General features: G+C 53.3%; 1 protein-coding gene across 1 annotated transcript; it reads right to left on the reverse strand.

Moving 5' to 3' along the window:
• Nucleotides 1–574: 574 nt before the first annotated feature.
• Nucleotides 575–53,422, reverse strand: ABLIM3 (actin binding LIM protein family member 3). The gene is made up of 23 exons (XM_065409019.1): nucleotides 53,325–53,422; nucleotides 52,474–52,613; nucleotides 46,995–47,178; nucleotides 42,031–42,143; nucleotides 36,476–36,602; nucleotides 34,044–34,137; nucleotides 28,457–28,544; nucleotides 24,621–24,679; nucleotides 23,080–23,151; nucleotides 22,433–22,588; nucleotides 18,610–18,639; nucleotides 17,442–17,571; nucleotides 16,327–16,425; nucleotides 14,329–14,379; nucleotides 11,672–11,806; nucleotides 11,266–11,330; nucleotides 10,442–10,589; nucleotides 7,177–7,206; nucleotides 5,579–5,637; nucleotides 4,697–4,757; nucleotides 3,043–3,050; nucleotides 1,627–1,707; nucleotides 575–688 (listed from the first exon to the last, which is right to left on the reverse strand). Exons 1-23 carry the CDS (start codon nucleotides 53,420–53,422, stop codon nucleotides 575–577), a joined length of 2,142 nt encoding a protein of 713 aa, XP_065265091.1.
• Between the last annotated feature and the right edge of the window lie 17,315 nt (nucleotides 53,423–70,737).

The following is a 70,737-nucleotide window of genomic DNA, read 5'->3' on the forward strand; positions in this document are numbered from 1 at the left end:
GAAGAGAGGCAGTTTAAGTATACCAGGAACCCTCCAACTATCAATGGCTAAATCAGATGGCAGGGCCCTGCCTGCTGGGAGTTTCAGGAACCCTGGTGGGAGAGAGGGAACCTCTTCCTCTGGCTCCTGAAGGCGCCTGGCCGGGCTGTGCAGCGTGAGTGGGTGATACCGGGCCAGGAGCCCAGGGTGTGAAGGGGCAGGGGACGGAAAAGGGGCCAATCTTTCACTGAACATGTGCTGCAGATACCCCCTCCTCCACTGGCCTGGGATTTACCGCCACTGCAGGTGAGGGTGGGGGTCTGAGATGGCCTGAAACTCCAGAAGGTTCAATACATAAACAGTCTCACACCCCGCCCCCAATCGCATTAGAATAAAAAAAGAACATAAAGGAAACAAAGAGCATAAAAATATCGGAGAGACTTCAATTCACTCTACGGAGTTCCAAAGAGAGTGGCCGTGCCTCCTATTGTACAATAGAGAGAGTTATACAGAGCTTCAATATAGAGATCTTTCTATATATATATATATATATATATATATTTATAGGTATGTATATATTTATAGTGTATTGCGTTTAAAACAGCCGTGCCTGCTTCTTCAGCTCATTCCTCTTCCACAGGGCCAGGCGGTCGAACTCTGCAATGGTCATGCTGAAGATCTGATAGAACTCGTCCTGTGACAGGTGGCGCTGGGGGGACAGCAGAGAGGAGCATGAGGTGGGGTGTACGGACCTGTGACAGCACGAGGGAGGGCAGCTGCCATGGCTCATAGCTGAGAGTGCCTGTGCAGATGCCATTGTGACTCTGCGTGAGCATATGCAAGCGACTGCCTCTGTGTGTGTGTGTGTGCGCGCACACGCCTGTCATTGTGACTATCCAAGTGTTATTGTGTGCAGCTCTGTGTGTATCTGTGTATGTGCAATTGTAAGTGTGACCAGGTGCAATCGTGACTCTGCATGAGCACACACGAATGCCTGTGAGTGTGCGATTGTGGCTGTGCAGAGCTGAGCGTGTGCGATTGCGGCTGTGTGTGAGCATGATGTGTCTGAGTGGGATTGTGTGTGAGTATCTGTGACTGTGGCTGCGTGTGAGCATGACCGCGTGCCAGCGTGTGCGTAAGTGACCCCCTTCCTCGGCCTGCGGTTGGGGCACAGATTTGCACTGCCAGTGCCAAACCCCAAACACCGCGCTGGTGACCTCTCACTCTCACCCAGCACTGGGGGCTTTTGTTGGCTTCAGGCAGCCAGCCCCCACAATGGGTCAGTGACCTTCTAGCCTGAGCTTTTCAAAGGAGGGTGGCTTGGGAAGCATCCAGCAGGGGGGATCCCCTCTGAATTGTCCCAGATCTCGACAGGGTGGGGAGGAGTGATAGCTTTGGTATGATGCTGTGCTCCACAGGGTGATGTCCATGCAGACAGCATTAACTCCTGCTCCATCTGCAGGGAGGTTAGGTCTGAAACACCTCAGGTCTCCATGTGGGAGATGACATCTAACAGGCAGGAGGGCAGCTACCCTTGCTCCATTCATACTTCCTCCCCCAGCCCTAGCTGCACTGGGGGAGGAGGGAGACAGTGTCAGAAGGGAGTGTCCCAGTGGTATTCTCCCCAGTGGGGAAGGCTTTGCTTACCTCTAACCGAGTCCTGTCCACATCTTTGGGCAGCTGGTTCCTCCCCCTGGTGGTCACCATGAGCAGCTCGTAGGGGTATATCTGCAGAGAGAGACGAAGAAACGCTTTGGGGTTGGTAGGCTCTCTGAGCTGTGAGCCAGGGAGCAGTCCAGATGGGCACAGCTAGAGGGAACCCACAGCAACAACACAGTGGCTAGTCCTTGGGCCTGTTCTGTTTGGCTCAGGGATGGTGCTTCCCGGGAGCCACAAAGGTGCAGGCCCAACTCCCACAGCAGAATGGAGCTCACGCTGACACTGCAAGGCAGGGGTGCTGCTCTGATGGAGAGGCTGCCCTGAGGGGCGACACTAACCCAGCTCCCCGTCTGCCCATCTCCAGGCAGAAGGCGAAGACTGCTTGGCTTGTCACAGAGGCCAGTGGTTCCCAAACTTTTTACTCAGGCAACCCACCAACTGCATTTTGTCTTTTTTTGCAACCCACCATTACTTACATGCACCCTCTGCCCGGGCACCTCAACCCTAACCCCGGCCCAGTGTAGAGGAAAGGCCTTGTGGGCAGGGAACGAGCCTGCCCCGCATTCCCCCTGCAGCAGTGACTCCTGTCCCATGACGCTGGGACCAGCTCCCTGCTCTGGGTGTTGCGACCTGGCACACAGGGTTGTAGCACCACTCGGGTTCGGTCCAGCTGGTGGTGCTGCAACCCCGTGCGCCAGGTTGCCAAACCTGGAGCGGGGAACCAGGCCCAGCCCTGCAGGACTGGAGCCAACACTGTGGGGCGAGTACAGAACAGGCTCAGAATCCATCTCCCCAACCCCTCCAGGGTCTCTCCTTTGCACCAGGCCGGGAGAAATGTATGTTTGCCTAGGCCAGAGCCCAGTGATGGGTTAACCTGATTCTGGATGTAGCGACCCAGCTAAAACCTTCTTGGGACCCGCTGGTGGGTCAGAACCCACCGTTTCAGAAACACTGGTGTAGGCGATGACCTAGCATCCTACCCAGCATCCCCTCTCCACATCTAATAGGTTCAGCATCCACAGCTGGGTGGGAGCTGCTGCTGCTGAGCCCAGCATGACAGCTGTGGTCACCCACCTCATCAGTTCTTCCCCCAGCATGCACCTTGCTGCTGGGCAAAGCGTTTTGAGACACCCGCAACGTAAACCATGCTCAACTGCAGCCCATTCTGTTGGAGCTGATAGCAGGAGGGACAGGGGGCTGGATTGAGGGAAAGTGAAGCCAGGGCATGTCTGAGGGAAGTGAAGGTGTCTGAAAAGGCCTCAGTTCAAACATGGGCTCTGGAGACCAGCCCAGGACACAGGAGATGGAGGGACAATCTCCAAGGACCCTGCCCGGTGGCAATTGGACATTAGATGGCATCACTGACTGGATGGCAGCTGTTCCCCACTCCAAGGAGAGTCTTACCTTGTATTCTGTAAGGAGAGAAAGAGAAGGAAAGAGACAAGAAACGAGTCAGTCAGCAGCCTCCGAGCCTTCCCTTTGCCATCAGGCGAGAGCCCCGACTCCCCACAGGAGACACGGCCCCACGTGTGTTCTCCCCTTGTCTGTCCTGCCTCTGGCAGCTGCTCCCAGGGGGCTGGCCTGAGGGTGGGCTGCTCGCTCTCACGCCCACAGCTCCTGGAATCTCACTCATTGTTTCAAACGCAGCTCAGGAGGAAGGGAGGCACCAGCAACACTGAGGACAGCTCAGCACAGCTCCATTGAGAGCACTGGTGAAGTCAGGGCCTGATCCTGCAGGGTGCTCAGGGCCCTTCCCCAGCATTGACTTCACGGGAGTGGAGGGTGCACAGCTGCCTGCAGCATGGTGGGGCCTATGAGAGACGCTGCCAGGTGCTTTAGGCCAAAAGGTACTTGTTGCTTTTCAGAGGTTTTTAAAAGGCTTTTCATAACATGAGCCCAAGTCATCCCTGCGCTGGGGCTGAACTCAGCACTGGGCAGGGGGGGCAATGGTGGGTCTACACCAACTAACCTGACCCTGCTGCTAATGGCCCCTAGGCAGGCAGGAATAGCCAGGGCGCAGTACTGTTCAATGAAGGGGATATGAAATGCCCCTCATATGCTCTATGTGCTGGGGGCAGCCCAGAGTCGGCTATGCTGGCTCCCTGCCAGCCAGAGGGAAACTCTCTGTCATGAGAATTCCCTGGACGATGGATCCACCACCATTGCAGCCCCTTGATGCAGAGATGAATTGGGCCCAATATTCATAGGAATAGTTTCATTACAATATTTTTGCATTTCAAAGGAAACAGTGCTATGGCTTAGCTTTAACCTTTCCCCTGCCGGGTTTGCAACCCCAACGCTGCAGGAATTTGCTAGGGGACGAGAACTGGAAAGAAAAACTAACTGGATAGTGACAGAACAAGAAGCGATGGTCTCAAATTGCAGTGGGGGAGGTCTAGGTTGGCTATTAGGAAACACTATTTCACTAGGAGGGTGGTGAAGCACTGGAATGGGTTACTTAGGGAGGTGGTGGAATCTCCATCCTTAGAGGTTTTTAAGGCCCGGCTTGACAATGCCTTGGCTGGGATGATTTAGTTGGGGTTGGTCCTGCTTTGAGCAGGGGATTGGACTAGATGACCTCCTGAGGTCTCTTCCAACCCTAATCTTCTATGATTCTAAAGCAAGAAACTGATTAGCCTATTTTCATTCCCCAAGCTGGCAGAAATGTAAAAAGCAATAGCAGGAACGGTGACAAATACACGGATTGTTTTTTCAGTTTTACAGTGTCAGGGGCCATCAGTAACACAGCTTTGAAACACATCATTAGCAATGTGAGGGTGTCCCTTATCTGCTGCCGCAGGGCCAGCTAGGGGCTCTAGGCAAGAGCACAAACTAGTGTCTCTTGTGCAGGCCTTGCAGGCTGTCGTGTTCAGAGCTCAAAGCTGACTCTGCGGTGCAGGATCTGGAGGAGAATACCTAGAAAGCTCTCACTCCCATAAGAAGGGCCACTCTGGGGCCTCAGCAGGATGGCAGTGTCCCTTTGAAGCACATTGCCACAGGCTCTAGCAGCACATACTGTAGGACTGCTAAGGCTTCCCAGGCACTGTGCCCTGCTTACCTCGCATCCCCCAGTTGACGGCGTTTGTGCTGTCGTAGTGGAAGAGTTCAGCACTGGGAGGCTGCAGGAGAAATGAGCACACAGAGGGGTCAGCACGAGGGGAGTTTAGATAAATACTCAGCCCTTCTATCGCACCTTCCATCTGGGGATCTCAAAACGTTTTACAAATGTTATAATTAATCCACCCCGAGGTAAGTATCATTCCCCTCATTTTACAGATGAGGAAACTGAGGCACGGGGAGGTGAAATGACTTGCCCAAGATCACATAGTGAGTTAGTGGCAGAGTCAGGAATACCACCCAGGTCTCCTGACTCCCAGGCTATGCATCAATCATGGGACCATTTCTAAAGTCCTTGTTGCCCAAAGTTACACAACAAAGACATCACTCTGGAAAGCACACACCTCCCCACACTCTGAAGCAGAGATTCTTTTCCCCTGCATCTGAACTCCAGGAATCTGGAAGAGATTTTACTTTCAGGGTAGGGCACTTGCCGCTCCTAGATTCCCAGGACTGGGTGAGACTTTTCTGATCTCTAGTTTCTACTTCGATTCCACACAAAATACACCTGGGAATCTCTGGATGTGTCTTAGCAGAGGGTGCAGTGCCTGGAGGCAGGTGCTATGCCAGGGTGCCTCTGTTCCAGGAATGCATGTACCTCCAGAAAGAACTCCCCCAATTCTGAGGATCCTGAACCCCAGACTGAGGATTCTGAACCCAGGCACAAAGAGGTTTCAATAGCCATGAGGATACTGCCCTAGACCTGCCCCCTCTCCATTCCACAGGAGGTGTATGTACCCTGCCTGTGCAGCCACTCGCCCACGAGAAACATTCCGAAACACTGCCACCTGGTGGCAGATCAGGGGTAGCCAGTGACACTCACCCTGTGCAGCCCGTTCCTTCTGTAGGCAGGGAGGGATGCAGATTTCGAAATGAGGGGATCTGAAAAGAGAAAAAATAAGCTGCATAATCCCAAGAGCTGGGACTGGTCTTTTGTGCCTGGGAAAACCTCAGCTACTGAGCCAAAGCCAAGGCGTCTGGTCCCCAAACACAGCCCAGAGGAAGGAGGACGCCTGCAGGGTCTAGCCCGGGTGACAAAGCTCCCTCATAGCCACAATATTGGCAGGTGCATCAGAGAAAGGAGAAATGCAGTGCTGCAGCTGGCCCCTCCTGCAGGCGAATGCAGGAGCCCATTGGACACCTTGCCTTTACACTGCGGGGTTGGTTCCTCTGCACTTTATATTGCTGAGTCTCCCCTTGCAGGCCCCTGTCCCAGTCACCTCCCTCCCAGCTGAGGGCTGGATGCCCCTCGGAGCCCTTGGATTCTGCTCCCAGTGGCTGAGTGGGCTGTCTCCCTGGGGAATGAGAGACCAGGACAGAGACTCTGAGCACGGAGCGCTGAGTCACCTTGGGCCCAAGCAGCAGGCCGGGAGGGGCCCCTCAGGACCTAGAAGACTTTGCAATATGCACTCTGCCCCTCCACCTGAGGTGACAGACACTAATGCAAGAGGCCTCCCATCCCCACTAGGAGCTGGGTACATAGGAATAACACTATGTTCCATGGGGGAAACAGACTTAGGGCGTGTCTACAATCTTAAGTCAACCTATTTTAGGTCAACATAGAGGTCTCTTTCTGTCGGTGGTGCACGTCCTCACCAGGAGCACTTCCACTGACTGAAGAGGGGAAGTGTAGCGGGCAGTGAGCCAGGGTCTCAGCTCCACGCAGGTCCCCGCCGGGGACTTCTCGTCTCCCCACTCGCAGCCAAGAGCAGGGGGAAGCTGCCCGGGGCTTCTCACCTTCCCACTCCCAGCTGGGAGCAATGGGGAAGCTGCTCGGGGCTTCTTTCTTCCGGCGGGGAGATCCACATCCAGAGTCCAGTCAGCTGCCATGCTCCCAGCAGGGAGGGGGGAGCTGGGACCCTGGTGGGTAGCAGGGCTCCCAGCGGGGACCTGTGTGGAGCTGAGAGTCCGGGCTCTCAGCCCACTACACTTCCCCTCTACAGTTGATGGAAGTGCTCCTGGTGAGGACGTGCACCACCAACAGAAGCTTGGAGAGGAGGCCTGGCAGCAGGTCCAGCAAAGCCATGAAGTCGACAAGACAGCCAACAGCCTATGTAAGGAACTCAGTGTCTACACAGACCCTATGTCACCCTAACTACACTGACATAAGCCCTACGCCTCTCGTGGAGGTGGAGTTATGATGTTGATGTAGTAGGGCACTTACATCAGCTGTCTTATGTTGACCTAACTGTAGTGTAGAGCAAGCCTGAGAGAGAAGGGATTTACCCAAGATGACAGCAAATCAGCTGCAAAACAGAGACTGGAACCCCGGAGTCCTGACTTCCACTCCCATGCTCTAATGACCAGACCACACTCCCTGGCCTCTCTGCCTGCAGTGGAAACCCCCTCTCCCCACCCCACTTTCACAAGGCCTGCGGATGGAGGAGCACAGAGTGGAAGGGAGGGGGAACATATACATACCACTGTCAGCCAGGTAATGTGTCCGGGGAGCTGCAATAAGAGACAAAGCAGGAAGTCAGCACAGGCAGAGAGGCATTTACTGTGATAAAAAGCCCTACCAGGCAAGAGGATCTGGGTTTGCAGAGACTGGCATCCCTCACCTTGCTTCCACGGCCAAGGACAACCTCATTTCACAGCATTCTCTGCTTCTCCCAGCACTACCCCACCCACCCTCCCACCGCTTTCATCTCCACAGCATTTACCCTTTCCCTTCACAGCACCTTCCAAGTGAGCATCTCAAAGTGCTTTATGAATATTGGTGAGCTGAGCCTTCCTGCCTGTTGCGGTAACTGGGCCTGCAGACTTACCCTGACTGTGAGCTCAGCTGTAACAAGTGAGTGGAAGTTTATAAAGGTCACAATGTCCTGTAACAACAGCTCTTGATGGGAACAGGTATGCCAGGGAGACAGAAAGACTGAACGAGTCCACACACAAAGGCCTATTGATCTAACTCAAGGGCTGGGTTAAGCTCCTGCTCGATAAACAAGAAAAGTGTGGAACCAGAAATCAGTGAACCAAAACTGGTGTGTCAGAAACTAGGCCTAACTGATGGACAAAATGAAGGGATGGGCTATTCCACCCGTCACTCCCTTTTAGGGTCCTTAATGAAAGAGACATTGGGGAAAAAATTAACTGCTGGAGAGAGCTTCACCATCATGGCTGCCAACCCCACCATATCCTGGGACTCTGGACCTTCTTTGTCCTAATTCTGAGAGATGCCCTGATCAGACTGGGACAGAGAAAGGGACCCAGATGACACCGCAACTTCCACCAGTTCCAGCTAAATCCCAAATACCACCTAGGATATGAGACTTTCTCTCTCTCTCCCCCCCGGCATATGTCCTCTTCCTTGCCCATCTTATTTCTTCTCTTTCCTAACCCTCTCCTTTTTAGCTTCTGTCTGGCTTAGCTGGCCAAGACTATGTATTTTGCAACAATGCTGTAAGCCTGTGACCAGAAAGAGGCAGCTAAAAGCAATGCCCTAACCAGCGCAATGCTGGTACGAGTTTGCTAGGTCTCGGATTGGTTGATAAGACCATGTGATGGGCCTGTGTGTCTCCAGCAGAGAGGTTGCAAGTGAAAGTCAGCACCAGAGACAGAAGCTGCATTTTCCATCTTTGCTGTTCTTTTCTCTCCCTTTGTGTGTTTGTCTTATTCCGTCTTCTCAGGAAATGAGACTGGACTTTAACAACAGCTCCAGCCCATCTCAACTAACTTCTCTTTTACCTAAAAAGGAGTTATTATCATCTCTCATACCACCTAAGAGACTGTCTAACAAAGGGTTTTTTTTGAAAGGGAATGAGGGATGTTGTTAAAATGGAAGCCTAATTTAATACTTGACATTTCAAATGCTTTAACTAGTTTTCCATCTATTTCTGTATCTTTAATAACAGGTTACTAAGGATTTTTAACACGGTGTTTGCCATGGTACTAAACGGGCTGATTGAAGTCTCTATATACCAAACCCCAAACCTTGTTTAACACTGTTTAATGTTGGACAGAGACCGGGCCATGTTAACACCTTTGACTCTCTGTGCCCCTTTATTCCATCTAAATTAATGCAACCCCCCTGAAGGATTAGCCCGCATTTTACAGATGTGGAAACTGAGGCACAGAGCGAGAAAGGGCCACACAGTAAGTTGGTGGCAGAGTGGGGACCAGAACCCAGAGCTTCTGATGCCTAGATCCCTACTCTAACCACTAGACATGCTCCCTCTCTACAAAGGCCTGAGAGCAGGGATTCAGGTGGGCCCATCCTCCATGTCACTATTAGCAGCTCCTGCAGCATCTTGCAGGCTTGGCCACTGGGGCTGAGGGAGGTGGCTCTGCCCATCTGCAGAGGGGAGACTGCATCTAAAGCTTTGAGGAGACTGCAGCCTTGGGCAGCTCAGAGCTGCCTTTTAAGGCCACAGTTACTCTGGCTATATGGAGAGCTGCTAACCTGTTTGTTCACAGTGGCAGCAGGTTCTGCCTCTGCTGCTCCCCCCCCCCCCCCCCCCCCGAGAGCTGATGCTATTATGGGACCTCAGCCAGAGCGGCAGGGCTTGCGCATGGGCTGGCTTCTCCCCCTACCCTGGGCCTTATATCCCCTGGCGGACTTGACTCCAGGCAGCCCTGAAATATCCCTGTTTTCAGAGACTGGCACTACTGAGACCCCATAGCAAGCAGGGGCATCAGCACCAGAGCAGCCAGCAAAGTCCTCCATAGGAACTCAGTCCAACCAAGAGGCCAATTGGAGGATGAGCTGGCAAGTTGTCTATGGTGCCATCTAGTGACCAGCCTGTGCAATTGCAGGTGTGTAATTCCTTTGTAGGCCTGAATTCCCCAGTCCACAGAAAATGAAGGTGGGACTGACTGTGTGGCAGCCCTACGAACGTGCAACCCTAACTCACAATGACGAGGGGTTTCCAGAGAAACTCAGACAAGCCCAACGATCTCAGGAGCTGTATTTGTCTTTGTGTTTGTCATGGGCATTTCTTTGCCTCATGGATATAGCTATGGGACCAAACTAACACGAGCTCTGGTCTCCTCAAGGCTTCTCCACCATCTAGGCACTCAAACACCCTAACAGATGATAAGATGTTATTCTGGCTCCCTGAGGCATTCAAAAAACCAAGCCCAAGCACCAAATACCTGAAGCACAGACCCAAACACTGGGCCCTGCGTGCCGCCTAGGGGCACGTGTGTAAAGGACAGATGGTTCCCTGATGCAGCCATCAGAGGAACGAGTTGTCCAAGACTAATTTCTTGGGGCAAACTATGTCCCTTACAAACATCCAACCTCTCCAGCCGTTGAAAGGCCCTGGTTCAGGTGTCCTTCCTTTCCCACCATGTCAACACCTCATGCCAGGTCGTGCCCTTGTCATGGAAGTAGAAGTGGGAACATAGTATGAGGCGGGAAGAAGCGATGGCAAAGCCAATGGCTGATTTTTGTGATGTGGCCATATAGTCTGAGACCCACCAACTCATTCCCTGCCCCTCCCGGCCACAGAACAGCCCCCTGCTGGGAGAGATTGCTGGCCAGCCCCGTGGATCCTTTTACGCTCACATGGCTGGATCTAATCCAGCCTGTGTAGATCTGGGCATCGGGGGTGAAAGACTGTTTATCTCATTCACAACCCCAAATGTCAGCCAGCTCCCAACCAATTAGAAACCACAAGCTCTTCATCTTGTGTGAGCCAAGAAGCCCGCCCACTGCTGCTACGGTGCACTTGGCATTCCTTACAGCCGTTCAGTGAGCTCTCGTAGCCGACTGTGTGCAGGGCCTCTCTGCTGCCGGCTGAGCTGCGGGGTGGCGTCCAGGGGTCAGCGTAAGAATTGGATCGTGCCTTCATCTCTTCCTTCAGGATCAACCTGCCGATGCCGCTCTGGATCTAGGCACCACGAGGGGAAACGGAAAGGAATACACTTCAGACACAGGTGGGAAGTTCTCTGCCAACCAGCAGCGGCAGCACCACCCCGCCATGGTGTCAGCACACAATGCCACTAACGCTGGACTTTCCTGGTCCTGCACTCAGAGCAGGTAAGGTGCCTCTTGGTGAGCACAATGGCTCCTTCCCCTCCCCAAGCAACACCTGCCCCATAAGGCAGCTCCACGCTCCCCCTGGTCACATTTCATAGGAGAGGGTTCTTGGCCAAAGTCATTAGGTCTGCGGGTGCCTGCACAAGGGAGGGGAAAGTCCATGAAGGGAAGGAAGGCACCAAAGAACAAGTGGGCCTGAGTGGCCTAGTGCATTGGCTTCCCCTGGGAAGGCCGCAGCCTGGAATGGAGGGGCCCACAGCATGTGGATGGCCCAAGACCCACTCCTGGGGCAGAAGCATCTGGAAAAGGCAGATGCCACAGATTTACTCCAGCTGTGATCTCTGAACAAGGAGACTGGGCCAAGGCAGTCTTTCCTGGCTCTCTGCCATGATCCCTGCCAGGGCGTGTGGCCTCCAACCTTGCTGCCAGCTCTCTTCTCGTCTCCTCTGTTGCATTTCTCTCTCAGGGGAGGAGTTGAGAGGAGATGCCAGTGGGTAGGTGGGGAAAGGATGGAAACAGCCACTCACCTTGTGCATCCCCCGGTCAAACCCATCCTCTTCTCCCCCTGATGAGAATCTGCGGGCTCGCGGTGCTGCAAGGAGACAGGGGGCAGGCCCAGTCAAATGCACAACATGGACAAATACAAACAGCAGGCAGACACCCAGACGGGATTGCTAGCGATGAGCCCCAGGGTGAATGTGCATGGCAAATAACCCAAAGGCTGAGGGGACTTCAGGTCCAGGGTTCTAGATGTGTCATCATCTTCCATCAGTGCCTACCCTTGATTTAACTTACATACCCTCAGCACTGGGCCTTCCCTGGGGAATAAAGGCTCAAAGACAACACCTCCCAGAAAATGACACATGCGGAGGTTGTTATTGGGTTTCCTGTGGCCTTGGCCGCACCCAGGGCAGGTCTGGCTCCCTGCGTTACCTTTGGGCGAACTTTGGAAAGGCCAGTACTCGGACTCCGAGTGGTAGTACGGGTCCGGGGAATAGGCTGGGCTGTATTTGGAGGATTGTGCAATGTCTTCGCTGGTTTTGCTTTTCGTAGCTGCAGGTGGATTGTCTGCAAAAGCAACAGAGCACGAGATTTAGGAAGGAAACCCAAGCTCTGGAGGAGATGCTGTCAGCGTCACCATGGCCGTCCCACACAGACAACCAAGTGCCTCCCAGCTCCAGTAAGTGGAACCCTCCAAACAGGCTTCAGTTTGGAGAAAACAGTTATGGCGGTGCTTCTCCCCAAAGCCTGAGGGGCCAGGTATGTCCCCCAAGCAAAGGGCAGCCAATGGAGGTAGCAAGCTGGCTGAGGCTGATGCGTCACCCACCAGACCTGGAGATCCAGCTGGGGGCGTGGCACATCCCCCTGCTCCACTCTCCCCAGTGGCTTGAAGTCTCCTGTCCTGATTGGTAATAGTCCATGATCAAAGTGCTGGACAAACGTTAACTGATCACACCTGGCACCGCCGGGAGGTCAGTAACATCGCCCCCATTCTACAGATGGCGAAGCAGGGGCACAGAGAGGGGAAGTTAAGGTCACACAGCAGAGCAGTGGTAGAACTGGGAACAGAACCCTGTAGCTCCTAGCACACAGCCCCAGGCTCAGATGCAAACAGCTGCTCTGCACAAAATGGGTCGGAATAGGTTGCCAAGCACTCTGATTGTAAGGGGTCTGTCCCGTGCGCTCCACACCAGCCTTGCATCTTGCTCCGAGTCCACGGCGCTGAGGTGCAAATGCCGTGACATCATGATGCAGAGCCTTTGGCTGCCAGGCTGAGTTACAAGGTAGCCGCCAGGATGGTGCTGATCCAGAGCCCACTGTGATGTTGGCTGGTCCTAATTTCTTGCTCTTCCTCTTTAACCTACAATTTTCCTACTGCACCAACCAAGGAAGCCGGAAAACACAAGGGCTACTGAGATCAGCTGCTCCTCCCTCCCTAGGTAACCTTGCCTCAGGAATGCAATGTCATCACCAGAAAAGGGCAGTAAAAGTGCCATGGTGACCTGGGAGCCTGAGCAGAGATCCAGAGGCAAGGAGCACAGCCCCGGGACAGTGTAGAGGGAAGGAGTGCGCTTCCCAGAGGGCATGTTTGAAGGGATGGGGGGAGGTGACTTTGGCAGTACCGGGCTGAGAGGAGGGGACGTGGTGGGTTGTGTGTGTGGGAGGGGAGCCCCATGCACAATGTCGTCTCTAGTTAGAGCCATGAATGCAGGCCCATGGCTCCTGTGCTGAAGAGCTACGGCCCGCAGCAGCAGTGGGATGGGGTCACCCCCCTGCACAAAAGGACTCTAGGTTGGCTTCAGGCCACACAGCAAACGTTGGAGGCTCCTGCTCCACCATTAAGAAAACAAAATGGCTGCCTCTTCAGAGCTAATCTCTTCCTCAGCAAGCATGCGAGGGGCAGAGGGCACCCCTGCAGGATTGCTGCCACCTTGGCTTATGGTGAGCTGAGAGAGCCGGTGCCAAACTCAACCTCAAGGCCTGGCCAGCTAAGAGTGCTCAGAGCCCCCCAGTAACATGCCAGGGGTCAGTCAGGAGAACACAGCAAAGGCAGCTACTTACAGCGCGGAAGGATGCAGACAGCCAGCAGGGGGCGTTAGGGGTGTTAGGCAGACAGGACAGAAGAGACGCACGGAGGGAGAAAGGAGAGACAGAGTTACGGTTTCACAGGGAAAGCTGCTACACGAAGCAAGTTGGTGAGCACACAACAAGCCCTCCTCAGCAAGGGCCTGGCTGGTGCCAGGCGCCCTTGTGCCACCTCCCCAGACATCCCCCACTCCCACAGCCCCAGCCCTCTCTACAGGTTACCGACACTCTCTTTCAATCTGTAATGTCTGCCTGGGACAGTCAGAGGTTTTCAGGAAGTTGGGATTCCTTTTTTAGTTTTTTCCAGGTAATTTGTATTATGGCTAGTGTTAAAAAAAGCACATACTGCTCACTCCTCTCTCCTCACAGTTCTGCCAGTGCACCCTGACCCGCAGCACCCCGCTATTCCAGCCCTGCCCTGTGCTCTGCTGTTAATGCCCTTCAGGCTCTTGACCTGCAGCACCCTCTCATCCCTTGCCATTCCACTCCCCGTCTCCCCATGCCATCCCTCAGTCCTGACCTACAGCACCTGCTTTCCCATCTTTGGCAACTGCTGAGCACTGGAGACAAATATCTAACCTGGTGTTATATTTGAGGAGGGGATTGAACCCCCAAGTGACAGGTAAGCAGATAGATCTCCTGTGCTACTCAGCTTCTCACTCCCACCACCTGGGCTCTTTGCTGAAGGCAATGTGAAATGTCACAGCTTTGTGCCTGCACTAAGTCCCACGCCCAAGGTTGCCAGCGCCTCCAGCCTTTCTCGCCACCTCCTCCTGCGCCTGCCAGGGCAGCTCCATGACCTGACTCTCTGCCTAACAATGGCATTCCCCTCTGTCCTAGATTAATTTTATCTTGGTCTCACACCGGTGTAAATCTGAAGTAACCCTGTCTCAGTCCAAGGAGTTACTCAGCAGTGTAACTGGTCCCTAATCTCTGTCTGGCTCTTCCGATGCCAGGACTATTAAGTAATTGGCAATCACCCCAAAGCAACACTCAGACTATACCGTGTCGTTTATAGATGGGGGGTTTCCGGTAGATGTTACTCTCTCCGGCAGCTGGAGGAAAAAAGAGAGAGAGAAGAAAAGAAAGAAAAGAAAAGAAAGAGAAAGGACATGGAAGTCAGTATGTGTTTGCTGGGAGCAGCGGATATGGAGAGGGCATGGAAGAGGAGATGCAAACCCCCAGTCACTCATCTGTTACGTTCAACGTTTTTCACCTCCATGGACTTTAAGCAAAAAAATGCAACCTAGTTCCAAGGCATTTCATCAAAGATGGATCAGGGTCTGGTTTGGCTTACGAGGTGGGGGAGAAAGAGGGTTAAACCTGTTTTGGAAGCTAAGCACCCAGATACTATAGTGATGGGTGCTACAGAAAACCCTAGGGTGGAGAGGTAGTGTGTGTGCTAGAGGACATGCAGTGAGCATGCTCAGTGTTAACACCATGCACTGGCACTGACAGAATGGCAGATGCTTCTCCTTCCTGTCCCCGCTGTTGGCTCTTCTCAGACAAAGGTGTCTTAGAGGGGAAGAGAGAGGGGACACCTAGAGAACAAGGATCTGGGGGTACCTCTCTGTCAGTCAGCCCCATGGAGTGGGCTGTTACTGATGGATTTTCAGGAGGGAGATCATTTCTTGGGGGCACAGGTGTCTAGAAGAACTATCCATGATCCACCTGAGAGCAAACCAACATCAGCCAAAGCCTCTTTCAGCAAGGGAGAAATAGAGTTAGCTGGGAAGGGGAAGCTACCTGGAGACTGTGCCTATAGCTACCCTACCAGCGCTAGGGCCTATCAGCTGAGCTGGCGGAGCAGGGATGGGGCCATCCATAAAAGACATCAGCAAAGGGGCAGGGGAGCTCTGGTCCGCACATATAGCTGTGGTGGTGGGGTGGCTGGACTGGGAGAGGGTCGAGATAGGGCCATTGCAGGGAGCATGGGACCCTGCAGGTGTGTGTAGAGCTGGTCACCATGGTGGTGGCTGCGGCCATGGATTGGTTACATGGGCGAGCATGAGGAGAAGGCTGTGAGGCTGCAGCTCCAGTCCAGGCCCTCGGTATCCACCTTGAGAGATGCTAATTCTGTACTATGTATGTGCATACTAAAAGTGGCCTGGATTTTTTAAACACCTCCCCCAAAATCTGGGTACCTTTGGTCCCAGGTCGCCAGCTCGGCCCACTCTAGAGACAAGGGCTAACTGCAACATAAAGAATCTAGGTTTGCAGTCAGCACCCCACCACCCAAGTCTGGGGGTTTAAATCAGGCCCATCTCAAAGGTGAACTTGAGAGCCAGTTAAATGGCTTTAGAAGGGGGGACAGGTCAAAGGTCCCTTGAACTTATTAGGGTGGGTTTGCTTTACATGGACTGAGTGGATAGTTTTGGATTTGACGAATGGTCCAGTCTGTCCCTGTGACTGCAGCTGAGAGAGGGATTGAGTACCTTCTTGCTGCCCTATTGTGTATCCTGAAGAAGTGGGACAGGTGCTTGTTTCCCTCCCAACCCCTCAGAAGATCAGTGGATGGATTGAGGGGGCAGTGGGCCTTACCTGGTGGCCCCCTGGAGTCCCTGCTGGAGGGGAGCAGCCATCTGGCAAGCCCAGAAGACTCTGGGGGAAGGGTGCACCGGGCCCTAGGGGGAGTAGGAGGAGTATAAAATAAATCATCTGTAAAGAATGGGTGTAGAAAAGCTTCTAATCAGAAAAGCTTTGCCTTGTGATCCTCTAGGGGAGGGAAGGCAGGGTCCTTGCAGGGAATTTCACTTTGTGGGGGGCAGGAGGCAGTGGGAAATGGCAGGGGAGGGTATAGCAAACTCTGGACGATGGGAAGTTTAGGTGGGGTTAAAGCTGCAGGTCTTGTTTATGGATGGCGTTTACCATGGGACGTGTCCTGCTGCTGCTAGCTGACTCTAGGCAGGCAGTGGTGCTACTCATGCAATACACACGTACAGCACATGCATGCATGCAATAGACACAGTGCTCCCCACAGGCCGGAGGTTTCCAGAGCCTACCTGGAATGTGGAAATGCTTGGGAGCTTGGTATGAGGTTGGAGTAGAAGACCTCACATCTAACTGGCTATAGTAGGGGGAGCTGCGCCCACTCTCTGTGCCTGGAAAGCACGGATCGGAGGGAGTGACAGTGATTGAGAGAGAACAAGAGGCAGAAGAAAACTGGTGTTAAATGCAGCCATGTTAGAAGAGCAGCAAGCCACCTGAGTCAATGGCTGGGGAGGAAGGGATGGATGGATGGATGGGGGTGTGGTTTCCTACACACATCGTGAGGGAGGAACTGAGGGTTTACAGACAGGGATAGATGGGAACCAGAGGGAAATCCACAGGTGCATGCCATTCAGGGGCCTAGCCCAGAACCCATTGCAGGGGCCCCAAACTCCTGTCCAGGATTTCCCTGTCATTCTCACTGGTATGGCAAAGTCTTTGATGGCGACTGTGCTAAGAGCTTTATCAACAGGGGTTGGAGCCTTACTGAACAACATGGGGGGAAACCCAGCAGAGGGCAAGTCTGCCAGACTCATTTCTCTCTGGGTTTTCCTGCCCATCCCTCCCCCCCAGATTTCAAGGTACAGCTGTGCCCTTCTTCCTCACCCGAAGATGTGCTAGCCCGGGGTGTGTGTGAGGATTCACCCCCAGCGTTGACAGGTACATGCATTCTGATGCATCCCTCGCTTCCCAGGATAAGCAAGTCGAGCATCAGCCGCGCCGCTAGTTCCAGTGCCAGCATGGAGCCACCATCTTGGATTTTCTGTAGTGATGGGGCGATGCTGTGACTGAGTTGAGTATGAGACAGGAGGAAGGCCCCAGGGAGCAGAATTAGCTGAACTGGATTGTGCATAAGGCAGCCAAAGGCAGATCACTCCACCACTCTCTAGGGCACACACCCCTAGAAGAGGAAATCCCCCATCCCAGCATCCTGCAGGCACTGTCGAATTTAACTCCTCCTTGTTCAGAGTTGGGATTTCCCAACATGACTTGCGCTGCTGCCAAAGGGATGGCCAAGGCCTCCGGGAGAGGCGTGCGTGTCCTTGTGATCCCAGCATGCTGCTCTGCTGCTCTCCGCTGGCTGTTTTAACCTGGGCCAGGCCTGGTGGTGGGGGGCCAATGTCCTTACCTGAGCGGTAGTAATGATGTGGGGAGCGTGGGATGGTGGGAGACATGCCCTGGCGGCTGTAGGTGGGGGAGTCGATGTAGCCCGGGCTGGAGGCCCGTCTCTGCCGTATGTCAATACTTTCATAGATATCCTGGATGGGTGAAAGGAGATGTGAATAAAGGGCATGGGTCAGAGAAGGTGCATGCGCCTCAGGCTCTGGGGCATGGAGATAGCTGAAACAAGGCCTCATAAAGGAGTCATAGAGTGGGGGAAGGAGGTGTTTGTATAGGCAGAGTCACAGCTTTTCAGGAAGGCAGGGTCTTCTCTTTCCTTCAGGGAAACGCCCCCCCTACCCCCATGACAGCCAGGGACACTGACTCTTCTCAGCTAGGACAGGGTAAAGCCTTTGTTATGTAAAGGCGCAGTGGGTGTGGTGAGCTGGGTGGTGCACAGGCCTTGTGTGGCTGTGGAATGGGTGTACATCTGGCATTTAGAGACAACAAGTCATGCATCTCCCACGTGAGCTCTGCTCCTCTCAGCATGCGTGGGGCTTAACAGCAAGAGCTGACTGGAGTCATGTGTCCCCCTGCAATGGATCTTTGCAAGCAGAGCAGCTGAGAAACACCACATTCCCATTATTTAGTGGTTTGACTTTCTTGGTGCCTGGAGAATTCCCTGTTTGTTCCCCTCCCAATGTCCCCAAAAGAGGGATGCCTCCTCCCCCCACCCCAATGCTTTGACCAAGGAAGGCTGGACATCTCTCTCCAGAAACTGTCAACATTGCTCCAAGATGCAACTGATGGGCCCGCCTTTATGTAACAAAGATCCCCCCCCTCTTACACCAGGGCTGAGCACACGGGCCCTGCTCCCTGTTCCAGAGCAATCTCAGGCAAGCATGGCAGGACTGTGGGGCTGGCACTGCAGTCCTAACTTGAAGAAAGCAACTTCCAGTAGAATTACTGCATTAGCATCATAAGCCAGATTCACTCCCGGTGTAATTCCACTGACTTCAATGGAGTTACACCAAGAAGGGATTCAGCAGCCCAACAGCTGTCTCCATTCAGAACCCCCATTGTCAGGCATGAGGGGTCCCCTTGGTCCAGCCAAATCCTTAAGTTATAACTCCATGCAGGTCCCACCCAGCTCCAGCCTTGCGGTCCCAGAGGTCTCTGGAGCACAGTGTATTTACCTGAGAATACGGAGACAGCGTTCCAAGGGACTGGAGGGAGCAGGAGGTCCAGAGACAGCACAGGAGGGAGAGAAGAGAGAGGGGCATGATTAATGGATGATGTGACTGACCTGGGCTTCACAGCACTTCATCTGCCCAAAATTACAGCCCTCTTAGTGAAACCACAGGCACATTAAAATAGCCAGGCACTGAGGGAAGCCTGTGGGAGAGAAGGCTCCATCGATGGGAAATAAATAGCAGCCTGTCCCTCCACCTCAGCCACTCTGAGTCCAGGCTGGAGCACAGAGGGGCTGCCTTGATCCCATCCAGCCAGTGCTCCAGGAGAAATGCCTGGTAGAGGAACTCATGGGAGCAACTCATTTCTCCCCCTGGGGAAGAGACTTTGGGGGAATTCTTCAGCTTCTTTCATTTGGTGCAGAATATCCCCCCCCCCCCCTTCACTGGAGCTGGCAGGCAGGCGCTCCCATGGCCATGCTGGGATTTCCCTCATGCTGGGATACACTGTGTATGGGAGAGTGAAGCCAAGCTTGGCTTTCCCAGTTTGGAAACAACTGAAACAACCAGCCCTTGGAGCCCGTAAATCAACCCCTTGCCTGCTCGTGTCTACGGAGTCTGACCTGTTCACAGAGCGTCTGGCTCTGCATGCTTGGAGCAAGACTCCAGATACAATGCTAAGTCCAAGAGGGTCCTGCTCTTGCCAACCCAGAGCCCTAGTGTTCAGAGGGGATTTCTCCTCTCTCCTGCCTGTCTGAGTTTCACATACAAATAATGACATTACAGCAGCTGCACAGACGGGGAGGTGAGGGGAAATGCCCTCAGAGGATGAGAAGGGACGGGCTGAACCTGGAAAGCTCCAGATGCGAATGTCTGGCTATGATGCTTCCCTTGGAGTTGGTGAAACAGCAGCAACTAACTCAATGGGGAGGATATAAACAGATGGGAGCTAAGCGAGGTCAGATGGGTTCACAGGAGACACCATCCCACTATGAAACACGGCTTTGTGATCTACTGTGCACATACAGGGGTCAGAAGATGCCACCCAGAGCAGCACTGGGCTGTCTGGACAACACACTGAAATTGCATCAATTCAAGGGGTTTACACCAGACAGCAGCGAATACAGCGAGACCCACTCAAAGCAAAATGCTCCAAACCTAGGGTTACCATATCTATTAAATAAAAAAAGAGGACCCTCCACGGGCCCTGGCCCCGCCCATTTCCCCACCCCCAGCCCTGCCCCAACTCCGCCCCTTCCCCGCCCTAACTCCGCCCCCTCCTCCCTCCCACTCCCAGCCACGGGGAAAGGGCTGCCCGAGCGCTACCGGCTTCACGGTTTGCTGGGCAGCCCCCAGACCCTGCGCCCCCGGCCGGCGCTTGCCCAGCGCAGCTGGAGCCCGGGCGCCCAGCCGGGGGCGCAGGGTCTGGAGGCTGCCCGGCAAACCGTGAAGCCGGTAGCGCTTGGGCTTCGGGCAGCCCCCTTGCCTCCGGACCCTGCGCCCCCAGCCGGGCACTTCCCCTCCCGGGCTCCGGCGGCGCAGGGTCCGGAGGTATGGGGGCTGCCCAAAGCCCGTAGCGCTCGGCTCTTAAACAGAGCCGAAGAGTCGGGGAGGAGCAGAGCCGCCGCGGCTGGAGGCTCTGCTCCTCCCCTGACTCTTCGGCTCTGTTTAAGAGACGAGCTGCCCCAGCGCTACCGGCTTCGGGCAGCCCCCGTGCCTCCGGACCCTGCGCCGCCGGAGCCCGGGAGGGGAAGTGCCCGGCCGGCGGCTGGGGTCCGGAGGCAAGGGGGCTGCCTGAAGCCCATAGCGCTCGGGCAGCTCGGCTCTTAAACAGAGCCGAAGAGTCAGGGGAGGAGCAGAGCCGCCATTTTCCCGGACATGTTCGGCTTTTTGGCAATTCCCCCCGGACGGGGGTTTGAGTGCCGAAAAGCCGGATATGTCCGGGAAAAAGAGGACGTATGGTAACCCTATGACCAAACCCCACCCCACAGCGTGCGAGCCCTCGGTAACAGCATGTTGCTGAGCCATCTGACACACAGTAGCTTCCCATGCTACCTTTCTGTTGCCATCTCAGTTGCACTGTCCCCTGGCGTTGGAGGTCTGTGCCGTTGCATGCCATCCCTGTCTGTGTCATAGGCCATGTCGCTGTCCACGAGAGGCCCTAACATGGCAACCTGCATTCTCTGCTTTATCCAGAGATCATTTGCAGGCGCAGCTCATATGGATGAAAGGCAGCAGAGCCCCCAGCGCACAGTGCTGCAGAGCGCCTCAGGGGGCAGTTGCCTTAGCCAGCTCACAAGCCAACCACCCGTAGACCTGGGACAAAGACCCACGGTGAAAAAGCAGAGGTGCAAGGAATCCAGAAGCCAGCAGGGTGTTTTCTTAGCTTCCCCCCATATGGTGCTTTCCAGAATCCAGGGCCCCATTCTCCTCTTGCCTACACCAGTTTTACACTGTGGAATGTCAGCGACCTCCATGGACTAAATCTCAATTTACACAGGTGTAAGGGAGAGAAGAACCAGGCCCTCAGTGCCCCAAGGCCCTGATCTGAGGCCAACAGGAAACTCAACACAACACAGTGAGGCTGTGTACTGAGCTGTGCTTCCTGGGCAGGTGAGAGCCCCATACAGCTCCAGAACACTGCACACAAAGGACAGCGTCACTGCTCCCACCTTGGTACAGAGGGCACAGACAGCTGAGTGCTCTGGACGGCTGGCTCACGATGAACCCTGGCACCTGCTTCACACTGGAGATTTCAGAGAAGTCATTGCTGGTTATTACAAAGGCCTCTTCTGTGACCATTTTAAAGGGCCCAATTCTGCCCTCAGCTTCTGCAGTCCTCAGTGGGACCTGGATCAGGCAGGATCTGGCTTCCTTCCAGGTCAAACCCATGCACTCATCTCCTTCCCATTTAAATGGGTGAAATTGTCCAGCAGTCCCAGCCTGCCCCCAGGAGTAGGGCAGGGGAAGTCCCATGCCAAGGGCTGTGTTGGTTTCCTTCCACACAGCTCTTTCTAATATCCCCGTGGACCTGGACAGCACCATTCAGCTCCCTGCCCCCTTCCCGTCCCCATCCAGTGGCGTCAGCGTTAGATAAGGGCTGTCCTGCCGAGACCCTTGCTCTGCGGACACTGGTGTGGCTTCCCTGCAGCAGGCCATCTGGTGAGCCTGTTCTGCACCCCATCTAAGCAAGAGGGTGCTCTTTGGAAAATGGACTGCAGGGTAAATAGCTGCAATTAAGGATCAGATTTTCAACAGCACCATTTGGTGTGTGAGCAATTCAGGTGCACGTAGAGTGACCCCGCTGCAGATCTGTCCTTACAGTCTGTGCTGGGCTGAGGGTGCTGCGGAGACACCCCCTTCCCCTCATTCATTTCCTGGGCTCAGTGCACTGGGGGACATTCCCCAGAGGAGCCATTCCTTGGGGCCACCTTTCTCCCCAAAGCACTCCCTTCAGATTATGTGGTGTGACCAATCGCCAATGGCCTCCATCAGCATGGGCAGAGTCATAGATTGTCACTAACTGATGCTGTAGCAGCTTTCTGGCTCACTCTTGTGGCCCACAGTGGAGGAGGCTGGGGCCAAGGTTCTCCTGTCCTGGCCCATCCTGGATTTCCAGACAACAGACAAGAATCCTCCTTGGAGATGTTCTAGGCCAGATTCTGTTCTTGGTTCCCCCACTGTAAATCTGAAGTAACCCCACTAATGCCAATGGAGTTATTCAGGATTTGCACCCACAGAACTGTAATAAGAATCTGTGTCCGCCACCCCCCGCAATAACCCTCATCAGATCCTGAGGTCCCTGTCTGCAAATGCCAAGACTCAGTACCTCCCCATAGCTATATCTCTCCAGCGTCTCATCTGACGTGTATCTGTGATAGGGCTCGTAGGAAATGAGGTCGGGACGCTGCACCTCGTAGATGGCTTTAATCTTGGGAAGAGCTGCCAGGTCTTTGTAATTAAGGATCTCATTATCCACTTTAGCCTAGGAGACGGAGAGACAGAGGCAGAGAGACGGAGACAGAGAGAAAGATGAGGAGAAAGGGAAGGGAAGGCTGGAATATACAGTGTGAAGCTCCCATCAGAGCAAACAGAACCGGTGTGTCACCACAGGAAAGGTAAAAACGTAAGGAGATGTCCTCATGAGAGGCACAACATTCTCCCAGGAAGAGAAGAGGCAGCAGTGGGGAAAGGGCTGGGTGGGTCATGGTGTTGAACTGCCTTGGCAATACTCTTCCGAGATCTCCCATTCATCACAGAGGGCCTGCTGAGGTCAAGGCAGGCAGACACTCAGGGTAGACTTACCCCCAAAGACCCCTTCCGCATCCCCATTGCTTGCATTGCAGATTGGAATTGAGATCCTGCTGCTCCCAACCTGATCTGTGCAGGGAGATCTCCTTCTCCTGTCCCCGCTGGAACATATGGAGCCACCATTTCCCCATCACATCGGAGACTGTGTGACAGAGCTGTACTTACACAGATGACTCGGTTGGGGGAACCAATACTGGAACCAGGGGGCGAGATGGAGGTTTCTGATGTTCTTCTGTGCTGTGTGCATAGAAAACCACAAACTGGATCAGAACTTAAGCTGTCCATCATTCAAATCATGGAGATTATGGGACCAAATCCAGCCTTGACACAACGCAGGCATAACACCATTGAAATCAATGGAATTTCACTTGCTTATATCAAGGCTGAATTTTTCCCCACCATCTAACTCCAGGACAGGGACAGCACCCACGCCCCCAGCAGCGGGCTATAACCCTGTGAAACTGCCCAGCAATGCCCTCTGTACTCCCTTCCAATCACTAAGGTTGTTGTATATCAGCATTCTGTCTGGGTTCGCATAGGCCAAAATGTCCAGTCCACTTTAATGGCCAGATTCAGATCCAGCAAGACAGGCCCTGCACATTAAAATCGAATGATTTTGAAAGACACGCAGCTGTTAATCATACCTAATGCTAACTGAGAACACTAGAGGGAACTTGTTGCAGGGCTTGGAAGGTTGAAGAGGCAATCTGTGGGTTTGCTTCCATAAAAAGTTTGTTTCTGGCGATGACTTCAGTCCTTCAGACCACCCTCCGCAACGGCCTGACAGTGAATTGGCAGGCATGGTTTATTCCAGCATTGCTCTGGCATCTTGCACTACAACCGACAATGCATGTTCAATGTGCACCTGAGGACTGTGAGCATGGCCAGCAGCCTCGCCACGGACAAAGGCCTCCCAGTGCTTCTTCTGAACGGCACACAAGGAAGGGGATTGAGCAGGCCGAGTCATCAAACTTTTCAGCAGGGTGGAAAGGAGCTTTACAGCAGCTTGCATCCTACAGCGTGGCTGTCAAGCTGTCACTGAGACAGCAGGGAAGCAAGGGGCTGATCTGGCTTATCCTGATGTTATGAAGGGTGCAAAGGCAGGCAGCTTTGATGGGCCATATGGTGACTGCTCTCCTGGCCTGGAACATTCCTGGGTTTGTGTCTACCTACAATTTAACAATCGGAACAACCAAACACCCACTAAAGCACAGAGAGTCTGGCCAGTCTCTGACTCTGTGGGCTGGAAGCATCTCTCCGCAGGGAGGAGGAAATGGCATGTGGAGTATGGAGGAATGATGCCTCCTCACAGTGCTCAATAGCACTCCCTGCAGACATTTACAGAGCTGCAGCTGCTCTTCAAATGGAGTCCTGCCCATGACTCCCCATGGTGAGAAGGATGATGGCTGCAATGCAAAACCTCGGAGGCGGGAGGGGGATCCTCAAAGTTCTGGGTTGCCGAGGACCCTTTGGAAAGCAGGAAGCTGAATGTGCTGACCCTTGGGCCAGGGTCTTGCAGCGTTTTTGGTATGGCGGGTCCCCCTCAGTTTGGGCCTTCCCCACATAACTCATTTCCAGCCAGGGACCAGAGCTCTCAGGGGCACTTTCAGAGATGTCTGCTTGTCTTGGAGGCACACTGAAGCGTGCTTCTGGCCCAGCCACCTGTCACAGAAACTCCATCAGGAACCTCTGATGCTCCAGCTTACCTTCAATTTCTTCTCTGCTCTTGCTGCCTGTTTGCAGATCGGGTGCCACACTTCAGAACCTGAAAGCCAGGGGAACAGCAGAGGATCAGAGCCTTTCAACTCGCCACTGGAGAGACCAAATTGCCACTCATAGTCAGAACCAGGTGTAATAAGTACCCCTCCATCCTGACTGGCAGCACACCCAGCTAGCTTAGTCCTGGACCTGCAAGCAGCTCTGAAGATGCACTTCAATCCTGTCTTACAACTGCCCCCACTATTCTAGTCCTGGACCCCGACAGCTCCGCTGAGAATCCCCAGTCCTGGTCTGCAGCCTCTCCTGCTGTTCCAGTACTGGGGTTCTTGGGAGCAAAGCCTGCAAGTCATATGCATCTTTTAGATCAGTGGGTCTCAACCAGGGGTACGCATAGCCCTGGGGTACGCAGAGGTCTTCCAGCATCAACTCATCTAGATATTTTCCTCGTTTTACAACAGGCTACATAAAAAGCACTAGCGAAGTCAGTACAAACTAAAATTTCATACAATGACTTGTTTATGCTGCTTTATATACTATACACTGAAATGTAAGTACAATATTTATATTCCAATTGATTTATTTTATAATTATATGGTATAAATAAGAAAGTAAGCAATTTTTCAGTAATAGCACGGTGTGACACTTACATTTTTATGTCTGATTTTGTAAGCAAGTCATTTTTAAGTGAGGTGAAATTTGGGGTACACAAGAGCAATCAGACTCCTGAAAGAGATATAGTAGTTTGGAAAGATTGAAAGCCACTGTTTTAGATTGTCAGCTCTTTGGGGCAGGGGCTGTTTTGAGATCTGAATCTTGTACAGCGCCAAGCACATTCCAGCAAACTCCTTTCACCTGTGATGTAAACTTGAACTTGAATCCAGGTCTCCACAGATGACAAGCCAGTGCAACATCCCCCTCCTATACCTATGGGTCTGTCAATGGGAGACCCTGTGAGCCTGTAAATGGTGCGAGTCTGCATCAAATCACCAAGACATGCCAATGGAGCCCTCACTGATGGAATACTGAGTGAGATTTAGACGGAATAGCTGCACAGCTTCTGCCGGATGGGAGGAAAGCGAAGGCGCCCAAGCCCAGCAATGTCTCTGTTAGGCTTTGATTTTGTCAGGTTTATTGACTTTCCTGGGCACCTTCTATATTACAGTGTGGCCACAGGAATGTCCTTGGACTGGGGCTGATGGATAGGGGGGCCGGGCAGAGGCACTGGACCAGTGCTTTAATATGATCCTTTGTGCCTCAAAATAATGCGTAATTTTCCCTTTCCAATCCATTGTAGCCTCTCTAGCTCCCAAAGCCCGAGATTACTGGCTGGTAAAAGTCAGTGTAAGCTCACAGATCCTCTGTTCTCTTGGCTACATAAGTCATTCACTGTTGAATCTGATTGTGCAGATGGGTAGATAGAAGACTAAAACACTACCAGCTAAATGCCAGACAAATAACTCACCTCAGAGGTGAAGAAACAGATTATTTAAAAATAAACTTTCAAACAGAAGAAAGGGAACTGCAGGTAGAAAACTGACAGAAACAACAAACCTCGACTGGAAAGTCCATTCCCCATTTACCTACCTACCAGGACCTGTGTTCAGGATTCCGTGCTTTTCCTGGAAACAGCGGAGCATTGTCCTGCCCCATCCCTGCTTTAGGTAGCCATATTAGAATCAGCTGTTCCTGGGGTAACACAGAATCTTGAACTCAGGTCTTGGCTGGTAACGTTTGACGTTCACCTGTGAGAGCAGGAACCAGCCCCCAAGGGAATTCAGGATCAGAGTCAAGATGAGAATGTGGCTGTAGCAGCCCCAGACTGGGCATGTACCAACACAATCCATCCGATAGTCCTGGTTCATAAATCATCAATTCCAGAAAACCAGACCCCTTTTCTTCCTTCACCCATTTGTAGGTGTTACATTTTGGGCCCCTGGATGCCATGACAGAACCAGCCTGTCACAGGCCATGCATTAGGGATGACAGCCAGGGGCAGAGCTTTCATAAAACACCCCTGCCTCCCCACCAAACAAGGGACGTGCTTCTGGGAGCATGCTGGCTGACATTCCAGCATGACACTAATGGCATGGCCACTCCCCCGTGTTCACGCCAACACGATTAGCATCTCACGGAGGAGTCAGTCAGCCCCGGGCGGAGGGCTCCTGCCACAAATCCTGCAGTGCAGGAGTGGGAGGGACCCAGCCCTGCAATTACCCCACAGACCTACAGGGGTAATTAATGACTCAGGGTGACAGGCAGCTGCAGGTTACCAAAGGGAAAACACACCCTCCCTCAGAGCTGGAAATAGCCCCAAAGGCAGCTTCAGCAAGGGATGAACATCTCCAGAGACCCGATTATTTATTTCCTTCTTGCTGAAACCAGCCACCTGTGCTGCATGGCTTAGCCCTTTCAGTGCCGCACTCAGCAGAACCTGGAAACAGAGGAGGGTTGGTTTTGTGGTTAAGGCACTGAAGTGGGACCCGAGAGATCTAGGTTCAATTCCCAGGCTCACTGTGAGAGCTCAAACATGTTCCTTAAACCAATAGTGGCCACTGATTGTGGTGTGTCTGTTTCTCAAGTTGGGCACCCAAAACCTGTGGCCATTTATGAAAATGCTGGTCCTGTTCTCTCTGTGCCTCAGCCTTCCCACTGCAAAATGGGAACAAGGAGGCAGCTCCTTACCTCACAGGGGACAGCGAGGGCTAACCTCTGAACAGTGTGAAATGCTCTAGACACTACAGTGCTGGAGGCCCAAGAAGTTCCTAGATAGGTGGCTCTTTAGCCATGGCTGGGAATCCCCCACCTGGCCCAGTGGCTTGTGTGTTCCAGTGGTGCTGGCCAAGGGCATGGGCAGGCATGCTCCAACAGCGCTGATGAAGTTAATATGTTGTGTGCACGTGCGTTACTGACAGTGACTCTGAGCGAGAAACAAGCTGGCCAGGAGGGGCAATTTTTCCTCCAGGAAAATGTCCCCAGGTCCCTGAGACCTCCCTCTTTCGCTCTTATAGATATGCTCTGACTAGGAATTATTCTGGGGAAGTTCTGTCGCCTGCATTATACAGGTCAGACTATGATCACAGCAGTCCCTCCTGGCCTTGGAATCTATAGCATTTCCTGACTCACTGAGCTGGAACGTGGGAGGCAGGGGAGAGTGGGGTGACTGCAGGGCTGAGAGCTCTGGCAGGGTGTGGTTGGTCACTCCCTCCCCCCACCAGGAAAGAAGGAACATTTCACATAACAAGATGACTGCTGAGTTGTTGTGTTCCCCGGCGTGGCTGGTGAAAGCAGCTGTTGTGCTGGGAGTCAGAGCCGCATCCCTGTGCGGCCCACAATGAGCAGACAGGAGCTTGGGTTTGTAGGAAAAGGAGATCTGATCCCCAAAGGGATCCAGTGGGAGATTCTCTGACACCATTGGAACACAGCTAACCTGCATTAACCACAAGTCAGCAACAGCTCTGGGGATCTGGCTGCATGAGCCAGCCAGGACTGGGCCTAATGTGATAGCCACTCCAGAGGGCTCCTCTGGGGCAAGTCACCACAGGGATTTTGACTCCTAGTTCACCTGCCAATTTCCATCTGCCTGCTGTGATTGGGGTAACCCCACTCCCAGTTCAGTGCATCCCTGCATTGCTGGTTTAGAAAGTGACACTAGTGACCATCAGCTGGGGGAGGTTTGCACAAGGCCACTCTCCTGACGTTGCTGGGATCAACAAATTATGTTACAGGCGGAGTTCAGTGGCAACGGATCTGTGGGGCACAGAGGAGGTGTTAATCTGCCCATCCCACAGCCTGAGCTTTCACCCCATGGCGAGGGTGTCCATACCTGTGAGATACATCTCCTCCCCTTCCGTGAACATCTGGTGGCAGCGGACGCATCTGGCACAGGTTGGGTGGTAGTGCTTCCCTCCTGCCTACAAACAAGCAGAGGAAAATGGTTCCTAAGCAAGCAGAAAATGCAGATCCACTTTTGCCTCCATTCCTCTGAGCGGGAGCTGCCCAGTCCCCTCCACACTCCTTCTGCTTGCAGTGCAAAACACAAAGCAAGATGAAAGAGCCTAGCAAAGGAGAGCTGGGGCCCCAACAAGGAACCACAGATGGCAGACCAGCCCTAGACACACTAGGACACTAATATCTTTGCCATGGTGCATGAAGAGAACCCATGTCCAGGGTCCCATTTCTTTCAAGCAAACTGAGTGCAAGGTGGATGTACCATGTTACAAGCTCCGCCTTTCACACTCACCTGGCAGTGGGGTAAATGACTATCCAAAGTGAAGGGCAGCAGAGAATTAGGCCCAGGCAGCCCCAAACCAGTGAACTGGGGACCAAATCCTGCAAACTTTGACTCCCAGAAGCACACCTCAAAGTCAACAGTATTACTTATGTGAGTAAGGACTTACAGGATCAATTTCTGCATTTGCTTTCAGAAGGATTCTGTAGCTGTAGCTCAGAAATGTCCCATTGTTCAGCTATGGAGACATATTTTTCACCAGTTCCCACCCCAAGCATCTCCACTGGAGTTGGACAGGGTGCCCACTTTGGCCCAGGGAGGGGGTCACAGTTGTGAAATATCATAGCAGTGGCATAGGCTTCTGTTTGGCAAACTGTCACTGGGATTTTTACCATCTTGGGAGAGGGAGAGACACACCCACAACAGTACAAGGGGCTCACTAGGTTTCATTTTGCAGCCCATTCCAATGGAGTGAAAGCCAAAATGATTCCTGCTTTATTTTTTTTCCAGCCCTGATTTCTTGGGACTCTCTAGAAACTTTTCTGCTGCCTTCAGTGCAAATGATGCCCAAACTTTAGAAATAACAACCTGCTATGTTCCCAGTTGTGATGTGGCTGGTCTGTTCTCCCTGCACTCTGACAAGGATAATAGGTTTAATTGGTAGCTTGCTTCCACTCAGAATGTCTGCAAGAATTTCAATTATAGACTCATTTGCTGGGCTTCCAAGCTCAGAGGCAGCAGTTGGCTCTGGGCTGTACTGAAACCTGGTCTGTACTGTATACAGCGTAACCCCCAAGGGACATTTTATGATAATATCAGAAGGGAGGAGGACTAGAGAGGCTGGTAAGGGAATGAAAGAAGAAAGAAGGGCTGTTGTAACTTACTGTATCTAACTTAACTGTTTCTCTTGTATCAGGAAACAATGAGGAGAATGGGATAATTTGCTAAGAAGGGATCACTGACTCCATCATGAGAAAGGTTCTTACTAGATTATCTGTGGGGCACTGATAGAGCTTTTCACCATCCTAGTCTTGGCTTCAGCAGCAGGTGTCAACATCACAGAACGCTCCCACCTGACTGGCATTAACTGTCTGTTTCTGGTTGGCAGCTTCATCAGACAGGCCCAGGAGCAAATGGGCCACAGAGACTGAACTCCCCTCACCAGGTACGTTGGCAGGGTCAGTGTGTGAGGGAAGCTCACTCTGCTGCTACCCTTGCAGTCTATGTTTTGTAGTCAAGCAGAGGAGCTCAGGGGCTCGGGCTTCAAACCCAGCATCCATACTTCACTAGTGCCAAATTCATTTCCAAAAGAAAGGACGAAAGTCAGAAAAGCCACTTGTGGCACTAGCTGTGGAGGAGGCTCTGACACTAGTACAGAGGCAGAAGAACGAAGGGCCAAATCCAGTTCTCACTAAAGTCCAGAGGACTTTCCATTGCCTTCACTGAGGGCTGGATCGGTCTCCAAATGAACAAGGACAAGTGGAGCGGTCTCCACTGTCCAGAATGCTTTCGGACCATATCTTTCTTTTAAATACATTGTATGTTTTAAATAATCTGTTCAATTGTTTCAAGATTGTGCAAATCCTAAACCTGCCCTGCCACTAAAAATCCAAAACACCCCCTCTCCCCCTTGGATTTGTCAGGAGCCCACTCTGTATTTCCCATTGTTCAGAAAGCCTTGGCTATTTTTATTCTTTGGCTTTGGGGAGGTGTACCCCGTAACTGGAATAGCAAGGGTTACTGCAGGTCAGGTCAATACTGAGCTGTATTAGCTGAGCTGTGTGGAGACACAGGCCTTAAATAGGATGGGGCGCTGCCGGTCAGCACTGAGATACACTAGCTGGGCTGTGCAGAGCAGAGTACACCGCAATTCAGGCCTATCTTCCCCTCTAATCACAAGCTCTGAAACAAACATCCACAATTTAAAACTCAACAGTCCCTCTGCAAGGAGAAGTGATTACACTTCAAAGCAGAATGCAACAATCTTGTTTATTTTGTATTGATTAAAATTACAGCCATTGTACAAGCCTGCTGGAAGCTGTGAGTGAAGAGAGCTACTCATTATTACTTGGGGTCCCTTAAAGTTTCATTAATCATTCAAGGCTGACTGCACAACTCACAGTCATTTGGAACACCCAGAGGGTCATGGGATAGCACAAGAAAGCTCATTACGGCCTAAAATTATTTAAAGGAGCCTCTTCTATTTTGAGCTCTGCCAGACAAGACAATGAAGGCCTATTGCTTTAAGGAAAATAATTCATCTCGAACTCCTGGGCATCCCACCCTAGCCTAGTGACTGGTTCGTGATTGGCATTGGCTGGCCAGAGGTGCAGAAGGAGCCCTCTTCTGGGCAATGCAAGAGCAGAAGAGACATGGGAGAAAGGTGAGGGGTCACTCACATTTCGGCCACGACTGAGCAGAGACTGTGAAGTGACACTGCACTGGCTTTCTGGAAAGATAGGTCAAGTAATGCCCAAGGAGCTCTCTGCGTCTCCATCCCTCTGCAGCCTTCACTGCACAGCACATCCACTCCCCATGCCCTGTTTCCCTCAGCTCCATTCCAATAGCTGGATGAAAGTCAGCAACAGAGTCTGCCCAGAGGTACCCCAGAGCCCAGCTGATTTATTTCCAGCCCACTTGGTCACTATTGCACAGTTCCCTTGCCTGGGCACAGGGAATCCCACCTGCCAGTCGCAGCAGAGATCTTGAATAACGGGGCATGGCTGATGTTCAGAATGCTGCACAGACATGAACCAATTCTTCCCCACAGCGGGCCATGAAAGGATCATTATCCCCCCATCGCAGGTGGGGAGACTGAGGCAGGAACCAAGGACGGAGGTGGATGTGAACAGTGGTGTCAGTTACAAGCTGGTGAGGTGGTGTAGCGTGGACACAGAGGAGGCAGAAGAGCAAGGCAGCAGCATGAAGAACAGCCCCAGGACGGGGTAAGAAGGTGGAAGGCAAAGCAGCTCCTCACACTCTATATTCCCCCCTAGTGGTTACTCTCTGGTACAGCTCTGCCCTTCTGCTCCCCAAGCATGTGCACACTGACCTCTGATGGAATGGATCCAAAGAGGTGAGGTGATTTGGCTGAGGTCCCAAAGGGAGTTAGTGTCAGAGCCAGGAGGAGCGCTCAAGAATGCACAGCACCCAGGTTTCAGCTTCAGCCATAGTCCCCTGAAGGGGGTGGGGAAGGGGCTGGATGGCCCAGGGGGCTGGGTACCAGGGTCCAGAGACTTTTGCCTCAAAGTCACTGCTTTGGAGCCAGTCCAGGTCAGTAGGGACCAAAAGCACAGGACTCACGGCTCTTTGGTGGCTCCTGCACAGAATGAGGGAGAGAGGCCACAGCCCAGCTACCACCACAGCTGCTGGCTGGCTCAGCAGGGAAGCCATGGAGACGGTACCCTGCTCCCTCCAGGGCAGCAATGAGGCACACTCCCCCGCAGCTGTCCATACAGTGCCCATCATGGGGGTACACACAGGACCCCACTCTCCAGGACACTAAATTCACTTGAAAAATGTCTTTCAAAAAATAGCCAAGTTGAGTGAGAGCAGCGGCCAGCAGGATCACTCTGCTAGCACCTCTGGATTTCAGGCCCCCCTCGTGTCCCTGAGGGTGTCGGAGTTAGAAGAGCCCTCCATACCTTCTGCCTAGGACTAACCTGGCATGGGAACCATGAGGAGTCCAAGACACCTCCTTTGCAATGCCCTCCCTGACGAACAGCACTTGGAATGAGCTCCATTAAAGGGACAGAGTGAGCTACTAAAGAATCACACCTAAAGCCCTGCTGGGATGCAGAAACCAGCCAGGTCCTTTGTGCTGAATCCCTGCTAAAAGAACAATACAATGCTGCTTGGGCTCGCTAATACCATTCACATAAACCCCTGCTCCTCCTCTAGACTGGCCTGTCTCCCTTGGGTGCTTGCACCTCACCGCTGGCTCATTCCACCAGCCTAAAGGGCGTGGCTAGTGGGCCTGCTGCTTCCCTTGCAGACAGCTCTGCACCTCTGCCAAGCCTTTCCTCTGCTAGTGCACAGCCACATGACTAGCAGCCGTGTTGGATGTGTTGCCGTGGCAACTGGTAGGGGGAGTGGAGTCTGGCTACAATCAGGCTCCTAGGTGACTGTATTGAGAGAAGCATCTGAAAAATGTGCCAGTGTCACCAGGAGAGCAGGGGCAGTAACCGATGGTTATCATGGGTGCTCAGCGATGCCCATGCTATCCCTGGGAGATCAGACATGTGCTGGCAAAGTCCCTGGCCTCCAGTAGCAGGGGAACGTGGCTAGGATTGAGGAAGGAGGGGTCCCTTTGAAGAGGCACTGAATTCCAGCTCAGGTGCTGGGGCAAGGCACTCTGTAGACAAATACCACGCTGCCTCTGCCCATCCATCCATCCCCGGTGCTCAGATATTAAGGTGTTGGGCATGGTGCCAAATTAGAACCCACACAGATCTCTAGGAAAACACCTATTAGGCACCCACGCTACATACACATGCTGGCACCTGCCATCTGGGAGGACTGAACCAGGGGATCCTCCTTCACCCTGCCACTTGTGCTAAAGGAATAACTTCCTCAGCTTCGAGTAAGTAGCAGGCTCTTGTACGTACCTATCACCTGGGCCACATCAGCCAGCCATATCTATTACCACAGTCACCTGTACCACCTTGCTACTGCCCTGCAAAGTGGTGCTGCTGCTTCTGCGGCTAGACTCCAATTCCAGAGGACAGTGCTGCTCTGTCCCACCCCAATTCCTGGGACCCAGCCATTTTTGCACTCAGGATACCAAGGTCAGTCAGTGTCCAGACCTCCATATTATAGAGGAGGAAACTGCAGCCCAGCTACGGCAAAGGGCTCACCCCCAGGTGCACAGGGAATCAGTGGCAGAACCAGGAATGGAAGTGAGGACCCGCAGTGCCCCGCTCTAGCCCATAGATCACACCACCTTTCAGTCATTTGCATCACCCGAGTGTGACCGGAGGGGCCGTGGTTTGCAGAGAGTGTGATTTAGGGAACACCCAGTTAAAATGGCTCATGACAGTGCTTAGGTCACTGACAAAACTCTCAGGGGGTCCCCTTTGCAAAGGGCTGGCTAGATGGTTCCTCTGCACCGTGGGTGGGATTCACTCGCCCAGCCCTCTGCTGCTGGAAGGAAGCTAGCAGTCTTCTGCCTGCCCCAACTCACCTCCAAGACCCTGCCACTGATGTACCGGTCACAGGTCTCACACTTAATGCCGAACTGGGCATGGTAGTCAGATTCGCAGTATGGAACGCCGTCCCTTTGGAGGAGAGAGGGAGACAGGAAGTGAGAGGAGGGCGAGGGCACGGGGCAACTGAGAGACACCCCCCCCCCATGTGATACGTGGCTTTCACTGCATCAGATGGCTCAACTGAGATGTGGCCTGTATTAGAACGACCTCCCCAGAGGGGTGTTTGCTGGGAGGCTCTTCTGCTGTCAAGGGAGCAAGCAAGTGACCATTGGAAGGTTGGTGATGAAGCAAGAGGGCAGCTTCTTCAGTCGTCACCCCTCCTACCACAGGCTCTCCTCACCTACCCCAGCCCCGCCCCTCCCCCCCTCTCCCCCCACAGGCTCTCCTCACCTACCCCAGCCCCACCCCTCCCCCCCTCTCCCCCCACAGGCTCTCCTCACCTATCCCAGCCCCACCCCTCCCACCCCTCCCACCCTCTCCCCCCACAGGCTCTCCTCACCTACCCCAGCCCCGCCCCTCCCACCCTCTCCCCACACAGGCTCTCTTCACCTACCCCAACCCCACCCCTTCCCACCCTCTCCCCCCCACGGGCTCTCCTCACCTACCCCAACCCTGCCCCTCCCACCCTCTCCCCCCACAGGCTCTCCTCACCTACCCCAGCCCCACCCCTCCCACCCTCTCCCCCCACGGGCTCTCCTCACCTACCCCAGTTCCCCCCTCCCCCCACGGGCTCTCCTCACCTACCCCAGCCCTGCCCCTTCCCACCCTCTCCCCCCATGGGCTCTCCTCACCTACCCCAGCCCCCCCTTCCCACCCTCTCCCCCTATGGGCTCTCCTCACCTACCCCAGCCCCGCTCCTCCCACCCTCTCCCCCCACGGGCTCTCCTAACCTACCCCAGCCCCACCCCTCCCACTCTCTCCCCCTACCTACCCCAGCCCCGCCCCTTCCCACCCTCTCCCCCCACGGCCTCTCCTCACCTACCCCAGCCCTGCCCCCCCACCCTCTCCCCCACATAGGATCTCCTCACCTACCCCAACCCTGCCCCTCCCTTCCTCTCCCCCCACAGGCTCTCCTCACCTACCCCAGCCCCGCCCCTCCCACCCTCTCCCCCACATAGGATCTCCTCACCTACCCCAGCCCTGCCCCTCCCTTCCTCTCCCCCCACAGGCTCTCTTCATCCTCCCTCCCCACTATTCTGTGGGCTCCCCTTCCTCTGTCAGCTTGTTTCCCCTGCAGGCTCCAGCTCATTGCTCACTCCACACAGGGGCAGGGCGAGGATTTTATTACAGGCTTCACCTTCACGCCTCAGTGCTTCTCTGAGAGAGCAGCAGGAGAGCAGTTCCAAGCGCAAGGGAACTCTTCCTGCAGGCCAGGTGTCTGATCCCCCCCACACCCCAGCCAGGCCAGGCTCATGCAGCCCCTCCGCCCCCAGGAGGGGATTCAGGACTCCTGGGCTGCCTGTCAGAGGGCCCCATGCTACCCTTGGTGTCTCAGACCCACCGCATTTGCACAGACCACAGCAATTGTTTGGAGCTGCTGGCCCTTGACCAGCTTCAGAGGAGGGGATGGAGTGGGGCTCCTGGGGCAGCTAAGCCCTGCTCTGGAGTCTGAGGAGGAGGAGAGGAGTGGTACGAGGGTACAATAGAGTTGCTCTTGCCTGCTAATGTGACTGAATGCGCCTGCAGCCTCCTAGGGGCCATCTAAGCCTGGCCTGTAAAAGCCTGACGGCGGGCATGCTTCATGAGCCAAGACCGTGCCAGAAACCCTGCAGCCGGCCAGCATGCAGAGCAAGAAACCCTTTCCCTGCTGCCTGCTCTCAGCCTCAGACAGTCACAAATATACACGGAGACCACAGCCCGCAAGGCCGCTGCTGTGCCCAGCACCACAGCCACCAAGGGGTGAGGGACAGTGACAGCCTGCCTGGACCAGACGCACGGGCCACTCGAGCTAATGGAGACTCTGCCCCGGGGGAGCAGGACCAAGGCCTATGACAGGTACTTGAGCAGATGTGCTGTTCCATTCAGAAGAGGGCATGCGTGCCACATACTCACCAGTCAGCCCGTTCCCTGCGCAGTAGCATGTCTCGGAGGGATTCCGACAATCCCCCTCCCCATCATGGTGAGCCCCTTCCCTAAGTCTCCTCAGAGACATGTCTAGAACTTCCAGGATGCATCCTTCCCACCCAGCTGTGGGGTGTGTGTGGAGACAGGTGATCAGCTGGCTCCCCACCCAGAATCCATTTCTGTGGTATGTGCTTCTGCTGCCCCTGCAGCCTGATGGGCGAGGGGAGTCGGGAGCCTGCAGCAATCCCAGGGGCGTACACTAGCCCTCGGCCTCCTTTTTCCCTCCCCAGTGAGTGGCCACGGTGCAGTGAAGGATGACGGGTAGGGACGAGGAGACACTCACTTGCTGATGTACTCGCCAGTCAGGATGATCCCGCAGGTTTGGCACTTGAAGCAGCTGACGTGCCACTGCTTCTCCAGGGCCAGGAGCGACTGGCCATGCTTGATCTCCTCCTTGCAGCCTGCACAGTCTGGGGAGACAAAGGATGGGGCAGAGCATGAAACCACCACAGCTTCCTGCTCCAAGGGGTTCTGCAGCCTGGCGAAGGCACAACTGGGAAAGCCACGCAAGGTGAACTGCAAGAGTTGGCAACACTGAAGCCCCGCTCTCATCTCACTGTCATCTAGAACAAGGTGCTGTGACTCGCATATTTCAAACTCTGCCCAAGCTAGAGGGGACCTATTGAGACAGTTTGTTGACTTGTGCCATCATTCCCTAAAGTCTTGGGAGCCGGGACAGGATCCTGTGCACACCGAGTGACTCAAACGCACAGCCCCACACTTACAGCAATGCACACAGATACACACACACACTCCACGGAGGGTAGGTCTGCACAGCATTCGGCGGTGTGATTGCAGCTCAGGTGGGCATACCTGCACTGGCTTTATTCTAGCTAGCGCAACTGAAAATAGCAGCGAAGACCCAGCGGCATGGACCCTGGCACTGGATTGTACAAGCTTGCCCAGAATCCGGAGTACATACTTGTGTTGATAGCCCACACCGGGGTCCATGCCACTTTATCTTCACTGCTATTTTTAGCCAGGCTTGCTAGAGTCAAGCTTGCAGTGTGGACATATCCACAGGTACACACAAATTCCCATACACAGAATCAGAGAGAAGTGTACACACACATAGAGAATCAGACCATTCTCTCCCTGTTCTCTCCCAGAATCAGACACCTTTTCACCCTCTGATATGGGTGCTGGGAGAGAGGCCTCTGATGAGAGCTACCCCAACACACATTGCATTTTTTTTCTAATGGGAATATGCATCTTCAGCACATTCCCTAATGAGTCCCAGCACTTTGCGTATTGCATAGCAAGCTTCCACAGTTGGTGCTAAGAAAGAGCTGGGCTCCTCAGAGGAAAACTGGGTGGGGTGCCAGGAGCACAGACAGCACAGGGGCAAAATGCACTGGGAACATGCCACGATTCTGCTGAGCAACTGGCACCCCCAGCCTCGCCCAAAGCAGATGGCCTCACTTGGTGGGCATCAGGGTGCGGCCAACCTCCTTGGCTCATCCTGGTTTTCGAGCTGCTTTTCTGAGATCCTCAGAGCGAATGCTGGCAGGGAGTCATGTTTGGAAGGGGAATAAATACCAGTGACAGCCACTTCCCAGCTTGGGTGGATGGGGATGCAGCAGTCTGGTGTAGCCATGGTCTCTTCGCCAAATATTTCCCAGTGTTACTAGCAGCAGTTCAGCTCTACCAGTGGAAGCCCTGGTGCTGAGCAGGGTTTACCCACTGGGTCATGAGCTAGGTGACCCTGGGGTTAAAATACTGGCAGCCCTTGAATCGCATCCGTATTAGTGCTCCTTGCATGGCTCCCCCCTCGGGTAGCAATGGTGGGAAGTGTCTGGCAGCAAGCTGAGCATAGGAAGGGCTGTTCTCTAAGCTGTGTGTACATCAGCCCGCTGCAGTATTTACCAGCCTTCCTTCCTTTCCCATTTCCCTGGGCTCCCATCAAGGCTGGAAGCAGGAAGCATATGGGCCTGAGAGCCCTGGCTTTGACTCCTCTCTGCCCTTCTCTCTCTTTCACATCAGGGACTCTCTAGGATTTCAGGAGTCTGTGTGATACATGGACAAGGTGTTTCTTTTTAACCTCTTTGCTGCCGGTCTCCAGCGAGATTTCAGTCCCCTGTGCTATACGAATGCAGCAAATACAGTGCATTGCAAGCCGACTGAGTGGTAATCTCGACAGCACCAAAGGTGTGTTTTACCCACCACACTTCAGGGCAGCTGTGCAGCTCCATTTTACCCCCATGCATCTGCCACATTGGGCAGAATTGGAGTGGCACACAGAGCAGCAGCTCAATTAGGCCCTTCTCGCGTGAGTCATTCTCTGCTGTGCTCTGGCACCTGCCCCTACATGGCACCACTCCCCCGGGTTTGCTGCTCACCTGCCTTTCAGGCTTGCTCCTGTTATGTTGGCAGTCAGGGGGTCTTGGAGGAGACTTGCAGAAGCAGCCTGCGGCCTTCTTTGGGGATGTCCTCATCCGAGAACTTACCCTTGCTTTTGCTACTAGACAACAGTGGCACTTCCCTCGCCTCCCCCAGGGGTCCAAGGCTCTGCAGTCCCCAACTGGCTGCAGTGCCATGGAGGTGATAAGGGTGCAGGCCAGGAGCAGCGAGGGAAGCTGTCTTGGCTTATGCACATCCTGGATGCTGCCTGCAGCTAGTTATGAATAATCCATGCTGCCCTTGGGTAACCTCAGCTCTTCAGCACAGCCGAGGAACATCTGAGAGAGGATTTCAGAGGCTATGGTCTCCAGGGCACCTGACCGGGAGAGGACATGGAAGTGGGTGGGAAGAAACAGATGACACACGTGGTTCCCCTTCCCTTCCTCTCTGCCAAGAGCCTCCTAATGGACACTGGGGGTGGGGGAAGCAACCTTGTGCTGACTCAGCGCTAGTCTGCTCTGGCTCGGATAGACCTGGCCTTGCTGCTTTCATCACCATCATCTGGGGTCTTTCATGTCCAACTCTGCCAGGAGTGTCCCCATTGGGGCAGGGGGTTCACTGGCCTCTCATGCCTGGGGCCGACAGGAGCATACTGTAACATGATGCTAAGGCCAGACCCCTGAGCTAGGTTCACACCAGATCAAACCATTGGCCTCTCCAGTCCAGTTCCCCATCTCCGTCAGTGGCCAGTACCAAATGCCTCAGAGGAAGCCCTGTAATGGACAGTAATGGGATAACCTGCCTGGAAGGGATGTTTCCTCCAGACCCCACCAGTTTTTGTTGGCTCATGCCTTGAAGCAGGAAGGGTTATAGCCTAGCTATATTTTAAAATCCTGTCCAGTGTAACTGTAGCCTCCACCCAGTTGGTGGGGGTCATGGGATGGAGTGGACACACGAGAGAGAAGTGGGGGACCTACCGTTTAGGGGTTTCCAAGTTTGGAGCAGACCAGACATCCTTAAGTCAAATTGAAATTAAAATGAACTAGATTTAAATAATAAATTGGGTTCCTCCCCGGCTTTCCCCCACACCTCCAATGCAAGAGCTCCCTGAACCCAAGAGCTATGGCTGGGATGCGAATCAAGCCCATGATGGGAAACTCCACAATTCAGGGGCCCACACCTTGGCCTTAGGTCTCGAGTGGGAAAGCAAAAATCCACCTTTTCCCCTGCCCAGTGGTGTGAGGGTGGATCAGCCAGCGCGGTGGGGTCTGTCTGGGTTCACTGGGTCAGTGCTGTGACTTTCACATTCTGATCCACAGACTTTTATGCATTAAAATCCCATTGAAAACAAAGAAAAACAGAAGGAAGAAGTCTTCCATGTCAGTTTCTAAAAAAGGACGTTGTTCTCCTGAGAGGCTGAACCCCTGCTCCTTTGGAGCTGCCACCTGCTACCCTTTATGGCAAACACATATGCAAACTTCTCCACAAATGCAGGGCTGGCACTGCCCAACACACCCTGTCTGCCACCTACCAGCTGACACTGCTATGGTCTCTTGGGCACCTGCTGAACAGTGCAACATTCGCAGGACTCCCACCAGACTGTCCTGGCAGAGCAGTGAGTGACTCCTGCTGGTCTCAGTGGTGTCCCTTACTGGTGCTGCAGTGAGGGCTTGTGCTTCTGCCACTCAGCAGCTTGGTCCAGCTGACATGACAGGAGTTTGGTCACCAGGGCATGGCATGGCTCCCACTTATCTCGGTCTTCTGCCATCTGCGCAGGAATTATGCTGATGCAGTTCTCCCATGACTTGGATGGCAGCATACACAATATATGTGGGTACCAGCAAAGGATGGACCAGTTATTAACTCATTACAATCCCCTTCCTTGGACAAGGGCCTCAGCCTGTTCCCTCCACAAAGGGAGGGAGAAGGTAAGAGGTGAGAGCTCTAAAAGCCAAAGTGCAATGTAACTGGGGAGAACCAGGACAGAAAGAAAGAACGAGAAAGAGAGAGGAAAAAAGAAAGATACTGTAAACATAAAAGAAACACCAAGACAATCCTAGGCCTAATCCAAAGTCCATCAAAGCCAATGGGCGCCTTTCCACTGCCCTCAGTGGGCTTTGGCAGGGCCGCCCAGAGGATTCAGGGGGCCTGGGGCAAAGCAATTTCAGGGGCCCCTTCCATAAAAAAAAGTTGCAATACTATAGAATACTATATTCTCGTGGGGGCCCCTCCGGGGCCGGGGGCCTGGGGCAAATTGCCCCACTTGCCCCCCCCCCGGGCGGCCCTGGGCTTTGGATCAGGCCCTGTGTGTGAGGGTATAGGAGGTGGCTGTTCAAACCCAGCTACCACAGCAGGGCGAAGTGAGTAAATTAAACCCTAGCGAAAACCAGTGCCTGTTTCCCCTGGATGGTGCTGCTCATGTACAGAGAGAGAAGCCCTGGGGCTCAGTACACTTCTGAGGAAGAATGCGAGTGAGCAAGCAAGACCCTGCTTTTCCAGAGCAGCTGTTGGAAGCCCTGGACACTAGATTGCTCAGTTACCTGTTGATCGCAACAAGTGCGCTGAATCTTGCTCTCAGATGTCACAGAGTGCCTGGCTTGTACCTCCTGGGTGCAAGGGCAGGAGGAGTGACTTTTCCTCCTACTGCTGGCCTTCCCTTAACAGGGCAATCCCACCTCAGACTTACACAGGCGAGGTGAAACACAGCATCCGCATGGGGATCACAGCACTTTGCCCTTCCTCCCCTCGCTGCAGATTTTGGGTTTGGGTATTGTCCCAACAACCTACGCTGTCTTCAGAAATCCCACTGCAGACTGCTCCAGGCTGCAAAGGGCTCACTAGCAAAGCCCTGTCAGGTCATGAATACATGGGATTTCCAGACACCAGTGGTGACCTGCGACAGCCATAGGGAAAGCCCAGGTGGAACAGGGAGATGCCCTGCCTGAGCTGCCTCCCCCACCAGCTCCACAAATAAACCCTAGCCACGCCCGCCTCACCAGTGCTCCACTACACTGCAATACTGGGGCCCTTCCCGTTATTCCCAGCACTGGGGAGAAATCCAGCATTGGGCATGTGCACCACAAGAGAAGCCTGGCACTGGGAGGGTCCCCTGCCCTGGCTGAGTGTCCGGGTTCTAATAGCATCTCTGATTGCTCGTGGGGATGGGAAAGCGTGGGTCTGTAACTGGGGTAGGGAACGTAGGAGCTGTGAGAAGAGTTGTACAGAGTACATTTAAAGAAACACCAGGGAGCAAACAGATCACATTGCTGGCCCCACAAATGGATCCAGCTTCTCTTCCTGGTACCTGCTACCATTGGATCTCTTAAAGGCACAGGCTACCCCAGTCATAATGACTTAGCATGGAGCAATGCCTCCATGATGGGCACTCTCTGCCAGGTCACATGATAGCACCAGGGATCAGAACCTGCCGGATCACCTGTCATTAACCCTTTGCAGACATCACACATGAGAGAGCGAGATCAAATCTATCCAACTTACGGCTCGGCCCGTGAATCTTGATAGGCTTGGAGCTGATCAGCGAATGGGAACAAGCTTGGCAGATGCAGTCTTTCCCGCTGAATGTCACTTTGTCTCCAATGGGGAACGGCTTCCTGCAGCCACAGAGAAGGCAGGAAAGCATAAGAAACACACCTCCCCTGCTTAGAATTCCAGCTAGGCTTCATGGTGGCTTCCTGGGCTAGTCTGTCCTTCTGATCCCATCCATGGGCCTCCGCTTATTCCCTCATGGGGCAGCCATTCAGGGCAGGGGCACCAGCTGCTGCAGTGTTGGTCCCACTCCGGAGTGATTGCAAAGAGCTAAGCTGCACCTGTCTCTTCCCTAGTTTCTCCCGTGGTGAGATCAGACTGTCCAAGGGAAGGATGGAGCAGGTGTGGGGAAGATCTTGGAAGTAGAAGAAAGGGTGTAAGGGGCAGACCAAGCAGGGTGTCAGCCACACCGGGATTTACAGAGCTGCAGGGGAGGACTGAGGCAAGACAAAGGATTGCTTTCTTCCCCTGATGAGAAATGGTGATATAGGAAATGTATACACGCACCTAGATGAATGCACACAGCTACAATCAACCACACAGTGAGACATACACCTGGAGAAGTGTACACCCCTACACCCAACCACAGCCAGATGCATAGAGATACCCCCCCCCCCCGGAGAACACACCCACCCACACCTGAACACAAGCACACACAGGGGCATGCACCCACCCCCAGAGATATGGGTGCAAAACATCGAGAGACACATGCACACACATTCATGGATTCCAAAGGCACAAGAGACCACAATGATTATCTAGTTTGACCTCCTGTATAACACAGGCCAGAGAACTTCCCAAAGTAATTCCTAGAGCAGATCTTTTAGGAAAAACATCCAATCTCCATTTAAAAATGGCAGTGATGGAGAATCCGCCACAACCCTTGGTAAATTGTTCCAATAGCAAATTACGCCCACTATCAAATATTTGTGCCCCATGTCGGTACGTATAGACTGCAATCAAGTCACTCCTTAACCGTTGGCTTATAGGGTCTGTCCCTATAAGCCATGGCTTTTAATCCTTTAATCGTTCTTGGGGCTCCTCCCTGGATCCTCTCCAATTTATCAACATCCTTCTTGAATTGTGGACACCAGAACTGGACACAGCATTGCAGCAACGGTCGCACCAGGGCCAAGTATAGAGGAATGCATCAAAAACATGCAGGAATACAGCCACACAAAGGCACAGATGTCCACAGGGACAACACACGCACAGAGACAAGGACACGCACACAGTCACACATGCAAACACAGGTGGCTGTCTCTGCACTGCTGCTCTGCTCGGGTGGCAGGGCACACAGAGGAAGGCGATGTTGGTGGGGAGGGTGAGTTTCAGTGTCTGGGTGTCAGAGTACAGAGCCAGATAGGAATAGCAGAGTGGGCTATGGGTTAGCATTGAGGGGCTGCAGCAGAGCTGGGTTGGGGGTCCTAGGACTGGAGTAGCAGGGGTGATGTGAGTCAGGAATGAGGTGCCCTGAAAGGGCAGTTTGAGGGGAGCCTGCCCAGTACCTGGTTCCAACCCCCACCCTTTAATGGTCCCTTGATTCACAATGTTAAAGTAATAGCCCAACCCCCTCCAGCACCGCTCAGAGCTGCCCTACAGGAATAGAATGTCTAGCCCTCTCCAGACAGATTTACAGTTCCCCATGAACATTAATAGTTCCCTGTGACACACTGCTGGTGGTTCACTGCTCCGTGTCAGCAACTCGTCTCAGGCCTGACAGACTCACTACACCTAACACACTGTTGTCATGAGATACCCAAAAGGTGGCATGTAATATATCACTGGAAAACTAATAACGCACTGATAATTAATATTCCTGCCTGAACTGTGTACAGTAAACCCACAAAGGACTTTATAGACAGATGCTGGAAATATGTGACTGAAATGTGTTTAAACCAGGCATGTCAGGGGGAGCTTATAAACTGGTTTTCTCCAGACAAAGGAAAGAGGCCAACACCTCAGAGCAGGTGTGGCCAAATTCAATGGGCTATTCGTTGGTATGGGAGGTTGTAGGAAGAGATAATTTGCATTGTGAAAATCACCGGCAGGGGAGAAAATCACCAGCAGGGGAGAAGACAGCCTGGTGTCTACACCAGACAGCCTTGTGTCTGCACCAGACAGCCTGGCATTCACACCCAGCAGGGAAAGGAACTTTATCTGGGGATACATTTCAGAAGAACACATTTCAAAGGTTCCCTGGACTATAAAGAGAGGGGGAGTGAACCCCTAAGTTATCCTTCACTTGAGGAGACAAGGAAAATCAGCGCCCGGGAGTCTGTGGGGAGCCTGACTATGACTAAGCTAGCCAGCCATTGCTGGAGGAGGAAGATTGCTTAGGAAACTACCTTGAACAAAGACTGTAGCTTGTTCAGTTAGGTCTTAGCCATTAGAAAGTGGTATTTTTACTTGGGAGGGGGGTGTTTGTAACTCTTTCTACCTTTAGCCCTTAGACCTGAGCTCGCTTAAAATCTCTCTCTTTTTGATTAAATAAACTTGTTTCACTTCTACCTAAACCAACCCAGTGCTTTAATTGAACTGAAGTGATTGCTAGCTCCAGTCCAGATACATGCTGCTGTTTCTGTCTCTTTAAAGGAGCAGTGAACTTAAAACCTTCTGTGAGCATTTCAGGAGAGGGCTGTACACTGCAGGGAGACAGTTTGGGGGATATTTGGGACTGGGTGTTGGTGTCACTCTGCAGCAAACAGTAACTGGGCAGGAGATGTGACCTGCATGCATGTATGCTGGCTGTTGGTCTCCGGGCTGAGGGCCACAGCACCATAGCATGCATTTAAGACACCCAGAGCTGCAGGGCAGGTGGTGACACAACCCCTTACAGGTCTGGGTTGAACCCCAAAATGTCAGACCCCTTCAGCGTCCGCAGTAACGTTTATCCACCTTGTACTAACACTTAGCGCGTCAGATCCTGACATGCTCTTAGTCCAGCTAATGCACCTTGGCAGTAATTACCACCAGTGCAAAAGGGAGAAGCAGAAGCAAGTCACCTCATTCCCTTGCACACGCTGGCTCAGGGAGACATATGGCCATGAAGACCTTAGCTAGGGTTACCATATTTAAGGTTTTAAAAAAGAGGACACTCCATAGGGCCCTGGCCCCGCCCCTTCCCTGCTCCCAGCCCCGCCCAACTCCGCCCTTCCCCAAAGTTCCCGCCCCAACTCCACCCCCTCCCCTGAGCGCCCCGCATTCCCCCTCCTCCCTCCCAGCCACACAAAATAGCTGCCCGAGCGCTACTGGCTTCACGGTTTGCCAGGCAGCCCCCAGACCTCCAGACCCGCTGCGCCCCCAGCTGGGTGCTTCCCCAGCGCAGCCGGAGCCCGGGAGGGGAAGCGCCCGGCCGGGGGCACAGGGTCTGGAGGTCTGGGGGCTGCCCGGCAAACCGTGAAGTCGGTAGCGCTCAGGCAGCTCGGCTCTTCAGCTACACAGAGCTGAGGTGTCTGGGGGGAGCAGCAGCAGCTGCCGCCGCAGCGGGGAATCTGCCTGCAGCTCGCAGCCTGCCGGAGCCGCTCAGGTAAGCAGGGGACTGCCGGCATTTTCCCGGACATGTTCGGCTTTTTGGCAATTCCCCCTGGACGGGGATTTGAGGACCAAAAAGCCGGACATGTCTGGGAAAATCCAGACGTATGGTAACCCTACCTTAGCACCACCTCTGCTGAGGAACACGCTCTCCTGCTAGTTCTTTCTTTCTCAAACACAGTTCTATGCAGTGTCTCTGCACGGCAAGGCCATTGTAAGCTTCTCCCACATGATGTTGCCAACACACCTCACCCCTGCCCTTAGCGCCCTGCTATTCCAGTCCTGCACCCCCGCAGCTCCACCAATGCACCTCAGCCCTGCCCTTAGCACCCTGCTATTCCAGTCCTGCACCCCCACAGCTCTGCCAATGCGCCTCAGCCCAGCCCTTAGCACCCTGCTATTCCAGTCCTGCACCCCCACAGCTCTGTCAATGCGCCTCAGCCCGGCCCTTAGCACCCTGCTATTCCAGTCCTGCACCCCCGCAGCTCTGCCAGTGCGCCTCAGCCCGGCCCTTAGCGCCCTGCTATTCCAGTCCTGCACCCCCGCAGCTCTGTCAATGCGCCTCAGCCCGGCCCTTAGCGCCCTGCTATTCCAGTCCTGCACCCCCGCAGCTCTGTCAATGCGCCTCAGCCCGGCCCTTAGCGCCCTGCTATTCCAGTCCTGCACCCCCGCAGCTCTGTCAATGCGCTTCAGCCCAGCCCTTAGCGCCCTGCTATTCCAGTCCTGCACCCCCGCAGCTCTGTCAATGCACCTCAGCCCGGCCCTTAGCGCCCTGCTATTCCAGTCCTGCACCCCCGCAGCTCTGCCAGTGCGCCTCAGCCCAGCCCTTAGCACCCTGCTATTCCAGTCCTGCACCCCCGCAGCTCTGTCAATGCACCTCAGTCCAGCCCTTAGCACCCTGCTATTCCAGTCCTGTGTGATGAACAGATTCTCTCCATTCAGTCAAGCTGGGGATTGTGTACAACCAGCGGGTCTGGTTGGGAATTCGCCAAAGCCACGTTCACTAGTAAACTCAGCCAGGCTTGGAACCCAGCTCTCCAGGGGTGACAGGTGAGGGTTCCGGCTTGCTTCCCTGTGGCTTTCACTGAGGCAGGAGATGGAAGACTTGTTTATTGGGCGAAGTGGGGCGAAGTGGGGTAAGGAGAGAAGATCCAAAGAAATTATGTATGCCCCCTCACTGCAATGTCCCTGATGGGAATAGCATGTTTGCTATGTCTGAGGGCACCCATTACAACAAGCTACAAAATACATTTAGGGCATTGCTGAGATGGGTGCATTTGCCCCAGCGCTGGGCTGAAAACCAGCAGTACCTTCCCAGCTTCAGGCATTGGCCTGCTCCTGGGGTGGGGGTGTGGTACCCGGCAGCTGCATGTCCAACTCACCTGCACATGCTGCAGACAAAGCACTTGGGGTGGTATGTCCTGCCCAGGGCAGAGATGACCTCTCCAGTGATGAAGTCGCGGCAGCTGTCGCAGCGGGTCCCGTAGAGCTGCTGGTAGTCATGGGTGCAGATGTACTCCCCGTTCTTAAAGAAGAAGCCGGATTGGGCCAGGTCACAGCCGCACACTAGAGAGGGAGAAAACAGCCCCGAGGGGAGAAGAGTCAGCCCAGCAAGCACCTTCACAAGCTGGGCACGTTTCCTCCAAGAGCTTCCGAGAGATGCCACGAGGTGAGACGTTTCTGAGTCAAGGTGAAGTCATTGGGGGGTCAGCCTGGGCTAGCACAGTCACAGCATCTCAGCAAAGCACTTGGTACACTCCAGTGCATGCTGCACCCATTCCCATAAGGACAACAGCTGAGGGCACACAGGGAGTGAGGCCATGTGTTCCCCCCATCGCTTTTACTGAGGTCCCCTCGGTGGCCCTGTATCTTCACTCCTGGTTTCCACATTCCTCCCTTCCCTACAGCCCCACTTTTTTTCAAAATGGTTGCAACTTGGCCTACGCACATGGGAGCTTTGAATTAATCCTCAGAGAATAAGCATTAAGGTGAAGCACTAACTGCTTTGACCATCATAGCCTGCTGGGCTGGACTTCTCTATAGAACTCGCCAGCCGCGTCCCAGTGCACACCAGGAGGGTCTCTGGGAAAACCTAGCATGAATTCTTCATCCGTAGTCTCTCAAATGTGATTGTTCCAAAAACTTGAGGACTGCAGACATCTCAGTAGGTTCCTTCCTTTCCACAGCCGGCCAGCCCTCCAGCTCTGAAATGCTGAGGGGCCAGTGGGCACCTCCTTCAGCCCCACAAGATGTCACTGTTGGGCTGCGGGCCCGGTCCAGGATGAAGCCTCCTGGTTTTGGAAAGGGATGGGCCGTGCTGAGAGGAAACTGTAGGCCGCACCCAATGATCAAAGGAACTGGCCAGCAAGATGATTCTAGTGCATTGCAGCCTGGCATGACCGAACATGGATTGGGCTAATCTAAGAGCTGCATTATTCCCTCACCCTGCCCACCACACCTGATGGCACCTAAACAGGGTCAGGCACATCCCCCTTCCCTCTACGTTTTGCCTTTACAAATATCAGAGGGTTTTTTTATTTTAATTGCTTTAGTGCTCGTGAAAGTGATTGCCAGGTAGTATTAGCTAGCACCAGGCATGCTGGGGACAGGTGCCATGCAAACTTCCTCCACACAGACCCACCCCTAGGGCTTACGCACTGGCAGGCTCTTCCTGTAGGCTTGGCTAGGAAAGAGGCCATGTAGCTGCAGTAGCTGTCCAATGACTCTAATGGACCCCAAGGCTGTCAGAGCTGCTGTGCCAGGTTTGGAAAGGCAGCCACCACCTCCTTCATCACCTGCTGTGGCACCAAATTACAGTGGCACCAGCATGAAGTGAGTTTCACGATTACGAGTCTGACTTTTACCCTGCATCTCTTTCAATACCAATAAAGCATCACACGCTCCAGGGATTGTCCTTTGAGCAGGGGTACAGAACTGAGGGTCTTCCAATGAAATCCCCCCTTCAGCCCAGGAGCTCTGCTGCAAGATGGTGCAACTGCAGAGAGTAGCAGAGCAGAGCATTCAGTGGCACAACCCATCCAGCCTGGACGGTGGATCTTCTGCTCCCTTAGTTTTGCCCGTGACTTGGGACTGTTACCAGGAGCTTTTAAACCACCCCAGGAAGTTCCCATGGGTGACAGGTGCCTCTTCAGTTTGCTTCTTTTAAAAGAAATCAAGAATCAGCAGGATTCAGCTGCTGCTCCTGTTACCTTGTCATGGCAAAGGCATTCACAGACCTGGAAAGTCGCCATGGGAGTAGGAGCACAGGGCTGCTGATGCTGGAGACAGGAACAGAACTAATCTCAGCCCATTAACTTCTCCAGGAGAAAGAGGCTGCCTTCAGAACTGCCATGCAGGCGGCATGAACGATGCATGAAAATGTCTGTCGGGGGCTGAGTGGCCAAGGAGTGCTGCTTGCTTGATGGGGCAGGCAAAGAGCTAATTCTGGTCTGTGAATGGATGGGCCCCAAAGCCCTCACAGGGTGTGTGTGTGATTTGACATCACTGCATCAGCTGGGGAGTGAAAACTCTTGTTTCAGGCTCTCTTATATACCCTCCCATTCCCCAAGCTCAGCAGAGGGATCTGAACACCCAGGAATGAGGCAGCAGAAAGTGCCAAGATTATCTCAAAGCACTTTATTGGCATTAATGCCCCAGAGTCCCTTTGTGCCATAGAGAGGTATCATCATCCCTATTTTACAAGTGGGGAAACTGAGTCACAGGGAAGGGTAGTGACTTGGTGCTCCAAGGTCACACAGGAAGTCTGTGGCACCTGCCACAACACTGGGATGAAACTGGCCCTTAGTTCCACGCTCTAACCCCTACCCCATGCTCCCTCCCCTAGAGCCAAGTTGTAGAACAGAACAGCTAAGCTGTGCGGGGAGTCCAGCTTACATTCAGGGGGGCTGGTCTGCACTTGGAGAGGGGGACCGGACTTGCATGGCGCATGGAGAGACTTGAACATTCAACAGAAGTCCAGCAACCCTTTGGGGTATTTAGCGCTAAGCCGAGCAGCTCAGCGTCCTGCCAGCCACGCTCTGTGCAGGTCTCCTGTGCGCTTGTCCAAGGCATCGCTGGCCTGGGAGTAGATGTCTGCCCAGTTCCCCGAGCCTTATGTCCTGCCAGGGACACTTACCATGAGGTCCCAGTCAGTCTGCAAGAGGAGCTTCTCACCACAACCCTTCTTCTCATTGCCTCCACTGATACCTCCTGCTCAACCCTCAGTGCCTGGCCCAAGTCAGTTCAGGAAGCAGCTGGAACGCCCCAAGCTGCAGAAGCAGCACGCAGCCCCCCAAAGCCTGCAACCAGCTGTTTGCAGTGCTGTGCTTCTCCCACCTTTGCACAGATGTGCTTCCATTCCCAGCTGGGGACAGGGCCACCTGTGAGGTAACGCTCAGCTCCCCGGGCCTCTCGGAACAGACAGCGCTGTTGCTTCACTCGGTAAGCAGCTATTGGGCAGAACAAAAGCAGGTGCCTCCTCATTCCTCCTGCTGCATCCTCCAGGTACCGCAGTGATGAGGCTGGACGGACGGACGGACCAGCTCTGTCAGACTCAGCGCAGGCCCAGACACAGAGGCAAGAGTTGCAGAGGCAGGTTTTGGCCCCATCTGCCCCAGGGCCAGAAGCACGTTGGCGCTAACCGTTGGGCAATGGCTATCGAGCGCTCTGGGCTGAGGGCAGGCCTGAAAGCGAGGAGGCCAGTGCAGGGGCTGGGGAAAGGTGAGGCTGGGTGGGGAGGGAGCTGGGAGGGGCAGGTGGGGGAGGAGGGTTTCCTCTCATCATTTATTCCCTTTGACTTTGAAATCAGACGGCAGCCACTGCCAAGCTCTCCCCGGTGGCTCCTCGTCCCCTTTGAAGCTGGAGCCAGTCTGAGCTCTTTGTCTAGTGGAAGAGTTTGCTGTTTTGCACAGATAATGCAGTGGGGGAGGGGTTTCTGCAGCAGAGCGCTGTGCACCTGCAGGCCAGCACCGAGAGCGACCTGGGCCCGGTGGGTGGGGGTGTCTGGGAATCTGAGGCTGGCTGTATCCTGGGGAGGTCCCTGTGTACACGCAGGGCGGTGCGTGCATGCAAAGGAGACGTACATTTAGATATATATATTCAAAGAGAGAGATAGTGTGTATATGGGGTTGGCTCTGACTGTGGGAGAGACCAAAACTACCTGGGAGAGAGAGACCCTCCTCCCCGCCCGCGCATGAAGGAGTCACTAAGTGCAGGCGATTTGTGCCCGGGTTAGCGTGAGGCGATGGGAACTAGGAGGAGCAGAGGTCTTTAATAAACCCTGGTAATTCTGTGTTTTACAATTTATAGATCCCGCTATTGGCCCTCCTAAGAGCGGCTCTTTTAATAAACGGACTAAGGAGCCCTTTAGCATCTGTTCAGGGCCATTAGCTTTAACGGCCTCTCAGCTCTGCTCCCCTTAAGCCCCTCCTCAGGACCGGGGGAGGAGCCCAACTGGCCCACGTTGCTCTCAGCAGTCACTGCAAATGGCCCAGGAAGAGCACAGGGAGCTGTGCTTGGGCGATGCACAACGGTGGGCGGGGGGAGCTTTACGCCTCCAGGAGGCAGGCTGCCACGCAGCTCAGGGCACTGCGCCAGGAAGGCCTTGCCAGCTGTTGGGAATGGGATGGCCCCTGCATGAAGTGAGTTGGTGACTCTCACAGTGCAGTTCCTAGTGGACAGGTGTCCACAATACACAAACCACCGTCACAACCATACGCCCCACCCTCCACCCCCAGTTGGCTCATTCCCGGAATGAGGCAAGTCCCAGGATCTGGCTGAAATTTAGAAAGTAAGAAGCCCACACTTCTTCTGCACAGGTTGGTGAGCCTTGTCAAATTAATTAACTGCTATTAACCGTTCATTTATCCAGTGCAGTAAACGTACATGGAACTTTGCGAACACAGATGGGGTCAGGTGCATTTCCCATCCCAGCTCCCGCAGGAGATGCACTGGGGCCAGGCTTAACATCCCTAACTTGGCATCTTCCCCGATCTGCCTTATTAAGCGTGAGAGTGTCTTTGAAGCCCTGCAGCAGCACATGGAGGTTGGGGGTGTGCTGGGGGTTTCTCCTTTGATCAGCCTGTGTGAAAGCACCTCTGGATCAAATGCGCTGTCCCCCGGGGACTCCCCTGAGGGAGTTTAGCCCGAGCTGCAGTACATGGCGTCCTGGAGCACACTGATTTCATCCCCATTTCATATCAGTCAACTTCATTATTGTGGAATTAGTCAGTTAGCAGTCGACGACCCTGCCAGGAGCAGCTCTTGGTTTCTGCCCCCTTTTCTCCAGGTTTTATCTCAGCTGGGGCCAGCTCGCATCCAGGAAGCCTGGGGGCAGCAGCATGGCTCAGAACAGCTACTCCCTTCTCCCCTCTCCCTGGGGCAGGAGGACTACTAGGATACTGGCTGAGACAGACTGCAAAGCCATGCATGCAGATCAGAATCATGGTGCATGAGCGGAGCTGTGCACAGGTCCAGGACTAGGAAAGCAAAGGGGGGCTGTAGGGCAGGATTAAGGTGCCCTGGAAGACTCATGTGGGATGCCAGGACTAGACTAGCAGCAGAGAGGTTTGCGGATGTGGAATTGAGGTGCATACACAGAGCTATTGGGGTAGGAGAGAAGGTGGGGAGTTTGTGCAGCACTCCCCTAAGCCTGGCTCTAGCCAGCTCTCTCAGTCTCTCCGGTGCACAAGCACTAAATCCCCACCCCCACCCACGGAATCAGAACCCCTTGTGAGAACCACGTAGGTTTCACCACGACTCAGGGGGGCTGGATTAGTCACACACAGGCCTTTCAGCTTCCAGCACAGATACCAGGCAGGTGGGGCAGCACGACCAGAAATCCTTAAAGCTGTAGCCTCCTACCTTGGCAGGTGAAGCACCTGATGTGGAAATGATTGCTCTGGACGCGCACCACCTCTCCCTTACATGTGTCTCCACAGCGGTAGCACTGGATGACGGTGGAGCTGCCCCCGGAGCCATACGGGTTTTGTTGATAGGGAACTGCTGGTGAAAAGGAGAGAGTGACAAAGACAGGGTGTGTTACCACGAGGGAGGCAGCTGGCTGCAAGTCATGATTCCAACACAACTTAAACGGTGAGCTCTGTCTTTTTGTTGTGTGTTTGTACAGCACCTAGCACAATGGGGCCCTGATCCATACCTGGGGCTCCCGGGTGCGACTGCCATACAAATAATGAACACTAGTCATAATAGTGATGGAGAAGAGCTACAACAGCGAAAATGGTCAGCAATTCATCACCTCTGTGACAACAATACATGCCCCAGATGGGCTGTCAGTGAGAGATAGCTCTAGTGAGCAGAGCAAGGGACTGGGAGTCAAGAAACTTGGTGTTCTGCTCCTTGCCCTGCCCCGGATTCACTGCAGGCCACTTCCCCATCTGGGCCTCAGTTTCCCCATCTGCACACTGAGGACAATGAGACTGACCCAGCTTTATAAGCTCTGCAAGGTCTTGAGACAACAGATTCTAAAAAGGGCAAAACATCACTCCTTCTTCTCCTCATTCTAGGTGAGTGGGCTTGGAATAAACCACCAACTGCCCCAGGAGATGGGGCAGGTCTGCGTTACAGGCCACATGCAAGCCATGTACTCGCTTCTCAAAGGCTCGACAGTTGGGTGCACAGAAATGGAAGTCAAAAATGAAAATTGGGCTTGGCCACTGGGCCCTGTCTCCCTAGGTGCAGCCCCGGACTCATCTAGCCCCAGATTCTGACTGGCTTTTACGAAGCAAATGATGCCAAGAACCTGCCGCCCGGAAACGTGAGAGCCCAGGAGCAGGAGGATCCATGGGGACATGGACTGTTCTCCCAGACTCGAAGAGCCTCAGGTCTTGCACTGACAGGTGGAGCTCCCTGAGTCCCTGCTATCCCGGGGGTTGGGGGGGGCAGGGCTCTGGTTTTCTGAGGTTCCTTTCTGGACCAGTGCAACCACGTAAAAAACCCCAAAAAACTATAGCTGGAAGGATGAGAAGTGAAAGCACATGCATCCTGCAGCCGTGCTGAGAAGTACAGCCCCAAAGGAGTCTGTCCACACCCCACACCTGCCCCCACCCCGCTGTCTCCCCTTCCCTCCCGTTTGGGGTGTATATTTACGGCTGCAGCCAGGCAGTGTCTCTGCAGTTCCCAAACATCTGCTCCCCAGCCCTCGGAAGAGGAGCTGCTGCCTGAGTAAACACATCAAAGTCCAAACACTAACCCCACTCTCCAGCAGATGCTTCCCAGCTGCAGAGTCAGCAAGGAGCCTGCCGAACAGCAAGCCCTCCCAGAAACTGCATCTCCTCCCTTCCGAGGCCAGCACAGCTCCTTCCCTCCCCACCAGGACAGCTGCCCCTTGCTCCTTTTGCATGATCAACATGAGGCCACCTTGCTTTCCTTTTCTAAGATGAGTCTGGGGCTGGGGAAAGGCCCGACCAGGCATCCCCAGGGAGGGACATCCCTTCTTTCTCCACAAACCAGGGGCAGTAGGGACAGTGGCTGGACAAGCTTCCTACCCTCTGCCAGGCTGGTGCATCACAACAGACCTGGAGGGAGAGCATTAGTCGTGTTTAGGGTGACCAGACAGCAAATGTGAAAAATCGGGACGGGGATGGGGGAGGGGTAATAGGAGCCTATATAAGAAAAAGACCCCAAAATCAGGACGGTTCCTATAAAATCGGGACATCTGGTCACCCTAGTTGTGTTCTGTAGCCCATTCAGTCGTGGGCGTCTGCTGAGAGAGACAACAAACTGACAATGCCAAACCTTGGGGGGATGGGGTGTATGGGGGGGGATTTTAGTGATGCTGACACCTATTTCATTAGGAACTGGAGTGACACCCACTAATTTATTTCACCCAGGCCTCCAAACAGCTGTCAGGAGATAACAACCTTCATTCTGTACGGACCTAGGCTGGGATCGGACCTAGGCTGGGATCAAACCTGCCCCCGGGAGGTGAAAGGCTCCACTTTTCATCATCAACCCCCAGACCTGGTCCTCATCACCAGTCTGTCTGGAGGATGGGACAGCTCCCCTGTGGGAAGTGTTCCACTGGGAGCTAGAGAAGCACTGGAAGGGAGCAGCCTCTCCAGAAATCTCCTTGGGATCCCCCAGGGAGTGACTCCGCTGCGGAATGCAGGGCAGACACTGGAAGGGCGGTTAGACTATGGCCAGGTAAATGGTGGAAGCGTCACTGCTTGAGCCATTAAACTGGAGAAAACCCTGGAAAATAGACTGTAGGGCAGGAGTGCACCAACTTCCTCAGTCTGATGAGCATGGAAAAATCCTCTGGGGGATTCTCCTCCAGCTCCCCTCCCCAAACCTGCCTCCCTCACTGCTAGCTCAGCAGAACATTTCACACTGCAGACCACCAGGAAGGGCTGTGTACACCGCAGCGTGAGAAGGACTGGGGAGCAGAACAGAACCCTGCTCTTGGCTCGAGGGGAAGAGGAGTCCTTCCCCCTCGGATTTCTACAAGCAAGCTCTCCCTCAGAACACAGACATCACTCATAGACTCATAGACTCATAGACTTTAAGGTCAGAAGGGACCAATATGGTCATCTAGTCTGACCTCCCGCATGATGCAGGCCACAAAAGCTGACTCACCCACAACAGAATCTTCCAGCCTGCGACCCCTGCCCTATGCTGCGGAGGAAGGCGAAAAACCTCCAGGGCCTCTGCCAATCTACCCTGGAGGAAAATTCCTTCCCGACCCCAAATATGGCGATCAGCAGAACCCCGAGCATACAGGCAAGATTCTACAGCCGGACTCTCATTTTACCCGCTATGGCCCGTTAATGCCTATTTGACTAAAATCACATTATCCCATCAAACCATTCCCTCCATAAACTTATCAAGCCTAATCTTGAAGCCAGAGAGGTCCTTTGCCCCCACCGTTTCCCTCGGAAGGCTGTTCCAAAATTTTACCCCTCTGACGGTCAGAAACCTTCGTCTAATTTCAAGCCTAAACTTCCCCACGGCCAGTTTATATCCATTCGTTCTCGTATCCACATTACTACTAAGCTGAAATAATTCCTCTCCCTCCTTGGTATTAATCCCTTTGATATATTTAAAGAGAGCAATCATATCCCCCCTCAGCCTTCTTTTGGTTAGGCTAAACAAACCGAGCTCCTCGAGTCTCCTTTCATAGGAAAGGTTTTCCATTCCTCGGATCATCCTAGTGGCCCTTCTCTGTACCCGTTCCAGTTTGAGTTCATCCTTTTTAAACATAGGAGACCAGAACTGCACACAGTACTCCAAATGAGGTCTCACCAGCGCCTTGTATAACGGAAGCAGCACCTCCCTGTCCCTACTAGAAATACCTCGCCTAACGCATCCCAAGATCGCATTAGCTTTTTTCACAGCCACGTCACATTGCCGACTCATAGTCATCCTGCGATCAACCAGGACTCCGAGGTCCTTCTCCTCCTCCGTCACTTCCAACCTATGCGTCCCTAACTTATAACTAAAATTCTTGTTAGTCATCCCTAAATGCATCACCTTACACTTCCCACTATTGAATCTCATCCTATTATTGTTACTCCAATTTACAAGGTCATCCAAGTCTCCCTGCAAAATATCCCGATCCTTCTCCGAATTGGCAATACCTCCCAACTTTGTGTCATCCGCAAACTTTATCAGCCCACTCCTACATTCGGTTCCGAGGTCAGTAACGAATAGATTAAATAAAATCGGACCCAAAACCGAACCTTGAGGAACCCCACTGGTGACCTCCCTCCAACCCGACAGTTCCCCTTTCAGTACTACCCGCTGCAGTCTCCCCTTTAACCAGTTCTTTATCCACCTCTGGATTTTCATATCCATCCCCATCTTTTCTAATTTAACCAGTAATTCCTCGTGCGGCACAGTATCAAACGCTTTACTAAAATCTAGGTAAATTAGATCCACCGCATTTCCTTTATCTAGAAGGTCTGTTACTTTCTCAAAAAAGGAGATCAAGTTGGTTTGGCACGATCTTCCTTTCGTAAACCCATGTTGTAATTTGTCCCAATTGCCATTCACCTCAAGGTCCTTAACTACTTTTTCCTTCAAGATTTTTTCCAAGACCTTGCATACTACAGAAGTTAAACTAACAGGCCTGTAGTTACCCGGGTCACTTTTTATCCCCTTCTTGAAAATAGGAACCACATTAGCTATTTTCCAGTCCATCGGTACCTCCCCCGAGTTTACAGATTTATTAAAAATTATCGCCAAGGGGCTTGCAATTTCTCGCGCCAGCTCCTTCAATATTCTAGGATGAAGATCATCTGGTCCACCCGATTTAGTCCCATTTAGCTGGTCAAGTTTGGCTTCCACCTCTGATACTTTGATGTCACAGAGGGATAAAGGGCATCTCCTGTCAGTTACGATTTCATAGTCCTTTGTTCTAGGCACGTCTCTCCCACGCAGTGTGCAGTAGCTTTTGGACACGGGACTGGGTTTTTAGGCCCGAGCAGCAAAGTATTTGTTCCTGCTGCCACTACTGTAAGAATGCAAAGAGCGTGTGAGGCTCGGAGGAGATGAGTGGAAAAAGGGCAGTAGGCTGAAGCCCCTGAGCAGGAATTTCAGTGGCTGGCGAGTCTGAGCCAATGGGCTGGAGGCTTGGTAACCCCAGGATGAACTATTTAGATGGGGGGAAAACGAAACTGAGGTTACTGAAAGCCTGGTACATGAACAAAGGCCCAGAGCTTGAGTGAAGGGACATCAAACAGCAGAGATCTCTCGGCAGAAAGACACATCATTAGCTGTAGCGATGGGGCTATATTCAGCAGATTCGGTGACAGACGAAGAGAAAGAATCAGCCCACTGTGGATTCTTATGCTAAAAACCCAACACAAATTAAAGAGTATTTTGTGCCCAAATCCCATCTGATATGCCAAACCCTCAGCCAGTGATCATCTGAGCTCTTTTACCGGTCACTGAGACAGGCTCTTTGGGTGCAAAACAGTGTCCACAATTAGTGACTTCTAAGGTGTGGCCCCTAGTCCTGCCCAGACAGGCAATCCAGCCTGCTGTAATCCATCTCCCCTCCTCAGTGTGGAAAGCTGCTGTCTAGGCAGGGCATAGGAAAAGCACACTTTCCCCGATGCATTTGATACAGGTCACATACAGACTCAAGCTAAGGCCCAGATCTGGAGCTGAACTTCCAAGGTTTGCTGGACTTTTCATCCTGCAAATGTTTTGCATACACAGAACTCCCGGTGACGCCAACACAGATTCTGCAGGTGGAGGGTTGCAGGATTGAAACCTTTCCAGCTCTTATTTCTGAGAGTCCAAGAAATCCAAGACTGTTCTGCAAACCTGGGGCACAACTGTTAACATCACATGATCCAGGGTCCCTACTAGACTAAGTGGTCAGGGTCCCCCAGGGATATACATGGTACTGATACCTGGTATATTGCAATAGCTTGTGAATACCGATATATTCTGTATGGGATGCCAGCAGAGAAAGCGGTGCCAACCTCCTCTGCCAGCCCATGGGATAGAGCCACGCCACTCCGGAGGCCTTGGCCAGAGAAACTGGGGATGTGAGTCAAGGAATTAATCAACATTTGAATAAACATTAATAAAAATCTGTGTCAGAAAATTCATCCATCAATTATGGGCTTCTTGTCTCTAGGGGGAACTTCCCGGTGACCATAGCAACCTGTCACCAAGCCCCTGAGCTGACAATCTGACAGAAGAGAGGAAGGCAGAGAGAGAGAGAGAATAGGAAAGAGTAGGAGAGGGATGGAGGAGCCTACTGAACTCAATTACACCAGTGTAAATCCTGAAATCAGAGGAGTCACTCCAGATTTACAGCAGCATGTGTGGGATCAGGATCTGGCCCAGGGAATCATCACCTTCTTGCATGCTCACTTTGTTCAGCATGAAGTGGAAAGCTCCCCCAAATTGAGATTAACCTCAGGCTGGCTCTGGAATTTCTCCCTCTAAACATCAGAGCTTTGTTTCGCTCTGCCTCTGTTTGTTTTCAAGAAGCTGGCTGTTCCCTCTTGGCCCTGCACGGGAAGTATTACACATTGCTACACCCCCTAGCAGAGGGACAGCTGATCAGGGCAAAGCTCATTATGCCAAAATAATCCAGTAATAATGTAAGTGGCATTAGGCAACTCGCAGGCTGAGATGCAGGAGTCAGGGGCAGGGGGTGGGGATCTAAGCTGCGCTACCACAGGAATGCCTTAATCTCACCCTGGTTCACTCCTGCCCGAGATGGACATGCTTGTTTAGCAAGAATATTAAGCCAAGTTCACCTAATTGTTAATGCACTAACTCCCAACTGCAGCACTAAAGGCTGTGGAGGGCTAGATTCCTCCCCGGTGTAATTCCAGCCTCTTCCAGCAGGGATGATATGGCCCATAGAGTCCAACTGGCCCCCTGGCTGCTGTTTACCTATTTTTACCCTATGCATTGGTAGGGGTAGGGAAGGGAAGCCATCTGGAACTCACGGCTTCCCAGCCTTGGGCTGTATCTCTTTCCAATGCCTTTGCCGCTGCATTTGTCATCTCCAGTCAGTGATCAGGACCCCACTGTGTCTGGGACCGGTGACCACATCACCAAGGGCTGTGATCTTGTCAGATCTTACAAGCCGAGCGGGGCTGGGCCTGGTCAGCCCTTGGATAGGAGACCACTACGGGAAAACCAGAGCCCGTAGAGGCAGATGCAGGCGCTATTCCCTGGAAGTCAATCCTGAAGCCGAACCCTAGCAGAGCACCAGGCGTGCTGTGGTGCCGGGACACCAGCTGAGAGGCCACATTAGACTATTCACTAAAGAGCTCCCGGGGCACTTCCCCTGCAAGTGAAGATGTTCGTTCCAGTATTCGTCGGTAATCGCTTCCTCCTAAGGCCCCGCTGCAGTCTCAGTTAGATAAACTGTTTTTCTGTCCTGTCCTGTCCTGTCCACACGCTGTCTGTGTCCTAAATCACGGTGTGGTATTGCTATGCCCTGCCAAACAGCTGCTGCGTTTCTCCCCAGAGCAGTGGCCGGGGGAGCAATCCCCGCATAGTCCGGGATCCTTCGGCATGAAAGAAATGATCTTCATCAAAAAGATAGGGGAGTGAAGCCTCCACAAATAACAGGGCAGAAGCCATCTGCCAGGTGACAAAAGAACCTGCTGTCCCCAACCATGCTCCCTACAGACATTGCACTCATCGGCCAGGGCTAGTGGCACCACCTGGTGCTGCAGTGAGAGTGACGGGTGCCTAGATACTAGCTGCTTAAGAAATGCTGCTGATAGATGTCCCAGGGACTGTGGGAGCCGATCTAACAGGGACTCAGCGCAGCATGCTTAGGTGCTGAGAAAGTGTGAAGTACCTCATATGGCTTTGCACTGCCCCCTGCTGGCTGTCCCAAGAGCCACTGACTGGCTTAAAATGGTTATTAACAGCATGCGGAAGGGGCTTAAGTACAGACCAGCTTGGTGCTGTGATGGAAGCAGCTCAGACAGGGTGATATACACACCGAATCAGCTGGCTTGTGGGTGCAATGTAAGCAGCACAGCACAGGACTGCCTTAAGGATGAGACGTGATCAGCAAATCACCTGATTGAAAGGTGTGACAGAGTGTAAGGTGGTTCAAAGGTGTGATATAAACAGAGCATAAGCTGCCTCAGCAATGAGATATAATCAGGGAGTCAACTGACTTGGAAGTGTAGAAAGCAGGCTGGATCCCTGTGTCCAAGTGCCCTGTTAAACCCTGTGTGCACCGAGCGGACTGGATGAGTGTTTCGGTACAAGCTGGATTGAATCCATGTACTCAACAGGAGGAAAGTGTCCAGATGCACAAACTGGACACAACTGAGGCATGGGGCTGTAAGGGGGGCAGGGGCTGTAGCAGACATTTTGTAGCAGCTGGAATACAAGCTGTGGGGAACAGGAGACCAACGGGTTTTTCTAAGATCTCCTTTCCATCGTTCCTTATAAGCATCCCGCCACTGTCCTGTTTTTTTTATCCTTGCTCACCTGCTATAACCCTGTTCTGTCTTGTATGCCATTAGTGCTCCAGGACATGTCTGATGTGTGTAAGCCAGGGGTCCAATTTTCATAGTCAGGACAGGAGCATGCAATTGCAAGCTGTCACACCTCGCTTGGAGATCCTGCCTTTGTTTGATTCGCGTGTATTTGAGCGATACCTACCCCCACAGTAGGATGGTGAGGCTGATATAATTAACTATTGGTAATTAATGTTTGCACAACGCTTGGAAAGCCACAGGTGAAGGGTACTGCAGAAATGCAAAGTATTCATTATTAACCAGTATGAGTATTGTGCGTTGTTGTGTGAAGTGTATTCTGGTGTGCCGATGTGTACGATATGGGTGTGCAGGTGTAGAAGAGCTGAGTGTGATGTGGGTGTGCAGAAATGCATGCATGTATATGATGTGGGTGTGCTGGTATGCATTGGTGTGCAGATGTGTGCATGGATGTACGTGTAGCTGGTTGATGTGGGTGTGTTGGTATGGATGTATGTGCAGATGTGTGATGTGGGTGTGTCGGGGTGTGTGTTGGTATGGATGTATGTGCAGATGTGTGATGCGGGTGTGTCGGGGTGTGTGTTGGTATGGATGTATGTGTAGATGTGTGATATGGGTGTGTGTTGGTATGGATGGATGTGTAGATGTGTGATGTGGGTGTGTCAGGGTGTGTGTTGGTATGGATATATGTGTGATGTGGGTATGTTGGGATGTGTGTTGGTATGGATGGATGTGTAGATGTGTGATGTGGGTGTGTCAGGGTGTGTGTTGGTATGGATATATGTGTGATGTGGGTATGTTGGGATGTGTGTTGGTATGGATGGATGTGTAGATGTGTGATGTGGGTGTGTCAGGGTGTGTGTTGGTATGTGGCTATGCAATGGATGTGCTGGTGTGTGAGGTGTGGAAGGGAGTGACTGTCCAGGAACACACACCCTTATGAAGGAGGCATGTGCAGTCTCTGTAACTCTACAGAATGGGTTCTTGGGTCAGCGCCCTATGGACACTTGTCCTGCTCCCTTACTGCGTGGGAAGGAGCTAGTGAATGATTAATCCTGTTAATTTGCTGCACATTTCCTGCAGTAGTTGGCCTGTAAATCATCCTCTCTGAAAATCCACACTGTGCAGCGGTTGCCAAGTGCAGGGAATGATAGCGTGGTAGGTTTTCCAGGAGAGTGGCTCCTGAAGGCTGTTCGCATTGCTGCCAGGTGTGACACGGTGTGACGAAGGACTGAGGCGCAGCCGCATGGGAGGAGCAGGGAGCACATGACTCGACAGAGGTGCAAAGGGGAAACTTGCACAATGAAATGAACACCAGACTGAAAAAGGCACTAGGGCCCCAATCCAGCCAGCGACTAAACACATTCTCAGCGATAGGCTGGTCATCTGTCCCATTGAGAACATCTTGGAGTAAAGCACGTGCTTAAGTGCTTTGCTGGATCAGGGACTAAAAAAGAAAAAAGGAGATTTAAGAATAGCCCATCGCCAAGTAGTGGATTATTGTCGTTAGCAGCTGGGCTTCGGGATCCTGGTGGTCTGAGGGGATCTCCAATCCAAGAGGCGGCACTGATGTGTGGGAAGGAGCATGCACCAGCTGAAGCTGGATGTTTTACTCACACTACAAGCTGCTGCCAGGCAGACGAAGGTGGGGAAGAGCATCAGGAGCTGGCACAAAGCCGTTCACTAGCTGACAGCCTGGCCTGAGGGCTAGCATAAACACAAGGGAAAGGACTAACTCAGAGCCATGGTAGCCGGCTGAGAAACTCTAACTGCAACCCACAACAGCCTGATCTGAAGTGCTGGCTGGCTCTAGCAGTGTAAAAACGGCAGTAGTTCCTGGTGGAAGATCAGGACTGCTGGTTAGTGCCCAGCTCTCAGCTGCACAGGAATCGCTCCAGGCTCCCAAATACAAGAGACACAGGTGCAGGAACTGTTTTCTGGGTAGGAAGCCCATCAGGACAAACGCAGCCGTGGGCTAGGAAATGATGCTGCACTGATCCCCCGCTTTGCCCTGTCCTCCCCTCCCCTCTCGCTCCCTTTTCCACACACATGCATCCCCTGCCCTTATCGCCCCTTGGTATCGGAGCTGCTAGTTACAACCACAAAGGGTCAAACACTTATATCTGTATGCTTAAAATGTACCAAGATAACTAGGCTGAGGGCCAGGGTGATTTACTGATGCTTTGTAGTGAGAGAAGATGCGCAGAGAAATTGCATCCACCAGGGACCGCTAGGCTTGGGAATTGGGTCTGGGTCTCTGGCCCGTGGTGGAAAACTAGTATGCTGACCTAGTTTGGCACTAGCAGGTTCAGTTACCAGGCTGTTGCTGGCCAGCTCTACTGAATACGGGAAAACCAATTCTTCATCAAAACATTCTTGGAGCGACAGACGGCATTCGGACTGAAGAGAGAATTTTCACAGAAAATTTTCATTTGGGACAAAATTTTCCTCAATGAAGCCCCAGAATTTTTTCAGTTAACGTTTTCAGGTGTTGGTAAAAAGGTTCAGATTTTGTTTGTTGAAAACAAAACGTTCTTACCCAACCCCAATTTTGTTTTACAAAAAGTGGTTTTAAAAAACAGAACATTTCTTCTGGGTTCTGAGGACGTATTGGAAGCGCTGCAGATTTGTTTAATTTCATATGAAAGATAATTGGTGGATTTTCTGATCAGCTGTAATATAAATTCCTGAATGGTCTGGGGCCTGGCTGCCTGGCTGCCTTCATAGTTCCACCAGGGAAAAGGGTCAAGCTAGCAGCCCCCTGGTTTAAGAGGGAGACGACATTCTCCAGGAAGGGCCTGGATTCTGCAGTCACCCCCGTCCACAGCCAGGAGTTGTTAACCTTCCAAGCAGGTTGTTCACTCCCCCCTTTCCCCTGCACTCTCCTATGGGGGTGGCTTGCAGGCACGTGTCACTAGTATATTACTATTCCAGTTGAGAATTTCTAGTCCAGATGAGTCTGGCTGGGATGTTGGTTTGCATTTTTCATTTTATTCCAATAGTTGTATGTTTTTGAATGATTGTCGCTGCACCCAGAGCCAGGGATATACACTTCTAACAAATCACAAATAATAAAGGACGAAAACAGCAGAGGGGCTGCAGGTCAGGAGTGAGGTGCACTGGCAGGGGGCAGGGATTTTAGTAGGCAGGGCAGGACTGAGCTGTATAAGCATTGCTGAGCATGGGAGCCCAGCACTGGACTAGCAGGGGGAAGGCGGGGCTGAAGGCAGGGATTTCAATAGACAGGGCAGGACTGTTGGAAGGCCCAACCCTTGAACAGCAGGACTGAGGTATTTCCACCCTCTCAGTGAGTGCTGGAGTTAGCTAGTGCGGTGTGTCATTCAGGCAGGATTACAAACCTTAGACAAAATCATGCTTCTCTCGCCTTTTCCATCAGAGCCATCTGCAGCTTACAGCTACAGATCTAAACTGTACTACTGCTCCTAATCTGGCCTCAGGCTCCCCTAATCAGATCACAACCAATTATTGCTTCCACCTGCCTTGCGCTGTCACCCTCCGTAGCCCTGGCAAGCGGTGTCACCTCCTGCAGCATGACAAGGGAAATAAACAAGATGTGGGTGCTCAGGAGAGCAGTGAGCAGAACCGAAGTGGCAGAGGCCGACTCAGACGACATCACATCTCTGTTGGCTGCAGGACAGGACTGTTAAAGGCAGCCAGACACATTGCACTCAGCTGGGGCTGGCATTCACAGGGGGTTGTGTTTATTTGGGGTTTTATAGGGAGGAATTTAATGCAATTTACTGTTCATGAATATACAGGATAACGCTAGCCAGGCCAGCTGTGGCTAAGTGCTGGGCAATCCTTCTTTGCATAGCTCTATCAATGATCCTCAGTCCTGACTGGTAGTTGCCCCTCTGCTCCAGTCCTAGCACCCCACACTGCTCTGCTATCACACTCCTACCTCACAGCACCCCCTGCTCTTCCAGGCCTTGGTCTCTCTTGACTGGCAACTGCTCGAGCTGTTCAGCTCTCCCCGAGCTGAGTGAGGATACAAAAGGGGCGCGAAGGGTGAAAGAATGCGGCGGGCTCTGTGAGAAGTTGCTTGCATCCACTAACGGCAGGGAAATGTCAGTCAAACACACACAAGTCTTTGAAGCAACAGCTGCTGGACTATGATGTGGGAAGACGCGTTAGTGGTGCCAGAGCGCCATGCTACCAGCAAGGACATGTCAGCACCACGTGGTGAAGCGTGCTTGGGAAGGAGCTGGACATGCTGTAGGGAAACACTGCCATGGCTCCAAAAAGGAAGCAGCAAAATAAAAAGAGAAGGGGAGAAAGAAAGAGGGAAAAGAATCAAAGGAAAGACAACAGAAAGGGGTTGGGGAAAGAAAGAAAGATGCAGAAGAGAAAAAAGCAAAGAAATTTAGAACGAGGCAAGAAGAAAAGTCATAAAGAGGAGAATAAAGAAAGAGGGAGAGGAAAATAGGATGCAGGGAATAAAGAAAGGGCTCAGAGCATCATTAGTTTCTGGCTGGGCTTATGGAAATTGTATGTTAAACACAAGTGTTGCAGGAAACTGGTGATTGTCTCTGTGCGCTGAGTAACCCAGCTACCTTGCAATGCAGCCAGCGGCTTTCATAGCATGTTTGCTGCTTGCAGGATGTTTACTTCCTGAGGATCTGGCAGAGGATCTATGTATAGAACCATAATATACAGAAGGAAAACCAAAGACCCGAAAGGCATGTCTACACTACAGCTGAGTGTGAGCCTCCCAGCCTGGGCAGTCAGACTCATGCTAGTGGGGCTCGAGCTAGCATGCTAAAAATAGCAATGTGGACACTGTGCAGGCTGGAGCTCTGGCTCTCAAGCCCTGGGGGGTTGGCTGAACCTGAGAGCCCGAGCTCCAGCCTGAGTTGCAACATCCACAGTGCTGTTTAACACACTAGCTTACGCCTTACTAGAATGAATCTTTCTACCCGGGCTGGGAGGCTCGCTCCCAGCTGCAGTGTAGGCAGTCTTTGGTTTTCCTCCAGTATATTATGGTTCTAAGGCAGGGGTGGGCAAACTTTTTGGCCCGAGGGCCACATCGGGGTTGTGAAACTGTATGGAGGGCCAAGTAGGGAAGGCTGTGCCTCCCCAAACAGCCTGGCCCCCGCCCCCTATCCGCCCCCTCCCACTTCCCGCCCCCTGACTGCCCCCCTCAGAACCCCCGACTCATCCAACCCCCCTGTTCCTTGTCCCCTGACCGCCCCCTCCCAGGACCCCTGCCCCTAACTGCCCCCCGGGACCCCACCACCTATCCAACCCCCCCGCTCCCTGTCCCCTGACTGCCCTGACCCCTATCCACACCCCCGCCCCCAACAAGCCCCCTGGGACTCCCACGCCTATCCAACCACCCCCTGCTCCCTGTCCTTTGACTGCCCCCCGGGACCCTTTGCCCCTTATCCAACCCCGCTCTCCGCCTCCTTACCATGCCGCTCAGAGCAGCAGGAGCTCGCAGCCCCGCTGCCCAGCCAGAGCCAGCCACGCCGCCGCACTGACAGGTAGGAGTGGCGGGCCAGAGCACTGGCGGCGCGGTGAGCTGAGGCTGCGGGGGAGGGGCCAGGGGCTAGCCTCCCCGGCCGGGAGCTCAAGGGCCGGGCAGGATGGTCCCGCGGGCTGGATGTGGCCCGCAGGCCGTAGTTTGCCCATGTCTGTTCTAAGGGAACCTCTTGACCCCTCAGACTGTGCCAAGCCATGCAGCTAAGCCTGGCACCTTTCATTTGCTACCCTGCAAGCTACAAGCAGCCCGTCCCGTTGGTAGGGTGTCATGTCGCACCACACCGCTGCAGCCTCGTTCCTTCCCCACAGCAGAGGTTGGATTTCTCTCACCCCCTTGAAATTGTTTTATAGACGTGAGGTGAAACGTGGGCAACTCTCATGACACTGGGTGGTTTTCTTGACACTCCTCCAGCTGCTGGAGTCATGTTATTACACGAGATTACCAGCTTTTGCTAAAAAAAAAAAAAAAAAAAAAAAAAGGGACTTTTCTAGATCCGATGGCCGCAGAGAAAAGCTTGAAAACCTGACCTCTAAGTGCTCCGAAAGCAGAAGGCAAATGAAAATAGCCCAATATTTAATGCTTTTAAAATATCCTGATTTTTGAACACTCGGACCTGGCAGTACAGGAACAGACTTTCCCAGTTACGGCCCCCTTGCGAAATTCAAGCTACGGAGCAACACAGCCATCCATCAGAAGGTTAATATGCTTAACAGTAGTTGCCAGGTAACCCTGCCTGGTCCTCAAGGAACACTGATCAGCCAATGAAAGTGTTTTCTGATGCTATAATGCTCCTCTTTGTGTTTCACTGGCTGAGTGTGCTGCCACTCCAGGGACCATATCCTGCTGGGGGAGCTGTGTGGGTGGAGTTTCTGGGGAAACCAGCAAAGTGCATTTGGTGGGGGGCTGGTTTCATTCTCTGCTGTGATCAGCCCCCTTCATACTGCACCCAGAATCCTGCAGAAGTGACGTGCCCATAAAGGAGTTTACCGGGTGGTACAGAGCTTCTGTAATTGCTGTGCTCTGTGCTCATCACAGACCCCAATGCAGGGCATGCCAGGAACATGTGGGAGGAGAGTGGTCATGGCAGGAGTACTGGATAATTGGCTGTGGAATGGCCCTGAAGCCCTGAGGCTGCTCTAACTTTTACCATGGGCTAGGGCCAGAGTACAGGAGGTGCAAAGGTGCCTTAAAACAAAACTTGGGAGGAACGGAGATCCTGTCCCCATGCAGGGCCGGTGCTACCATTAAGGCAAACTAGGCGGTTGCCTAGGGCGCCAAGATTTGGGGGCGCCAAAAAGCGGTCCCCCCCAATTTTTTTTACAGCGTTCCTGGGCTGGGCTGCCGGCGGCGCACTGACACGTACGGCTCAGACTCCCTCTCCCAGCGCAGCGGCCGCTCCACTTCTCCTGCCTCCCAGGCTTGCGGCGCCAATCAGCTGTTTGGCGCCGCAAGCCTGGGAGGGGAGGAGAATTATAGCTGGGGCGGTGTGCTCGGGGAGGAGGCAGAGCAGAGGTGAGCTGGGGTGGGGAGCTGCCGCACGGCTCCCCGGGGGGGAGGGGAGGAGCTGCCACGGGGGGGGGCACCTCAGGGTGGAGTGGGGGGCGGGGAGCTGCCGCAGGGCTGGGGGCGCAAGGTGGAAGTTTCGCCTAGGGCGCGAAACTTCCTTGCACCGGCCCTGTCCCCATGTCCCTGCTTGCATGTGCAGGTGATCTTAGCTCTTAATCAAAAGTAGCTAATACATCCCAATGGGCTTCTTCAGGGTGACTGCTGTACACGTAACAGTCGAGCCCCAGCTACGACCAATGCAGGCTGGGAACAGTGTGGGGCAGGTGACCCTCTTGCTGCCAGAGCAGCCCACAAAGCCGTACTGCACTCTCAGTGCCCAGGAGAAGAGCGGGTGCTGGCTGAATTCTCAGCTCCCCTGTAGCAACGTTCCAGGCTCTGCTAAATTTGGGGGTGTTCTTGGGGATACCCCTGGGAGTCTGGCTGCATTCCAGGGGGTCTCCCCTGACTGCCTCAGCTCCAGCATTTTCTCTGAGGTTCCCCCCAACACAGCAGTGGGAGAACGAGGAGCCTGGATGTTAAAGGGACAGGGGACATTGCGCAGAGTCTCGGCTCTGAGCCGCTGGATGTAAGTAAGGAGATTAACCGCCCTGCCTTGCTGAGAGGGGACGGCGGGGGTGACATGGCTGGAAGGTAAAGCAGGTTCAGCAGCACCAAATGGGCCTGAAAATCCTCCGAGTCCTTTCCATTAAAGCAGCCCTTTTAGTCTCCCTGCTGGGGCAGAGTGAGCCCTGCAGGAGCAGGGAGGCTGGCCCGAGCAGATGTCCCGGGGGTTGTGATAGTGGGGGAGGCCCCCTGTGCAGGGGTAAGCAGCCTGGGTAGCAGGCAGGTTCAGCCACCACTTAACTAAAGCTTGCCCAGGGCCTGTGCAGCCCCCAGCAAAGCTGCTTAATCCCTAGGACACATGGAGACGAGCCAGTGTGCGGCACCGCATTAGTGCCCTGCTGGCACATGGGAGCCTGCCACGTGTCTGTGCTCGGAGGGACGAGTTGGGGGGCTGGCGAAGAGAGGGTGCTCTGAGCCAGCTTGCTGGGGAGCAGGCCTGTAGGTGTCGCTGTGTTCCAGCTGGGGTGGCACCCCCCCCACCGTTATTCCCACAAGGTGACCCCCCCCCCAGACACAGTGTTCCACCTTGGGCGGTTAGGGGGGCTCCCTGGCTTTCCACCCAGCAGGATGCCTGCTTCCTAACATCTAGACTCAGGTTTCCCTTCCGTAGCTTCCGCCCAGCTCTCCTTTTTCTACAGCACAGGTGGGGGTCCATATCTCCACAGACGGTTTTTCTAGCTCTCAGGATCTACAAACACAGCCTGCGCCCGTGCGGGTGGTACCACCGGGGGTTCGTTCCCTCTCCCACGTCAGCACCAGGGTAAAGATTCCCCTGGGGTAGATTCTGCTGCCAGTGTCCCTCGTGTAACCCCACCGACAGCAGCCAGGCTGTACAGGGGACCGTGTTATGAGGGCAGGCTTTGGCCCTGCCGTTGGAAGCTAGGCAGCAGCTCTGGAGCTGAACGCGACTCCCTGTCCTCTAGCCACGCTAGCTCTGCAGTGGTACAGGGTATTAAGGAACTTGCTAGTCCCCCACGGCAACGACTCTGAGCTGTGCAGTGAGCAGCTTGGCAAGGTGCGAAGGGGCCATTTTTACAGAGTCCCTTTCCAGCACAAAGCCACATTTTAAAGTTTAATCAAATAGCCTGGCACTCACTAACCAAAACAACTAAATAAATGAAAAGGCAAATGGTCTAAAGAGAGCGTAATGGTGGCACAGAACTTCCTGCCACCTGGCAGGCTCCGTATTTCAGGACCAGCTTCCAGGCAAAAGCTTCTCTCGGGGTACACTGTTAATATCTTCAGCTGCCAGTAGGAGGGCTGTGCCGGGAACACTCTACTTCTGCCTGGAACAGAGAGGGAGAGTGGGAGGGATGGGGGGTGGGTGGGAGGGAAGAGGCGTGAACAGCAGGGAATACACGGAGGAGACAGTGGGGGTGTGCAGGGTAGAGTGTTTGTACTAGAATGAAGGTGCATGTGTCAGTGTGTTACAGTATATACTAGATTGCATTTGTTAGTGAGTTAATATATGCATGCTGCATTCTAACATCATAATGCAGTCTAACCCATGCAAACAGATACACGAACACACATACTAAAGCAGGCTGCCTGTGTTAGCAGGCAGGTTTTATTGCGTGCAGGTGTATTAGCATGTGTACATCACAATGTGTAACCCTATCCTGGATGGATCTTCCCTACCTCTGACAGATACCTGAGGGGCTTGTCTTTAAAGAAAAATAACACACACACACAAAACCACCACCTTGGTTGCACTGGCATGACAAGCTGTACAAATAACATCTCACTGAACTGAAATTGCTTCTGTGTGCTCATGAGCGTGAGCACACCTCTATTATTGCTGTATCTATGTAATGTATATGTTAGCATGTGTGTTCCAAGAAAAGTGAAGAATCAGTAAGCAGCTCCCTGAGACCTGCAATGATGTGTGGGTGGGTGGCGGGCGAGGGGTTGGGAGGGAGAGGAGGACTACAACAGTCTTACAACAGCTGGTTGCAATTTCTCCATGAAATTATTGCTTCTCTCTCCAAGCCAGGCCCAAGCGGTCTCTGGAGCTGGACACTAGCTGTGGGGTGTGTGTGTGGGGGGGTTAGGCTTTAAGTTAAAGATCAACAAACAACTCCTGAAAGTTTCTTGCATCTGCGAGCTGAGCTCATTCACTTGTCCTTGGGAAGGGTCTGTGGCAAATTCAGCCATCCTACCTTAGGCCAGCCTCCTAGGGTATGTCTACACTGAAATGAAATGGCTCGGGCTTGCCAGGCTCAGGCTACAGGGCTGTAAAAGGGTGGTGTAGACGTTCGGGCTTGAGCTGGAGCCTGAGCTCTGGTACCCCACGAGGTCTACACAGCAATTTTACAGCCCCGCAGTCTGAGCACGAGTCAGCTGATACAGGCCAGCCGCAGGTGTAGAGTAGACGTACCCCTAGAGGCTCCCTGGCCTGCCTCTCCCCACCTCTGGTGCTGGAACTAGGGATGCTGCTGCACTCCCTGGCTTGAAGTAGTAACAACAACCCAAATACATGGTTTCCTCCTTCAGCACCCC

Source organism: Emys orbicularis, chromosome 8 (assembly GCF_028017835.1).
Source record: "Emys orbicularis isolate rEmyOrb1 chromosome 8, rEmyOrb1.hap1, whole genome shotgun sequence".
In the NCBI taxonomy this organism is placed as follows: Eukaryota; Metazoa; Chordata; order Testudines; family Emydidae; genus Emys; species Emys orbicularis.

Excerpts from the sequence above, each read along its gene's own strand:
- ABLIM3 (XM_065409019.1), bottom strand. The coding sequence starts at position 53,422 with ATGTCCCCATGGATCCTCCTGCTCCTGGGCTCTCACGTTTCCGGGCGG. Across the intron at positions 11,331-11,671 it reads TTTCCAAAGTTCGCCCAAAG|CACCGCGAGCCCGCAGATTC; the intron begins GTAACGCAGGGA and ends GTCTCCTTGCAG. Across the intron at positions 5,638-7,176 it reads ACATTACCTGGCTGACAGTG|ATCCCCTCATTTCGAAATCT; the intron begins GTATGTATATGT and ends TTCTCTTTTCAG.